The sequence below is a fragment of the Sipha flava genome, unplaced genomic scaffold (assembly GCF_003268045.1).
Source record: "Sipha flava isolate LNK unplaced genomic scaffold, YSA_version1 301_pilon_pilon, whole genome shotgun sequence".
Classification (NCBI taxonomy): domain Eukaryota; kingdom Metazoa; phylum Arthropoda; class Insecta; order Hemiptera; family Aphididae; genus Sipha; species Sipha flava.
Genome location: NW_020272976.1, coordinates 125,547 through 197,635, shown reverse-complemented (window position 1 = coordinate 197,635; position 72,089 = coordinate 125,547). Strand labels below are relative to the sequence as shown.

General features: G+C 31.2%; 3 protein-coding genes across 5 annotated transcripts in view; all 3 read right to left on the bottom strand.

Annotated features, from left to right (window-relative positions):
- Window positions 1-26,266: 26,266 nt before the first annotated feature.
- On the bottom strand, window positions 26,267-49,519 carry LOC112686229 (protein flightless-1). Of its 3 annotated transcripts, none has more exons than XM_025558430.1 (9): window positions 49,073-49,519; window positions 33,137-33,754; window positions 31,432-31,600; window positions 30,479-30,612; window positions 29,900-30,161; window positions 29,586-29,816; window positions 29,217-29,435; window positions 28,920-29,118; window positions 26,267-26,521 (listed from the first exon to the last, which is right to left on the bottom strand). In XM_025558430.1, the coding sequence occupies exons 2-9, from the start codon at window positions 33,469-33,471 to the stop codon at window positions 26,352-26,354; spliced, it is 1,719 nt and encodes a 572-aa protein (XP_025414215.1). In that variant the 5' UTR covers window positions 33,472-33,754; window positions 49,073-49,519; the 3' UTR covers window positions 26,267-26,351. The 3 variants fall into 3 exon arrangements, with proteins under 3 accessions (XP_025414215.1, XP_025414216.1, XP_025414217.1); XM_025558431.1 differs by lacking the exon at window positions 49,073-49,519 and adding an exon at window positions 48,506-48,659; XM_025558432.1 differs by lacking the exon at window positions 49,073-49,519 and adding an exon at window positions 39,726-39,824.
- A 9,117-nt stretch (window positions 49,520-58,636) lies between these two features.
- On the bottom strand, window positions 58,637-63,855 carry LOC112686227 (protein zer-1 homolog). Its single transcript, XM_025558428.1, has 10 exons — window positions 62,694-63,855; window positions 62,493-62,632; window positions 61,514-61,665; window positions 61,252-61,454; window positions 61,016-61,193; window positions 59,954-60,115; window positions 59,730-59,891; window positions 59,518-59,667; window positions 59,206-59,458; window positions 58,637-58,955 (listed from the first exon to the last, which is right to left on the bottom strand). Exons 1-10 carry the CDS (start codon window positions 63,470-63,472, stop codon window positions 58,774-58,776), a joined length of 2,361 nt encoding a protein of 786 aa, XP_025414213.1. The 5' UTR covers window positions 63,473-63,855; the 3' UTR covers window positions 58,637-58,773.
- A 3,855-nt stretch (window positions 63,856-67,710) lies between these two features.
- LOC112686228 (LIM/homeobox protein Awh) overlaps window positions 67,711-72,089 on the bottom strand; it is a 47,653-nt gene continuing 43,274 nt past the window's right edge. The window contains exons 5-7 of the mRNA XM_025558429.1: window positions 70,635-70,889; window positions 69,983-70,117; window positions 67,711-69,460 (exon numbers count right to left, since the gene is read on the bottom strand). Of these exons, the coding sequence (XP_025414214.1) occupies window positions 69,378-69,460; window positions 69,983-70,117; window positions 70,635-70,889 (473 nt within the window). The 3' untranslated portion in view covers window positions 67,711-69,377. The remainder of the gene's footprint in view (window positions 69,461-69,982; window positions 70,118-70,634; window positions 70,890-72,089) is intronic.

Here is a 72,089-nt window from a genome sequence, read left to right as displayed (position 1 = left end):
TATTCGAGCATCCTATTTCGCGTGCGATGTACATTTAAATACAATGTGTATCCAAAGGTCGATAAACACTCGCAACTATAATTTTTATACGTTTTCTTTTGCGATTGAATATATGTAATAAATAGTGTGATCGTCTAATTAGTGTACAACTCATACAACATAATATAAATTATTATTATAATATACATCACACGGTATAGACTGGCCGACAAAACGTAAATGAGTGTGAATGAGTGTATGTGTGTGTGTGTGTGTGTGTGTGTGTACAATAACGATACAGTTATTTGTACACAAAATAGGGTATAAACCCTTCCCACCCATAAATATAAAGATCCCCTATAAGCCCTGTTTTTTTATTCCGACCAGACAATAATCGTTATTTTATAACTATTTACACTTTTAAATCGAAAAAAAGACGCAATACAGATTACTACGATTACGCCCAAAATCGTTAACTACGATAGTAACATATCCATGATCGTTTGGTTCAAATTCATTTAAGTCATTTCGGACGCAACTATAACGTCATAGATTAGTAAAAAATGGATGGCTTAGAAATGACATATGGTATACCGTGAAAAAACTGGTCAAGTTGTTGGAGCATGACATTACGAGGACAGACGATTAAACAGCGAAAAGTGTCATAAAAATTAATATAGAGTAAATAAAGAGAGAGTGGAAGACCGAAAAAGGGATGATTAGATGGGGACGACACGAGGGTAGTAACTACTGATATGTGTGAACAAGAGATATGGCATAAAGTCGATTAGTCGATTGGAGTGTTGAAAGAGAAGTCAAGAGTCAATAGAAAGTAGTTAATGCCAAATTTGACATTAAATTATTAATTCTATCTGAAATGTATATTTTGAAGTTTTTTGACCAACACTTTAAATCTTGATTATGAATAGAATATTTTATCACGGTCTTAAATACAATTACAAAACCATCCGTAATAATACGCACATGTGTACACTTGCAAATGCGCCTAACAAATACATTTAGAAAAGTGAAGAATAATAATTAATATTGCAACAGTATGAGTATATTTTTATGATTTCAATTAAAACACATTTTACTTTTAACCGTAAACTTATCAGTACCTAGTCAAACCATTACTACCGCTTCCATTTTATAACAATCCAAGATCTTATCGTAATTAATCTACAAGAACTGTAGCTACTTGTGCGTTTATAATCGTCTGGTTTTGGAAAATATTTCTATTAATTTTTGGTATTGGCCAAGCGTAGCAAAGCTATTAAAAAAATAATTGAATATTCGTGCGTAATCACGTTTGGTCGTCGGATGAAAAAAAAACGGGTTAAAAAAGTTTCAACGCTAAGGTGCGCGTGCCGCGCGCGATGAGGGAGAAAATATTAAAACGAATGTCATCATTATGTAATTGTTACGTTTTTTATTGTTTCGGGCCAGTCTCTGCTATATGTAACACCATTCGGTTATTCCAACGCGATTGATCTTATTTACGTTCTAGTCAATTTATTATTAAGAATTATTATATTATTAAATTAATATATAAATACTCGTATGTATACATTATGTACACCGATTAAAACGCTAATTTTTAGTGAATGTTTTAGTGTTTAAGAGTTATCTGCGGATCGCGAATTCGTCGTTACAATATTATAGTGTAATAATTTACACCTGCGAGGATTTCAATAACTATTATACATATTTATAAAACAATATGCGCATACATACATTATAATAACGTCGATGAAAAATTATAGTTTTTTTTTTCCGCTCAAAACCTATGCAGAGAAAATAATGATAACAATAAGCACACATCGTGTTTTTTTTACTAACATACCTGCTATCAAAACGTTGAGTATATCCTCATCGTGTGCGCACGACAGTCTACGGTATTATAGTTTTAAAAAAATAAGGCGTGAGAACCGTTGCGTACTCGTATATAGCTGCACTACGCACAAACAACGGCCACTGTTCCACAGCTGCCTGTGCTCGTTCGTGCTAATTTCGCACTCGTTTTGCACCGGATCGACGTCAGTATCGGTAGAATTTAATCGGTTACGAAATCAAGGTAAGTGATTTAACTTAAAACCGATCGGTCACTAAAAATTGAACACATTGTCGGGAACACGCTTCGAGTACGCTGATTGGTGTATGTACACGTAGAATCGTATAACAACGTTGAAATACTTTTTGGTTTTCGAGCAGTGGCGAGCAATGCTGTGGAAAGTGCCTCGAAACAGATTGTAGGGAAGGATACATTTTATAATGAAATATACTTTTCACATCGACAATACCGCCATAACGTGCCATCGTCTTCTGCTGTCCCTCGTCCGCCAAATTCGACCACCGGTGGTGAGGGATTAAATGGCCATCGATCCGTCGTACAACTCACTAAACGGAAACCGTTGTGCACAATGACGCGCAAATGGTCTACGAAATCTTTTCCGCTCGTCATTGGTGCAAGCTCCGATCGAAAATAAAACGGAATCCGAGTAGACTTTCCACGCGGAACCTCTATGATCAGGGTCGTATTTAGGAATTTGGTACCAGGAGGCAACAATAAAAAACGCTTCATTATACCAAATACAAATTTCTGCGGTTGAAAAAGATCTTTCTGAAGAACAATTCGTTGCTGGTGTGCACAAAAACATTCTAAGTGCAATGTCAACACAAGGATAGATTGTTTGTAAATCTTTGGATCTATCGACAGTACACGACCGTTACCGAGTATGTGTGTGTCGTAACGCCGTGATTGGCGATATATGTTTTTTTTTTGAGGTACACTTTTTATTTTGTAAAGAAGTTTCACTTCAACAATATTAGTTCATTAATATTGAAAATATAAAAAATTAGCCGCCCTCTCATATTCAGCCGTCCGGAACATCAGCGCCTGTAGATCCCCCCTAAATGCGGCCCAGACTATGATACAGGATGTTACTATGATTTCGATTGTACAGGTTATCGCAATAGGTTTCGACATGTAATAGCGATTCTGGGGAAACGAATCGCAGTCGTTTTAACACTTAACATGGCTAAGTCGAGTTCCGGTTGAATTCCGGCGGGGTTGCTCGTCCGTGTGTCGACAACTTTCTCTCTTTTTGGAAACAAACGGCGAAAAAAACCCTAAACCCCTAGACACCCCCAAGCTCTGTCGCGTCACTGCCATACCGCACGTCGGCGGAATGTTCCCACACGTGTTGAAATTGATTACGTATTATATTTGTACTCGTCGTGTGACATTATTCCCCGTTCGGGTTGTTGGGCCTCGAGTGCCGCGCCGTGCCTAAGCATTCGTCTGGCGCGGGACGTGATACTTTCCGTGTGAACGCCTTTACTCGATCGAACGTTATCAACGCGTTCGGACGAATATAAATTATGCGTTGCACAATGACATTATGACGCGTTATCTGCACGCGCTTATCTCGAGACATTCGTTGGTTTTTTTTGTTAATCATAATACACATTATTGTACTACACAATGACGACGACGACGATGATGACGATAAAGTAATCCCGCGCTACACGACCCCCGCGCAAGTATATTTAACAAACCGTGCTCGAGCGTGCGCGTGCACGTTATAACTTAATATAAAAACGTAAATGAAAACACAACAACGAATATCTTAAGGTTTTCATCGCGATTACGGATACACCTTGCAAAATATCGGCGACGCTTACGTACCTACTCGGTAATAAACAGTAAACCACGTCCCGTTTCGTTCGTATTAGGAATATTTTTACTACAAGTACACTTTTACGATCGATTCAACACAACCGAATTATAAGCCCGACGTTATAGTGGACTACTTGATGCATTATATCAATAATTTTTAAATTATTGCCTCTGAAGACGGTGTTTGGACGTGGCTGAAATGCGTATGGTGTACGTGCTACGTAAAATATTGTTCCGTCAGGTCCGATGGAAATCAAATTAAAACCTATGAAGAGGATATGAGGAGGGAGGGGATAGATTCCTCTTGAGCTTTTTTTATTTGTTCATTTATAAAAGGTACAATAGGTATAAGTATTTCATAATATGAAATTAAAATAAAATAAATAAATAAATAATTTTTACCAAGAAAATCGAATAGAAGTGATACGTGAATCGGAATTCGGCATTTGAACGCTCGTTATTTTTTTAACATACTTCGTTGGTGAACGCATTTACAACGTAGTTCTTAACAGATCTGTAGGCCTTTCTAAATTTTCAAGATTGTTCTATTGAATACTACTATTGCGTCACAGTATCTTTAGCATTCATTGATTTTTATGTAACACAACTGACTGAACGATTTATTAATCATAAAACAATATCTGAAGATTAGGCATTATTTTGAGAATAAAATAATATTACATATCACACTTTTATTTATTTGGAATTTAATTGTACTTTTAAACAAGAATCACTATTGCGAAGAAAAAAAAACATTAGGAATTTAAAACGCTATTTGAATGTTTTTCATCTATAATTAATCTACATGCTATAGCATAGCATAGCATTGCTGAATTGAATATGTGGCGATGTTAAATACTTACGGACAACATAACTTTCCTCCAGGATTATACTATTTAAATACTTGTTATAAAGAATTTTTTATCCCAATCTTCACATGGTTCTCAAAATATTTTGCACATTTCCAGTGTCTACTACAATTCCGGAACATAATTTTCCTCTTTAAAAAGGATTAAGTCGTATCTCAGGAATATTACCTATGGCAGAAGCATGGGCGGATTCAAGGAGGGGGACACTAAGGGCAAATGCCATCCCCGTTAGAAAAAAATAATATTAAAATAAAGTATATTTAGAAGAACTAATATTATAGATACTAGAAATAAATGTTGACAGTTATAGTACAATATTGTCACATTATTTTTGTGGAGGTTTAAGGTCTCAAGATAACTTTACTTACGCCGATGATCAACTATATTTCTTCTATAAAGTTCCCCGGCCGTAAATAGATGCTGGATCTGTTCTTGGACAGAAGTAAATATTTTATAGTTCTTTAACGTTTAGCTTTATGGGATCACACTATAATTATAGATGTGTAAATGCCGTTATTATCATGTCATCGAAACATTCAAGTTTCATCAAATAAGGTCATCGATGAGTGGTGTCTAAAAACGAGGAGATTAGATTTTGTCCCACAGCGAATGTAAAATAAAAATACATGAAATGAACTTTACGTATTACATTTTATTAGTCGCTATTATTTGTTTGGAAAAATGAGTTTATTCAACGTGTGTATGTCATGATAATATTAACCGCCACATTGGTGATTGATGAACGTAAGGGCCCTCCTCTTCAGCATAATGAAATATTGTCCAGTACGTACTACCGGGCATGCATAACGTTTACGATATAGATGAAAACCAATATCATGTGCCGAACGCAGGACGACAAAGAAACGCACAGCTTATCAATCAATTGATAACTATACGGACAGTACGTGAAACACAACGGGCACACGTGAAAAAGACCAGAAATAAAATGTCCGTACCGAACCGTATAAGGAAAGACATCGGTGCCCCCAATCGCCCTGGCACATTTTATCAGGTACACCGAACCGCAGCGAGAAATCAAAAAATAAATAAATAAATAAATAAATAAAAATATAAGGCGTTTTCCTAGTAAATAATCGGACTCGGGACAAAACGTTATTTCGCGAATACACCGCGGAAGCCAATCATCGTTGCTCGGAACGGATCGCGATCTCCGGGGCACTCGGGAACACCGAAATCGTGTCGCGATTTCCGAACGTGTGTTAGGTTAGGTAACAATCGTATTGCACGCGGTCGTAGCGCGCTCCGGAAATCGCACGGCCGAACGGACTACGGGCCACGGCGCGTGCGGCGATCCCGTGGGAATCGTCCCGTCGCGGCGAGCCCGTTGTACACGTTCGCGGCGCTAAAGACAATACGAACGTTTTCACCGGATCAAATTTATCACATCGATCGCGCGCGGACGAGACTCGCGAGCGTGCGCGTCGTACGCGTCAAGAACGTCAGGCGCGTTTTGCTCGTCGGGCGTTCCGCGGGCCGGTCGTTGTGCTTGTCAACGTTAATCAATTACGGCGGCATAAGCTCGCCCCCGTCGCGGGTTACCTAGTCCGCGAGACGTCGACGAGCGCGCGCGACTGCGGGAAAAATTGAATAACGAACGTACTACGGTGGTGCGCGCGCGGCTGTCAAACGCGAAACGAGATAATTCCTATAATTTTCGTCGGCCCCGTGCGCAACGCGCGCGGTCGTCGGATCCGACCGGTCGATCTTTTATTCGAATCGACACCCGTCTTCGGCCGTTCTATCCTTCTAACCTGCCACGTATATTATTATCGTCGTCGTACCCTACGCCGGTCCCGGACGACGACGACGACGACGACGACGTGCGATTGCGGTTGTTATTTTCATTGTGTAAAATGACTTGACAACATTGCGGGTGCGCGCGGTGTATTGTTGTACGGCTGGGCGCACCGTGAATAAATAATACACTATTACACGCGTATATACACCGCGCGCGCGCGCGCGCGCGCGCGAGCTCGCACGTTTGCGTGCCTTTCGGAGGCCCGTCGTCATTAGGCCGCTATTATTATCAATTTTTTTTTTTTTTTACGGCGCGTAACCTATAATAATATTGTTATCTCGACGAACGCGATCGGTCGTGTTGTTGCCCGGGAGCCGCGTTCTCCTTTCGGCGCGGGTCCAGTGTGAATTACAGGGCGCCGTCGCCGACGTCAGTTTTTCGAAAATCATAATTATCGCGTACCGTAAGGAGGGGACGTGTTTTGATTCTTCTCTCTCTCTCTCTCTCTCTCTCTCTCTCTTTTTTCTTTCATTTACATGTTCAGTTTTTTATGTACATATATATATTTCCCGTCCCGAATCTTTCACGTCAATCGGTTTCTACCTCTCTCCTATCACACCCACCTCCCCTACCACAAAAGGGTGTGTTAATTCGGTAGTTACGTCGATAATAAGACTCGTGTCATTCCGCTACCGCTGACGCCACTGTCGCCCCTCCCTCCCCGTATACCGCATGTTCACCTGTAAATATGTATATTATTATTGTACCGAACGTGCGAGCGTCTATTAATAATACGAATTGTCGTCGCACCCTGTCGTCCTTCGAAATGATTTCTTTAATTTTTTTTTCGTCCATTGAAATTACGAACAAATGTAACGACGAGCCACGAATCGTCCTCGCACGCCCGTCGAAAGCCGTCAAGCTCGGCCGAGACCTTTATAAAAAATTATCAATTTTACCGGCACTGAAAATTTACTACCTTAATTATTGGTGTACTGCAATATATTACTTTGACGGAGTCATATATAAACAATATGATTTTTTTTTATTGTTCAAATTAGATATCCTGCAGTTATATTTATTAAAATAATCTAACCTGTGCCTATTGTTAGCTCACTAATGTCAATAATTACTCACCATTGTAATCCATCCGATGAAATCTGCAGTTTTCGTATTTTAAAATTTTACAAAAGTATCATTGAATTTGATGTACTTATACACATGACATTTCATGACTAAAATGTTTTACAAAATACGATTAAAAAATATGTTTTATATATTTGAAAAAACTTACTTTGTTGGCTATAACTATGATGACTCCTATCCTGGCTATAACTCTTAGATACATTTATTTTTATTAGTAATACTTCCTTTTCCGGATTATCCATGCCTTCTGTAGCTTACTGACGTTTCAGATCCATGGGCGGGCTCCACCTTCGAATGTATGACAGTATTATGTTCATTATGTTGCCGATGTGAACTGAAAATACTCATACTAATTTCTTTAATTGTTTCCAATCTGTATTATTAGTTTATACTAGTAATTCGCGATGAAACCCAGTAGCGCAAATATTCTATTTTTTTTTCAACAAACCAAAAGCCTAAATTAATTTTGCGCTAACGTATTCTAGTAGTGGGATAAAAATTGCAAAAATAAATATTGCACTCGTTACACTATAAGTTTCATTTTAAAATTATTAATCATTAAATTCAGTTGAAATTTAGTTTTATCGTAACAAATTACTGTGAAGGTTGATAATTATTTAAGATATACTGTACACTATTTACAGTATAAACTTATATCAAATGGTAATTGACTTGATAGTGAATGCACATTATAACTAGACTTAGGGACTTACAGCTCTAAAAAATACACAAATATGCTTCAAAAATCATTAAAATATGCATAATAATATGCATTTATGTGCATAAAAAAAAAAATGACCACATAGTGCACAAAATAAAACGTGTCCATCGGATGTAAATGTATCTTTAAACTCCGAAACAAAACATTATAGTAGGCTACTCGTAGACTGTTGTACTTTCGGCATTACACAATGCTACAACATATATAAAATATACGCGTACAACGTTTTACGTATGATTCGACGTTGTGTGGTTGCGAGACAAAAACGACGGATAATAATCGACTGAACTGAACACTAAACAAATAATCTATTATTCTATGTCGACTATTATCTTTATCGACATCTGGTCGATATCCAGTGGGTTATACGGTCGATACGGGTTATAGCATTATTTATACTTGCACAAAAATTATAACGAGATATGAAAGGTAGTTTGCAGACAGCATATTACTGGAAATATTAAGTTCTCTTAGTACATTTTTTTTTCGATCGGTTAAAATAAGTATATGTAGTTTTATGTATTTATAGTTTTTAATTTTAAATTTGAAAAATTTGTCAAAATATGCAAAATAAGCATAAACATTTTAAAATATGCACTCTCTGCAAAATCTATCAAATATGCAAAAATATGCACATTCAAATTTTAGATCTGATATCATGGCATCGAGAAACGAATTTATTTCGCACTCGGCTAAATTTAACAATAATTAAAAAAAAGTATGCAGATGCTAGAAGTCCCTTTGCCTAATTATAACTACATAGATTATTATATGACTTTCGATTTATTTTTAACTGAAATATGTTAGAAATTTGAGCGAACTGTTTTAAATCTTATATTATCAGATATCTACTTAAGTAATAAATCAGTTAGTATCTGCGCTACGAGCATGTGTGTTTGAGTTTGCAAATTATAATTCGGTTTCATCCCTTTTATCTTTTGGTACTTATGGAACGCGTAACTGGTAATGCGGATCCACTGAAGACATGAATCAAACCTAAAAATAAAATATTAATTAAATGAATTACAACTATAATTAGATTTTTCACTGATTAAAAATACTGTAGGTTGATTGTATCATAAGTTCGCGTATAATATTGACGATGGATCTAACAGCTCATAATTATTTGGATTTTTTGTGCCATATATTTAAAATACTAAGTCCTATAGTATTTTTTGCAATTAAAGGTTTCTTTTTAAATATGTGTAAAATAATTTTTTTTCTTTGTAACGTTTATTGAGAAAAAATAATTTGCTATTAAATGTAATAATAAAAGTATAAAAATGTTATAATAAGCAAGCAATAACAATGAACCAAAATGTCCCAGAAGTCCAGTTTGCCATTTATAATAAAATAACTATTCATTCGTTATGTTTTTGACTCAATGTAGTACCTACCTAGATAATACATAATATTTATAGTTATATTATAGCTCATCGATTTTATTTCCAGGATGTTGGTTGTGCTAAAAATATTTTTTTTATATCTGGACTTGGCTTTCTATTGGCTCTACTAATAACAAATCCTGGCACCATCAGTAGTTACACCTTTTTAATGTGCATTGCAATGTAAATTATTTGCGAATAATGAAACCAGTCCAATATTAACTAAACAATACTGGGGTACTATTTTTTAATTCTATGACCAGATGAGTACATAGCTCGAAATCGGAGGGAGGCTTTGTAGAATATGGGATTTCATAGATTCATTTTTGAAAAAACCCTGGGTATGCAAATTCTGAAAACTACATAGTAAATTATAGAAAATTAATTGCAAAACTCCTGTGAAAGTTTAGAGCCGATATAGCTTGATATAAGGAGTCCAACTTCACGCATATTAAGTGAAATCGTCAATCAATCGTACACGAATTAATATCTGTTAATTATTAATATTATAATTATTATTATAATTAATATCCAACATTTTGTTGTAATTGATTTATATTTCAATCTTATATTATTATAAACATTATGTGATATCGTACGTCATTTAGTATATCACCGAACGTGCATTTAAATATTATAGTCAGTTATTGGTTTTTGAGCGGCAAGGTTTCTTTTTCTTCTTTTTGTTTAATAAACTTCTTTTCAGTATCCATATATATTCACACTGTGACTTGTTAGAAATAAAGTAAAATCATGTTGATCACAAATGTTAATTGCAATCGAGCAGATCTGAAAATGTCAAGCCGTTTTGCCATGACATTTTCAAGCGGTGTAAAAATCACTAGCGACTTACAATCATTATTCTGTTTTCGAAAAAGTTCCGGCGTTAATGAATTCCAGAAAAAAAAAATAAATAATAAATATATATATATATATATATATATGTGTATATATATTTGAAGTAAAAAAAGACCTGTCAGAAGAATGCGCATTTGAATTGTATTATGTACTAGAAAAATATCACGATTTCAGATTTTTGCGCCGGTCTAACAAGCAGTATAAATCATTTTCCTGATCCCTTCCTGTCAAAAATCTCATTTTTACGACTTGACACAGACACGATTTATTTGTATTTGTGCGCCTATACGTTGTACACGTTACATGTTGTATGCACGACCGGACACATTTGTCACTCGTTCCCTCCCCTCGAAAAAAAAAATAAAACCCCGGAGTACCCTCAAAACGACTTTCAGGTACACTTATGTGTGAGGAATACAAACTACGTACCACGCATACGTTCGGTCCGGAACGCGTCGTGTTTTCGACGGACGGATTTTTCGCGGGGAGGGGCGATTTGCGAAAGTGTTCTCGGACGAGGGTGTGAATGCTACAATGGCGGACGGAATCTTGTGTTGATGTCGTCGAGTGTCGCTGGCGCGCGAAAATCGAGAAATACAAATCTCTCTTGTGCGTAAAGCTGCTGCAGCAATCGGTGATTCTTTTTCTTCGTGCTCGCCCCCGCATTGATTCCGGGTGATCGCCGTCGAATAGAACTTGACTCTTTCTAAACATCATCTCGAGCGTTACACTCATTCCACCACGTTACCACGATGTCGCAACTGTTCGATGGACGAGATTCCAGTGCGTTCTAAAAATGTGTTCGTTGGGATTTTTCATTCGACATTCCGTCTCACAGCGCAACTGAAACGTATTTCTTCAGTACAACTACCGGAATAACATTATTGCGCGATGTCCATATTCTCATACGCGCAGACGCTGTACGCGGTCGTGTAACGATTATTTATTTCGTACACTAAGAGGACTGGTAAAACGAACGGTCAGCGTTCGTGCTGTATACGATCGACTTTTATCCGGACAGAGGTAGTATTTTATTCGTTTCTTATTGGTCGCTGTTGTCCGTTGTAATCGTAGTCTTTTTAACGTTCGAACGGGCATTCAAAATTACTTTGATGTGTTATGTTTGTATCATTCGATTACTGGAAACGCTACGTGATACAACATTATCGCTTTAATATCGTTACGGTTGTGTGCATAACTTATCCTAGACATTTATGTGTTCGAACGGAAATAACAGATTATTATTGCGTTGCATTCGCGTTTTCGACTTTACGTACGTTTACTTACATACCACACCGTATTGGTGCGGCGAGAATCGTTACCTAGTTTTTTACCGCACAGTGTTTCGCGGTACCGAAAGAATATCTCGAACGTTTTGACCCGTTTGACCGTGCCATACATAAACGAACAAGCACGCGGACTTTCGTGCGAATTTCCGGTACGACCCCCCCCCCCCCCCCGAGCGAGCGTCATTCGCTATCATCGGTGTTCGACGGGATAATTCAATATTATACAATAACCTTCGTCGCGTGATGATGACGACGACGACGATGATGATGATGATGATGATGATAATAATGATAATGAACGGAATTGAGTAATAAAACATTGGATTAAAACAATACACCGGGTATACGGTTTCCACCGTAATATATGTAAATATACGACTACCATGCAGCTAGCAGTGTTGTACATGTACATATAATGTACGGTATGTATTGAAATAGATGAGGACGTTAGATAGCTGCGCACAACGGCTGTCGCGTACGATTCGATGGCGCTTTTGTCTACCCCTTCGATACATTGTAATCTGTTGTTAATTGGAAGAAATTCCGATTGTCACGAGAATACAGATCACCATATCGATTACCACGTGTTTTCGGCGGTTTTCTTCTTCGGTTATTTTTTGTTTTTATTTTTTTTCGATTTATTTTATTTTATTTTTTTATTTTTAATTTTTTTTTTTTTTTATTATTCCACAAACGCCTACCTGTACCGTTCGTCGTACCACACGAACGATATTACGTGTATGGGTAAAAAGAGCGCGCGCTCGTGTGCGTTTTAAAGAGTTTATCGTCGACTCCCGTCTCCGGTTATAAATTTGTTTATTTTCGTACTTTATCGACCGACGGCCGTCAGCCGAGAAGAAAAATAAACGGTAACAATCTCGTTTGTTTGTCTGCGACCACATTAATTCATCCTGCGTGTAATAATATTATATTATATTACGTATACATCCATTTCTCGTGGGAACTCGATTTATTATTTTACTACATCACGTCCTATCCCGCGTGCATCTCAGTGGGTTTCGTGGAATCGGTTTTTTTTTTTTTTTTTTTACTTTTTTTTAACAATATTTTTCTTCTTTATCGATCTATTTACCTGTGACCACCGTTCGTTAAACAATAGTTTGTCGTTCGAAGTTCGACAGTTCGGTACAAGAGAAAAATAAATAGACAGACGTTACGACAGCGGTGTGAAAACCCCGCCAGCAACTATGTAAGACTATACGTTATTACCTCCCGTCAAGGAGATGTTTTATCTGAAAATGATTTTTTACAATTTTGAATTGTTAATCGTTTATCGAAATCGGTATAGTTATTATTAAGATCAACGTATTGAACAGAGCGGAGCGTTTGTCGAGTAACCGAAAAGTGATTGAATGAATACGGCCAACTCAAAAACTGTTCGGGCTGTACGGTTGTAAAACGTTTCTCAGTGCGCCTGTCACATGTGTATAATTACTATATAAGTCATAACAAGTGCAATAACGAATCCGTGTATTCGAATTCTATAGTATGTATATCATACATATGTACATCATACACCAGTGACGTATACAGAAAATATTTTCGGGAGGGGCTACTTTGGACAGTTTTAAATTACCACTGCTATCTAAGAATTACTAACAAAACGCAGTAGGTACTTATCTACATTTCATTTACAGAATGTCTCAAAACGATTTGATGTTGGACGCAAATTAAAATTAAAATAAGCATAAAGCACCATTAAATTATAACATACGTTTAAAATAATTTTTAAGTTGTTTAAAACATTTCGGGGGCGGGGGAGGGTTGTAGCACACTAGGCCTCGCCCCATATACGCCAGTGTCGTACACGTATATGAAATGTATAATAGGTAAACGCGATGTTTCTGAATATACGTACGTGCGATGTACAAGTAAAACGATTATATTGAAACGTTTGATCGTAAGTAGCCTCGTGGAATAAAAAATATTCGTATTGTTCGAGTGGCTGCGGTTAGCGCCTAACTAGAAGAGCACGACGAGTGCTCGGTCTTGGTACAACGTTATGTAGCTGTGCAGCTGTGTAACAACACAAATCATGCGCGTTAACGCAATTGTTTGTACATCATACCATACAACAATTACATCTTAAATACATTTTTTTACACTTATTTATGCGAACGCGTACGTAGTTATGAGTATAATAATATTGCGGCCACTGGAAGTGGATAATAATAATACGGGTAAACATAATTTAATCTAAAACGAAATTACACACACACACACACACACACACACACACGTGTACTTAACAGGTTGCTCGGTTTATCGTGTATAATTTGTTCAACCCACTTGATTTCGACCATTTAGTGAACGCTGGTTTGGGTCAAAGACATGGGCTGCGCCGAGATGGATTTTTTTTGAAATGAGGTAAAATGCTAATTAATAATTAATTTATGTTACAATACCTATGCACCGCGGAGGGAAATTTAAGAATAGCGCATACACGCGCGTCCATAAAAACCGCACGAATTTTACGATCTTATTAAAAATTAATTGCCGACAATTTATTCCGGATGTAAGTTTACATTATTATTTTTTCCGTTTTCGGGCCGACCGTTTCATATTTCGTATTCCCATAGTTTGATAATCCATTTAAGACTACACGGCGATAACACCGAGTTTCCCGAGTGCAAAACAGTGAAAATGATATTTAAATAAAAAAAAAAAAAAAAAACAAACAAATGTTTGATCCTTTACGCTGCGTTTCGGAGGAGCTGTACACGCATCACATGGACACATTTTTCCCACGAAGACGCGAAAACGTCTTGTGCGAATGGAAACCGACGTGTATATATGCTCTCTCACTCCTCTCTCTCTCACACACATACACATATACACACACTAAAACGCACACATATAAACACGGACACGCACGAACACTTAATGAGATTTCGTTTAACAAATTTTCCGACTTCTTTCGGTTATTCAAAACGAAACAAACAACAATTATAATGTACCAGATGTCTTAATACACCGTTCATTAAAGGTGTTTATGTTGTTAACAGAAAAATAGTGTATTAAACATAATAGTGTTCTGATATTATCTTATCTCGTTTCCCGATAATTTGCTTAAACTGTTTGTATCAAATAATGCACTTTATTTTTCTGTAAGCTAATTAAATACAATATAAAACATCATTAGGTCATGCGAATAGCTAGTTGAAATGTTAGGACTTTCAGGAAAATACATTTAAAAAAAAGGATACCTTCGACTTTTTCAAAAATAACAAAATGAAAATTATTTTTTATAATTGTGTACCAATCTTGAGAACGTAGTTAAAATATGAATATTTGTAGTTCTTATTTCCGTGAATTATAAAAAATATTTAATTTGATTACATGCATAATTTAAGAAGATATCGCAGTGGGTATATGTTCGTGGGACAATGTGTCCCTTGGTGATATAATATGCACTGAAATTACTGATACGGAAAAAAGGACATATAAGTGTATATAACTTGGAGACGCTTCATTTCACTGCTCAAATCAAAATTGAATGATACATCAACTTGACCAAAAGAATCATTATTATCGATTGATTCGAAATTAATGTAAAAATCGGTTTCCTCCTAATCTGGGAACCACGCACAATTCGCATTTACAAAGCAATACTCGCGGAAATAAAAAAAAAAAAACCACGATCGTATTATTCGGATGAAATGTAACGTGCTCGGGCTTGCAAAAGATAATTTTTTAGAATATTCCTAAAAAAATGTATAATGTATTCAATATTGTGTACAACACGCATGCGTGTGAATATTTCCGTGGAAACGCGGTTTTCGCCGACCGATGCCCGGAGGTGTAAACGCGTTTATTTCCACATTTAATAATCTGCATAAATATCACAGTCGGTCAAGCGCACGCCGTATTTTCGTCTGCGAATGATTACTGCCGCATACACAGCACAACTCTACTAGGTGTAACGTAGGCAGTTCTGGCTGGATTACGAATTTGTGCGTGTGCGCCGCGCGGACTTGAGTTCGTTTCTGATATAATACGGATTACGATATGCTTTCGCCAACATTTTTTTTCTTTTCCGACTCGGAGTGGGAACACTGTTTTTAATTTTATCGTAAATAAATAAAAACAATTACAATCGTTATAACGACCGTGGTCATTACCATATTTACCTAATAATAATCATTACACTCGTTCCGTTATTGATGAAACTTATACAAGCACTATTTTCACTATTTTCTTCTATGCAAATGATCGGTATTATTGTTGGCCGCAACCGTTATTTTTAACGTTTCACAGTACCCGGTGATTGATTAGAGTAAAAACAAATGATAATGTTTTTCCCAAGATTATAGGAATCAATATTTTTTGATGATCCATAAGTAAAATGTTATATTTTTTTATTATTAGAATACAATTCGTGGCTTCCATAGCCATTGGACGTTACAATGTATCACTTAGTGACTTAATGTACAAATAAAATGGGATAAATACATAGATAAATATAATATGGTGTGGATTTGTATACTTGTGGGTTTTCATCGGTGTGTTCTGTTAGGAATTGACTGAGCTTGAAGATATTGTCTGTTTCATGGACTTAATATAATTAATTAATATTAAACACAAAAAATGTTTTTTGTTAAATTTGTATACACGATATATCTTTTCGTTAACCTATTAGAAAACAAAAGTTTGCAAGCTGAAGGCCTCTCAAGGTCGGAACCTTAAGTATCTTTATCTTGCTAGTTGTTAGTTGCTTAGGTAGTTGTTTTAGTCCAGTGTATTAACCTACGGTGCAGGATCGATAACATTTTTTTTTTTTTTGTGGACGCGGTCTTCCCATCATACATAATTTTAAACTTTTTGAAGGTATATCTCGAACAATTAAATAAGAAATAGTACTTATACATCGAAACACGTATTTTGCTACGATTGATGATGGTCGTTTGTATATGTACTTACACGTTTTATCATAGTACTAAAAACTTGTTTCGTTTATTTCGAACAATTTTGTGAAACATTATCTATTACAAAGCCGATGATGAAGGATTTCAAAATGTTGCGTTCCATTTAAAGAAAACTCTGCTCCGTGAGTTCGGACTGATTTTTTTTTTTTCGTCGCGCATAATACATACTATTACAATAACTTTAATAAAACAACATATATGCATGTATAATTTTATAACTGTATATAATAAAGAGTATAATCTGTGTTTTAAAATTCTCCATGGTAGCTAAGATTTATCATTTTTAATTTTGAAGAAGGTTTGAATGAAAACATTTTGGGGGCCTCTCATATATCACAATCAGGACCAGATTTCCGACAACGCTATCGCGCGTTTAAAGCTGAATGAGTTCCAATAATTCATTGAAATAATAAATATTATTTAATAGTTAAAAACAATTTTCTTCGTGCTCTTTTAGATCATATTAGTTAAATAAAAAATAAAGATACCATTCTACTAAAGTTAAATAAACCATTAGTAGAATGGTCTGAAAGTAGTTGACGAACTTAACAATTTTCCTCCATGTACTACTCGACTGAAAAGATATGTTTCACATGGTTTGATTTCCATTTCGGAGTTGAAGTGAACTTTAATTTTAAATTTATAATAGTAATATTGTGCGGAACACGTGGTTAGTTCATATTTTACCTACTGAAGATCACATCTAACACTCGAAAGTATCTGAAAATTAAAACGGTTATCAATACATTGTACATAATATCAATTTTTGTAGTCTCTCTGAAGTCTCAATGTTATTGGATTTTAATATTGTTATTATTACTTTTTTTTTTTATTAGTTTTGAAATATTTTAACGCTATATGTTGTGCAGTTATCCGAGTCGAATGCTGTCACTCTAAAATGCACCGTATACATGTTTGTACTTAAACATTTATGAACCGTTCACAATTAATGTCGAGTTTTTTTTTTTTTTTTTAAAGCCATAGTGCGTATGAAAACAACGAATATTTTCATTAATTTTCTGTTTTCTTTTTGCTATACTTCTCACAAACATATTTACTCAACCGTCACAGCGCCGCCCATATGTACCTATATATATTAAAATATTATTCGTTATAATTAAAATAATTTCATAGATATACTATCTGGTACCAATGTGTAATTTGAAATTCAATAGATCATTTTATCGTCAATAAATTCAGTGGTAGGCATCGTGAAGTAGAATATAAATCGAACCGCAATTATACTAATAAGACTTATGCATTCTACTACGGTCTTTTCGAATTTTTAGTTTTTTTAATATTAATACAACAAGACCCCATCAAATGTTTTTTTGATCGGTAACAAATAGGTTTACCGTGGACTGTGGACATCTCAACAGTTAATAATTAGCAACATTCTTTTTATACTATAGTTGTCATACACCAACGATAAATCGAAATGTGGCTGTTATATATTAATGTATTTTATCAATAATATAGCGTTTATTATACTAAATAATACTATTTGATATCGCTCGAAAAAAAGTCACTAATTTTTAACATTCGCCTTATAATTAATCTATCAAACGAATAGTCAAAATTGTTATTTATTAATAATATACTTAAAATCGGTACAATTCTGGTACAGTAAGCAAATATTGTGTAAATATTATATACTAGATTAGATTTTTTAAATATAAATAAAAAGCTACTCAGTAATATGCCGTTTTTTGGTATTAATTTTTTCCAACCAAAAACATCTTGAAACTACTTTTTTAAAGAAATCATCGGGAATCGTTTTTGAGAATTTGAGATTAGTGGATTTTACGAGTGGACGAAAGATAATGTTTTGTAAAATTTTATGCAGTGGAATAATTTTAGTTAAACTATTAGATATTTTCGGTATATAACACATGCCCTTATGAAGGGTAAAATCAAAAACGTATTAAAGCGTAGCAGTCAACTAACGAAGAAAAATCATTTGAAAAGCCTGAATTGATTTTCGATGGGCTGATTTAACGCAATCCTAAAATCGGAGCAAGTACGTCTAAATTGGACTTAAAATCGCCAAATTTTCAATTAAAAACACATCATATTTCTCTAGGTATTTTTGGTGCTTCAACGCACCTACTTTTCCGACCTCTGTGAATAACTTTTAAATTTTTAATATATGCACATAACGATATGCTTGCTTGGAGCCATATTAATTTTATTATGTGAAAATAGTTTTAATCTATTTGTTTCTTATATGTGTGTATTTACATATTTTAGTTATGGTTAATAATACATAAATATTTAAAGACATTATAATGTGTAGGTATGTATTTTCAAACCAATTATGAGCATATAATTATGGGTATGATAGTTAAAAATAATAATTTCGTATAATTATTTGGTCCATAAACATGTATTTGTTCATAAATTCGGCTAATAAAAATCATATTGCATTTTTAAATCAGAATTAAAATTTTTATATATGTATATATTAATTATTATCTGAATGAGTTTTATTGTATTCGAAATAATTAAAAATAGATTTTTTTTAAATTTTTTAATTAAATATTTATTATTTTATACGTTAGTATTTTTAGTATACGAAAAATGAACGATCTAAATAAGCACTATTCGGTGCGCTTATTTACATATAGTCTGTTATGGATTTATTTTATGTTGTGTATATTATAATAAGGGAAACATTTTGAATTTACAAACCGTAAAGTACGATTTTTTTTTTTTTTTTTTTTTTTTTAAGAAGAATATACAGATACAATCTGAGCCGTGTAATAATAAGCAAATTTAAAAAACGAGAAATAAAAAAGAAAAAATATCGAGGAGGATCTAGACCATCCATGTAATGTACAATCTTATATAAATATAATCTTATTTAATATTACCTATGTCTTATTTGTACATAGAACATAATCGACGGAATATTGAATTATGATTTATTTGTTATTAATTTAGTATATTTTTAAAACGTCATCCTGGCATAATGTTCGACTTAGTAGACGGATTAGAGTATTAAATAAGGGAAATTATGAAAAATATGAGTATGCTTGTATGAGTGCTATTATTGATGACTACTATTATATGTCGCACTATTCGGACTCTCGAATTTTTTAAAATCTGAATAAAGTAAATTCGGACATCCTTAGTCTGAATGTATTCGAGTCTTCAGGTATATGTTTGGATAGATTCGGAACTTATACGCTACATGCGCATGTATCTACGACTCAGATAATTGTATAAATCGAATATTAAAAAAAATGTAATCAAGAATAATAGGAACATTAATAGTTACGCACATACCTAATAAAAGAATAATGGTGCAATAAAAATTAAAGTAGTTACCAACAATTGTACGATTAACAGTAAAAGAAAAACAATAAATAGAGAGACATAATTTAAATAATAAATAACAAAAATAATACAAAACAGTTATACGTTGAAAATTATTTTGCTTTCAGAAGACCAGAGCGGAAACATTTTCCCGTTTAATCTATTACGTTTTGATGTAACAATATTCTTGGGAGTAGAAAATAGCCTCTTTTTGAAGATGCTGATGACGCAGGTATGCCAAAAATATTTTTGGCGACTTTTGCAATTTTTTGATGTATTGTTTCGTGTTTTTTTCACCACGTGCATGGATCTAGATTGAGATGAATCTGAATTTCATTAATGTGCTGTTGAAATTCATCATAAAAATTTCGGTTTCGCCAAGTAGTATAGATGTTTTGTCAATGGTAATTTGACCATGATCATTTTTATATGTTTCCCCGTATTGGCTTTGAATATACTGTTTAACGTTATCGGTAGTTCTATGATTCAAATTGTCATGCCTAGGATCTTATAATTATGCAAATATAAGTTTATCTGTTTTTCGTCTCTCGAATAACATTTGAATGTATTAAATCCAAAAAGTTCAGAAAAATCGTTTGATATTGTAGATTTACATTTTACCGTGAATCAACTATCACTATTGTTCATTTAAAATATATTAAACAACAAACTACTTATTATAGACCTTACTTTGGAGATGGTTACTTTTTTGTTAGTGTAAGAGACGGTTGTAGCTAATTGTAATGGTTTCAAAAGTGTTATTAAGTTAATGTAATATTAATAAATAAGCAAATAGTTTGCGTAGAGAAATGAATAAATAAATGCTTAGTCTGGAGGAGGATTATATTTGTAAAATATGACCGGTTTAAAATTACAAATTTTGTTCGCACCTGATGATGAGTTTTTAATTAAAAACCAGTCATAATTTACACGTATAATAATACTCCAGGCTAAGAATTTATTAATTTCTATAAATATACTATTTGTTTATATATGTATACATGAATTTACGAGCATTGACAATTTACTAATTTTTAATTTTAATTTTATTTTTTATTATTTTATTAGTTATTAAATTAAAATTTTTGTTTATACCCGATGATGAATTTTTAATTCAAAACCAGTCATACTTTACATACATAATAATATTCTAGTCCAAGAATTTATTCGTTTATTTATTAATTTCTACACATAAAATATTTGTTTATTTGTTTATTTACATATTAATTTACGAGCATTGGTCATTTACTAGTTTTTAATTTTAATTTAATTTTTATTATTTTATTAGTTATTAAATAATTTAAAAAATAACAATTATTGTTTTATCGAGAATGTTTGAATTTTGGTATTTTACTATCTAGATATTACATTTCAGCTATTTTATATTTTTAGATCATCATGATTATTTTTGATGTACAACGATTATGGAAAGGGATATGTTCTGAGTAGTTCGGTGTACAGTGAAACACAAAAATGTTCTATTTGCATTCTATTTGTTAGAAACTCAATTACAATTGATCCTTGCGAGAGTTCGAGTTAACTGTAGAGGTTTTCAAACAACTACTACAGACAGGATAAAAGTCGGTCCATTATCGCGAAGAAAAAAAATGAATCAAAATTCCATTGAACTATCTAACCTGTTACAAAAGGAAATAATATTACTAACATAAACGTAGACGGACGTGTGCGGAAATGAAAACAAAAAATATAGGTATGTTATAGTGGAAGTGCAACCGGTATCATCCGCGTCCGACTAGTCAATTGAACGTGCATTGAAGAATATCGTACCCACTATATACGCGCACACGTGTACGAACATTAGATTAAACGAACACACGCGAACACCTACTCGATAATATAATATACCAGGGGTAGCCAACATGTCTATGTACACGAGCCACATGTATTAATAAGATTATATTAAGAGTCAAATTATCTAATCGGTACTTCTATACTACAAAAGTAATTAAGAAAGCTAACAGTTGATAAACATATATATAAATAATTAATCAAAATATCGTTAAAATTTGACTAATGATCATCTCGCAGAATTACTAAGAACTGCTCTTACATCAATTCAACCAGATCTTAAGAAGCTTACTAAAAAAGTACACATGAAAAAAATACCACGCAAACAAATTTAACTTGATGTTTAATTTTTTAATTTATTATTCATATAAATAATTTTTTCTTTTTTTTTTTTGTGTTTATTAATCTGTACACTATAGCCTCGTATCTGTGCAATAAAAATTTTTTTTTATAAATGTATACAAAAAAATTTAAATATTTTGGTTTTTGTAAATAAGACCGCGAACCGCATACGATCATGACGAGGGCCGCATGCGGCTCGCGAGCCGCAATTTGGCCACCCCTATAATATACGATCCTGTCCCGTCCTTAAATTATACGTATATATTTTTTAAGTTTTAAACATTACGTTCGTAATGCGTTCGACGCATGAGCATACCATGCAGTGTTCAGCGACGAAAGGAGTTGTTTTACGTTCACATCGGTACCAACAATCCGTCGAGATCCGATACTTGATATTTTTTTTTCGAAATGTACCCACACCTTCGGCTCCCTCCGTTCTCCTTCCAAAAGCGTATAAATCGATTTACGCGCGTACGACGCCCAACATTCGATTACGTTTACCGCGCGCGCGGATAGTGTACGCGATTCAATCGACATTTGATCGGTTACGAGACGCGCTTAACTTCCGGATCATATTGCAACAACACATATATGAGTCGGGTCCGATCAACGCGTTTTTGTTTTCTACGGTTTTTCTCGGACGTATTGAACAAACTGCACCTAAACGCGCCACCGAAGCGCGTGACCGTCCAGATGACGGGGGAGCGGGGGGGGGGGGGGGCGGACACACACGTAATGAATATTCATCGCGAAAAAGCTAATGGACTACGATTTGTTCCGGGGGCGGTCGGGGTGACGCGCAACAACGATATCGTACAACCGTATTATTATCGTTAATCGTACGCTATTACAATGCTGTTGAAACGTGGAATTCTTCGTCTGCTGCGGGTACGGGCCATCGCCGCAAGGGCGTGTACCAGTTGCCCCCAAAAGTAACTTTTTATTTTTTTTTATACCAATCACCCCAAAACTACCTAGAGCAAAATGCACCTCAAATTGCCCTCGCATGTTATGTATACGATACGATACGTATGATGATATGATAGCAGATTGGATTTTGTACGAGCAGTTGGTCGATATTTCAGTGGCTATTTTTGTGCGCACTACGACACACTTTGTGCACTACGAAATTACAAATGTGCACCGCGAAAAATAAAAATGCGCACCACCTTTATAGTACTATCACATCATAACTTTACAATAAATCACCAGTCAAAAATAAGTTTTTAATATTTTGTTTTTTTATTACAAACATAAGTATATAAATATGTATAATTAAGCCTGTAAGTATACTAAATATATAAAAATATTTTACCAACATTTTAAGGTAGACCACTTAAAACAGAGACGATTATAAAGCGATTTTTATGTAATAATAAAAAAAATTCACCCTTTAGCTCATAATTGATAGTAACTGAGCTCAAACTTAAATATGTGCACTACGGGAAATCAGCAAAAATAGCCACTGCATTATTACAAAACATAATAGGTACCTACAATAATATTACAGTTACAAATGTTTAATTTTTTTTGTCAAATTACTTTGTATGTTACCTGCTTATAATTATAAACAGTTTATTTGTTGTATTATAATATTCATTTTTACTAATTATTTACATATTTACCTCTCCTAGTTTATGTTTTAATTGTGTACATCATATGTGAGTGCAACTGGTGTATTAGGTGGAGGGCAACTGGTCAGTACACCGCCGCAGACGGCGCGCAGTGCGATAACAGAGTGTTAGCGAGACGTTTGCGGGAATGCGTTTCGGTCCGGACTCGACACGCGGAATCCGAACGGACGGCTAAAACGTTGTTGCCGAACAAAAGGTTGAAACACGCGGAACTATGCGCACGGCAGTGGCGTATACAGAAAATATATTCGGAAGGGGCTACTATGGACAGAGTTAAATTACCACTGCTAACTAAGAATTACGAACAAGACCAGTGGCGTAGCAAGGGTATGGCGAACTGAGCCTACGTCAGGGGTGCCAAATTGTGCGAAAGTCGCTTTTTTTATCGTACGATCAAGTCGACATTTTTTCATTGTAATCTTTGAAATACGTAGAAGTCGTCTATTTTCACACACCGCGTGTGAATTTAATGATGAAATTATAAAAATAGCGCGAGGACATTTGAACAAAAAATTTCATACTAGAACTTATAAGTATAAATTGTATACTTGAAAATATTAATAAAATTAATGGTTAAAAACGTGACATCAAATTTTAATTGTGTAAAAAGCGTTTCCTTCGAAGTTGACCAGGGTCGCTAGCGAGTTTTCCTACGCCACTGAACAAGACACAGTAGGTATTTATGCACATTTCATTTCCAGAATGCCCCAAAACGATTTGACGTTGGACGCAAATTCTAAACAATCAAAAAGCACCATTAAAATACAACATATGTTTAAAGTAAATTTTAGGTTTTTTAAAACATTTCATCTGTAGCCCACTAGCCCCCCCCCCCCATATAAACGCCACTGGCACACGAGTTAGGTATGAATGTGTCCGGAAAGGCAACGGCCGCTAGAACATCAGATAGCCACTAGTCGTAAAACCTGCGCTCGCTCCGTTGGAAACCAAAACTGACGACAAGAACGACTACGAACGAACGTGTGGTCGGGTACGAGTTTCGATAACGGCGTTCAGAAGTTATTTTAAATCGTAGACTGCGCTCCGAACGGAACGACGTTCTGCGTATGGTATTATAATATTGTTTCCGAACCGTGCGCGTTTCGTGCTGGTACTGTCTTATTTATTTATTTTTAATTAACTTTAGCCAACTAGCGATTACGTTTAATAACAATTAGGGTTAGAGTTTTTTAATTACTACACGATATAGTAACCGTGGTATACCTACGTTTTGGTTGCTAAAATGCGTACGGTTTTAAGATTGAAATAAACGTTCGGCGTTATTCTCGCCCGTCGAATATACAACTACTAAATGCGTACACCGTATTAATATGTGTACCCTCGGTAAGTCTCCGGAGAAGTAGATTTTTCCCGCTTTTTTCTGTCTTTCTCGGTCACCTTCTACCTTTATTTAAGAGCTGCTGTAAGTTTTCATTGTTCTGTTACATAAAAAAAAAACCCCTTATTTTTTTCTCGAAAGAAAACCGGAAACGAAACCCTCGTTAAGTTTGTGTAGTGAAGTGGAAAAATTATTTTGACAGTCGAGACGCTCTAAATACATTTTACCCTTCACCCCTTTGCACGAGCTTTGTGAAGGATAAAAAAAAACTCGCGTTCCAAAAACGTATACAAACAATATAGGTAGGTACTTGTACAATAGAAAATAATTGAACAGTGAAAGTTAAACTTTTGTTTACTAATTTATATTATATTATACGCCCAAGTAGCGCAAAAAAAAAAAAAAAAAACACTTACGAAAAATTAAAACGTAAAAAATCTATCATATATATCATGTATATATATATATATATGAAACAATATGGTAAATGTATATTATATATACATACATATCTACTATAAATAATTAAGCTTATTAAGAAATGTGCGTTGTAAAAAATAAAACAATATATTCGACATCTGCAGCAGTGTTATGAAAAAACATACATTTTACAGTATTTTTAGAAAAAAAAAAAAAAACAAGAAAAAAAATCAATCGTATAATAGAGTAATACGGATTTCCTGAAAAATATCGAAATTATCTAAAAAAAGAAGAACCATCTACTTTTGTTCTGAAATTAGGTACAGACGATATCTAACAAAACTTATAATTTAAAATCCGCGTACGGGTTATGTTTACATAGCTTTTCGTGCAGCCTTTTGAGAACACTAAACGCACTATACGACCTGAGCGCTTCTCTTTAATAGTAATAACTATTATATTGTTTGTATGTCTTATTACTATTAAAGTTTTGTATATTAGGTATAAATTATAATATATGATAATCATAGTATTGTTATTATTATACATTCGCATAACGATCTAGACTAGACCACGTGGTACAGCTTACATTACGTTATACGTTTACAAGTAATACCTAAACGTTTTAAGGTTTGTCGTGTTGAATACATACATAATACATATACATATAAAAAGTCGCGCAATCGGTCCGAAAGGCGGTAGAGAAAAAAAATTACCATAATAATAATAATAATAGTAATTAATAATTAACAGACAAGTAAAAACAATAAATATAGAAATATTTGTATGCGTATAAATAATTATAATATTAACACGGAAACGTGGTTCGGAGATATTGTAATAATACGGCGTTGATCAGGTGGCGATTACAGTGATGGCGGACGACGTGTCGGTGTCGGTCAAGTTGGATTTGATTTCGTTCGTGACGGGCACGCACTTGGCGGTGCCGCTGACGTTTGCGTCATACTTCATTTCCATTGCCTTGGTTATGGCTTTGGTGTTGTCGTCGCACAGTACCGGGTTGCCTGCGAAAAAAAAACCGATGTTAAACCGTTATGGGGACTATGTGATTAAACCAGTTTATTAATACGAGTATTTATGCGGTACATAACCGTTCTCTGTAAACTCATAGAGTTCTCTTTTTTTTTTTTTCAAGATTAGAAAATCATCTATGATTTAGCGTTTTGAATTTTCGCTATCAAAAATTGATTTCTTAAATTAATTTGTACAACATGTTGTAAAATTTGTAAAAAAAAATGTTGTTTTTCAATTCGCCATAAAGAATAATTGAATGATGTGATGGAAAAATAAAAACGTTACGTCATAGGTATGGTGTATTATTTTTTAAAACAAAACAAAAGAGCCTCTACTATGATTGTACGTTCAACGGTATGCGTCCTATCGTCGTCTTCGATTAATGGCGCTTGAAGTCCAAAGCACATTTTTGAGTATCACGTTGTTATCTAATAACAAAACTGCAGTAGAATGTGATTCGGTATCATTATCGCGCAATCGTTAGTATACTGTTACGATGCGAACCGAGACCATATTACAGATTAATAATTAAAATGCAATATATCCGCGCCTTACGAATTTTGCACTCGTCATACACATCGACAGACCTGCGTAACGCAACTCGACACCTAATAACAATACATTAAATACTGTGTGCTCTGCAGAATTGTGTTGTGTGCATTCGACGATTACGATTACGTTTTTAAATAACAGGAATAGCAAAATAGCAATTCAAGCCTATTAGTCAAGCACGTCATTTAGGGTGGGGTGGTAGGAGCGATCATCCCTCCTAAAGGTAGTATTGTAGTAACAACGAATTAAGATATACGGTACATACCAATTAATTGCAAATTATTTAAGCCCCAATCATTTCGCAGTAGGTAAATTGCCCTCCCCCCCCGAAAAAAAAAATTAATCGCCATCACAAAACAAGTACCGATTACGTGACTCATTTTAGTATGAAATCGTTTTATAATGCGCACGTCAAAATCAGCTTAAATAATTTACTCTACTTTAATATTAAAACTTACACTGTTTATTACTATTACATTTTATTCTATTACATTTTTAACATAAGTTAAAAAATTATGTATTCGTAAAAATCAAATTAGTTTAAATACACAATTTGAATCGGAGTCAGTGTCGGATTTAACGAAAGTAATGGGGGTGCAATGCACCGGGGCCTCTAAAACCAAAATCTAAAATTGAAATTGTCGGTTTAATTTTTTTTTTCTTGTTCTTTTTTTTTATATTTATTCGTAGCGTTTCATTCAACGTATAATGTAAAATGTTAAACATTAAATGTATACTTGAAAGTGGTGCACAAAAATGAAAATATAAATTACTTTTACAAAAAAAAATATTGGGCCTCTAATTGGTATTTGCACCCCGACCTCCTGAGACTTAGATCTGGCACTAATCAGAGTAACGATGAAATTAAGTGCACGTGATACTTCGTAAGACTCGCATAATGTAGGTTCAGCATGCATGGGTTATAGGTATTCAAACGACGAGTTGTGATAGTGATACAGGTGTACGGTTTCATAACATTACATTCCATCATGCAATGATGGCCAGTTACATTAATGTATATCAGTTATATTAGTTAAGTATATGGATTTGGATAAATTTGAAATTTGAACTATTAAAATAATTGATTTGCCTGTTGTGCCAAATCAGTAAAAGCAATGTACAATAATATTGTATAGATTAATTCGACCGGATACAAAAGCATAATAATTATATATACTACTTATATGCAATTATTGAGATAATAGTTTACACTTAATAACTCGGGAAATATCCTTGCTCTGGTATTGCGTATATATATATTTATTGTTACATATATACTTATATTATTGTTATTTATATACTTATAGAGTTGTGATTTTGTAGGGAAGTGAATTTTTTTTTGCATATAATTCATAGCTTACTTGGCATAAAAGTCATGTTTTAATAAATTTCGTTTGGAAACTTCAATATCGCATTTTTTAACGTTTCTAATTCTTCAATTCTCTTTTTTTTTTTATCAATTTTCATCAATTAACATCATTCACAAATTTATTTTTAATTTTACACAGTTGTATTCGTCAATTCTAATTCGTTCAAAATTTTTATAATTACTTTTCACATTCAATTATTTTTATTTATTTTAAATTAATGTGAATATGAAAATTTTGATTTTCAGTGTTTCAAAACAATTATAATCGCACATTTTAATGAATAATAAACTATAATTTTTAGGATTTAAAATTCATTTTTAAAGGTTTCATAGTGCATTAAATTAACAACCATAGTTACAAAGATATAAATCAATCCACGTAGGTATAACTACGTAGGTACATAGGTATAACTCCACCCTTGTCTCTACAAGCCTCGAAAACGTCTCTTTTATACGTTGCTACTTACCTTCCAAATATATTCTCAACGTGCTGTTGACTCCGTGTAACTTGCACTGAGTCATTTCAACGAGCTCCTCCCGAATGGTTAGTATGTTGTTGAACTCGAGATCTGCGTGACAGAGCACGGGATATCCGTGGAAATCTTTGGAAAGGCTGGTCAAAGCATTATGCGAAGCTACCAAATTCTCGAGAGCTGGTAAATTTATCTATGGATGAGAACCAACCGTTGGTTTATATATTATGTATTAATGACAAATAATGCGGCGCACGATATGGTAATGTTACTGTAGTTGTATAGATTTACCTGCGAGGAGTCTGGTAGTATGTGCAATAGATTGTGCGACACATCTAAGATTTTTAAACTCAATCCCGTCAGGTCGTACGGTGACAAATCCTTAAATCTGTTATGACTGATATTCAGTTTGACCAATGTCGTGATACCGATCAACGAACCACCTAACGATTCCAACTCGTTGTGGTCTAATTTCAAGTGTTCGATTCCAGTCACCGGTTCGCTTATAATCTAAAACATGAATTAATAAAGGTATATATATATATATAATATATATTATGTATATATATATTATATATATACATACATAATAGAGTACACAAGTTGTGTCTATTTAACCGTTTCAAAACATACTCTTATTTCAACTTAATAATAACTCACCTCAGAATGGCCTAATAATTTGGATATTGCGTTGTGCGACAAATCGACCAGTTTCAATTCTTTCAATCCCTTGATTTCAGCCAACGAAAACTCAGTTATGTTGTTGTAAGATAAATTGATCTCCGACAGTTGGGTAAGTGGCAGCAATGACTTGTTCAAGTATTTAATACGGTTGTTACTTAGTTCCATCACTGCGATCATCGTTGCTTCTTCGAATTCATCGGACGCCAACTAACGTGTTATAACGACACATAGTAATTATTAAAAATAAAATGTCCAGTACACAACGATATATTTTATGTATGCTACTATACCTCTTGTATTCGGTTGCCGGTGAGTTCGAGCCAAAATAATTTTTTCGACTTGGACAATGTTTTGTTCAGGCCAGTCAACTGATTAAATGTACAGGAAAAATATCGCAGAGCCATAAGACGAGAAAGTTCGGGTGGAAGATGATTTAACATATTGTTGGATACATTCAATACGTAGAGTTTGTTGTTATCAATCGGTAGTTCTCCGTCGAGATTTTTTATTCGGTTGTTTTCCAAATACAGCCATTCGAGGTCTTTTTGATTTCTAATAAATATATACGTTTACGTTAAAAACCTCAAATAGTGACATTTTTATCAATTATAATTATTATTTTATTTAATACACTAGCTAAAAATTTACACATCACAGATGTATTTTGTTATGTTTTATATGAGAATCATATTTAATATTTTATAATAATAATATTGATTTATTTATCCCTACATTATTTGAATCGATCGAATTTTACTCTTTCATAACATTTATATAACATTACTAAAGCAATAGAATAAAACAAAAACCAAGCAAGTGATATACAACAATCACGAGTGCGTAGAAAGTTGGTTGAATATTATGTTTACCTTAAATTTCCATTCAATTCCGTTAGGTTATTTGCACCCAACTGAACTTTTTTTAGGGTTGTTGGAAATGACCCATTTGTTATATCGGTTAAATTATTTGTAGCCATCACGAACGTGTTCATTAATGAAAGGCTCTAAAAATAATTGTAAAATTCAATCATTATCAAAATATCATACAATCAAGTTTTTTAAAGATCCGGAATTTCAACCAGACATTAATTTTAATAAATGTATTCAAATAAAATGTATCACATTATTTTTGTAAAATAACAATATAAAGTGGAATATTATTATCAATATATAATGTGATAAAATAATAAATACTTTCACGTACTTAAAAGTTATATGAATGCTTATCAATTATATTTTATGGAAAATAAATTTCATTTTGAAACATTTAAACATTATTATTTAAATAGATACTAGCTATTTGAATAAATATTGTATTCGTAAGGTATTTAAATTCAATAATACGTTTTATAAATAAAACATTTCAGATATACAATGAAATTTTTAATGAAGAAGTATGAATTATTTTCAACAATTCTGAGTCTGAAACCGAATAAATATTTCCACATAATTCGCATATAAGCGTTTTATATTATTGTGAATATTAATTACGAAAGATAAACATTACGTATATAAATTATTATTTAATTTATTTGTTTTTTCGCTGATGAAAAATAATTTCACAGCACTTTTATCTCATTTGTTGATGCAAACGATTGTATATACGATCACAGGGTAAATGATAGACGCTTCTCGTAGCTTCCTGTTTTACTACACACGCATTCGTAATAAGCCAAATTACCGGATAAGAAACACATACTAATAATAGTGTAATAACTGCTACAGCAGTGTCCCAGTAGCTGTTTATAAATTATTACATTACGTTTTACGCAGGCAACTGCAGTACAATATGAACGATAAAATAGTTGGTGTATACGACATACTTGAAAGTCTCCGGACGCAACGCTGTGTATGGAATTCCTGGCCAAATTCAGCACCTGGATACTAGGCATGTGTTTGAATATCTGCGTAGGCACAGCACTGAGTCTGTTATCAGACAAGTACAGAATCCGTATTCTGTTCATACCGATGAAAGCTTTGTCTGGTAGCGTACTGCTTGTTCAAAAATAAAAGCAATAATATAGATCGTAATATGTCCTAATTAGGGCTAGATTTTATATTCACCGGTATGTTTTTTTAAACAATTTCTTATTTCTACTTTTATCATAGCTTATGAGGGTTTAATATGTATATATTAAATATAAATAATATTATTTATAATGTCCATATATGATTTATTTCTGATCGTAAAAAAAGTATTATAATATATAATATGTAATCGACAGGATAACATTTCGCAAGTGTTGACATTCTCAGGTATAATGTGATTTACTGTGAATATTCTATTTGTACTGTACATCATACAATATTATAATATTATATTTCCTAAACTTTTGACCGATCAAGGACAGAATTTATCTTAATACAAATTTCCAAGTATACGATTATTAAATATTATTGTTGTTATTGTTGTAAAAAAATAATAAAATAAATAATAAATATTTCGTTCACCATAGAATACACGCATTAAAATTATTGCGTGTTTGAACATAATTACAAACAATAAAATAAGATTTATTATATTTCACTGTAGTTTATATATATAATATTTATATATTTGTGTTTGTGTACCTGTAGTATCAATACAGTAATGCAATTATTACAATTATTATATCGATTTTGAACATCATCGGATGATACACGAGTGAGAATAAATGCCAATTCATTATTATAGTTTTATGAATTTGAAACGGTAGGCTTCATAAAATGTGGTATCAATAAATCCGTCTGCAAATCTTAGAAAGCTCGAAGTTTTTCGATTAACGATTACTGCATCAAATGTGTCAAACTCGGGTACAATGCATTGTACATTATGCACAAACTCGGAGTGAATATCACAAGAAATATGTTTACCGTACGTGATGTGGATGCAAGACCATTAGACGAATTGCATGCATAGAACTCGGCAGACAACAGTTCTCGTGTGGAAAATCGTTGAAGTGGAATGGAAAAACTGTCGCCGTGAATGTCAACGGAACCAAATACATATTACAAACACATTTCTTTGTGTTATAATACATCAACCAAACATATCTCAAAATCACTATTTTCCGAGCTATCACACGAGGATTAAGTATACACTACAGGTGGAAACGAAATATCACAATTATACCTGGCACTGGTCATGGGGGGTGGAGTCCGACCTGGCGTCTGGGTGCGTATCCCTCTCCCTCGACCTCATTACTTTTTTCAATGCACTTGTATAATTTCAAAACAGGAAGTAATTGTTTTAATCTACTGAAGATATTAAACGATTTCTTTCTGCCACGCTTATCATGTCCTAATATATTATTTGTTAACACATTGTCGACTAGTGAAACTAAAAATTTTAAGTTAAATCGTTTAGTTATGTTTTTTTTTCGCGTTGCGCACCGATTGGTTCTGCAACTGAATTGAAATTATTGAGAACATCGGACACCCGCGCAGGGGAGAAAAAAATATTTTATTCGTGGAGAATACCGACCTTGCCCTACTTACGACCACTACCAGGGAGGGGGAGAGGACATAAAGTACGCGCGATGTGTTTACCTGAGGTTGTTGTTGGTCAGTTTGAGGTCGACTATGGGGAAACCCAGCTCGTCGAACCGCCTCGTGTCCAGGTCGTGGAGCTCGGAATACTCGATGTTCAGCATGTAGTCGAACACGGCGTCGAACTTGTTCTGCAGCGCCCCGATGACACTCTCGAACGATTCCATTTTTTGGCACGTGACCATGATCCGGGGCTGTCCCATGCCGGTGAAGTAGCACGTGCACGGCGAGATGCTGCGGCGCACGGAGCAGTGGAGCGGCGTGTCGTCCAGTATGTACGCGCCGCCCACGACGAACGCGCACATGGTCAGGAAGTAAACGCGGGTCCAGATCATGGCTGCTGCAAAAGGGCCGGTTCCGGTGGCACAGCGCGTGTGCGTGTGACGAGGGGGGGGGGTACGAAAGGATCGAAGACGGTCTTCCTGTTCGCTGGTTCCGTACCTGGTGGACGACCTAACGGACGATGATCACGACGGCGTGCGGCTCGTGGTGCGCGTGTACCTGCACCGGAAACTGCGGGCGGGCGACGGACGCGCAAAAGGGTTAGTTGCGTATCGCACACCGACTACGACGACGACGACGACGACGACGACGACTACAATACCGGTCGCCACATTCCTGCAACAACAACGTCAACAATAAAAACGATGACGACGGCCGCGCACGAATTCATTCCATCGATTAATCGAGAACCGTTATTGTTGGTAATTTGTAATCATTATTATTTTTTTCTTTCCATGTTGATCGATTTGACTCTGCGGGGTCAAGTACACGACGACGATGAAAAGGGTAGCTGCACGCCTACCGCGAGAGCGACGCACGAGCTAGTGTGACGCAAGCCTACGATATGATATTATTTTATATTGATGCTGTGCTCCGTTTCCGTTGTATGAGGTTTTTTTTTTTTTATACACTCTTCTTAACCGTACACGCGCAATAACACGCACGTACGCACACGCGACAGCGCGCGCGCTCTGCTTTTTACGAAAATACAATATTATCGGTTATTATTTTTTTATTTTATTATTTTTTTATTACTAATATTTTTGCCACTCCCGTGCGACGGTGTAAATACTACGACGACTGTGCAATGCACTACTAACCGTACAACGCTGCCCTCCGTCGAGAACGTGAAGTGATAAAATATCAGTGCCAGTGAATGTGTGTACGAGTGTGTGTTCTTATGCGCGTATTCAATTACATGCGTTGTATTCTTTCGATCCAGACGTAAACATCAAACATCATAGTCTACAATCATAATACGTGCACATGAGATTTTCGAATCCGTGCGATTCCGGTCGAAACGTAAATAATCTTATCGTGCGACATAACAGAATTATTTTCGTACCGTACACGACGATATTTTGAAACACGACGATTCGACCAATTATACCGTTATGAAACTAACGTGCGAATATTGTCCTTGCTCGGACAACGCGCGTTACGCATGCATCGCAAATAAATCGATTGAAATTCGACGTAATTGTAGTCGCAGGACCATCATTATAGGTATAAAATCTGTCAAACGTTATTCTCATTTTTATTGTTCCCCATACCCTTTACGTAAAAATGTTCGCATTGATCAATGATCGTTTAACATTAGTGAACATACGTTTTACATTTATTGATGAGTAATTGTTAAAAAAAAAAAAAAAAAATGCCACGGCCGTTTAAATAGTTTCAATAACAGTTAACCTAATATTTTGATATAAGATTTTATTGACCTCAATTATTTCACCAATAATGTTCAGTGTCAAAACATACAACGACGACTTCGTAAACGGCTAGACCGGTGTATCAGAAAAGTACAATTTCACTCTGCAACGGAAAAAAATATTGTATTATGTAACATCGTTGACTTTCAAGACGTAATAACCGTCATTTTCGCTGAAATTCAGACTTGGACCTAACTTGGACTATTTCGAATTTAACGAAAAAATGTTAGCATTATTGTATACCATTTACGGTAAGTTTCGTTTGTCCCCATTAATCTTACTAAACTTTTTCGAATTTTAGAATATATTGCGCAAACGATTGTGAACAATTTTCTCTGTACAGGTCAGTCCATATCGTATTGCGATTTGGATAAATAATTTAAAAGTAGGAGGAATCATATATAATTAAATATATGAAATTGGTTCAAGTCTGTTAAAGTAACCATAATAATTTAATTTAGATGCAAGCATTAATTATTAAGAAATTCTGATGTTTGAGCAAATTATCACAGCATGCACTCATCGGTTAAGTTAAAAGTTCGGAAAACATTTAAAATATTCTCAGCAAGTTATGAATGAATAAACATAACAGTACATCAAAAATCAAACACCACTTCGAAACTGTAAAAATGTTTACACGTGTCCGATTTAATTAACATTTCCTCATTTATAACAGTTATTGTTCCAACATTTATCACAAAATGGAATAATTAGATCAGAATATGGGACTTGTAAGCCAATATGACCTTTTCTTAAACATAATTGGTAATGATAATACATACGGTTTAAGACAATAATAATATTTTAAATCGTAATTGATAAAAATAATACGTATACCATTCAATAAATATACTCCAAATAATTATTACCTGCGTAGAAAATAAAAATAATAATATTAAAATATTATTGTCGGACGTCCGAAACGTAAAGTCCACATGTTACCTTATTATTGTATTCCAATTCTATGAACTCAATAATGTTATCAACATGTTTAATTATGTTTAATGTCAGGTAAATATTATATAAAAAATATAATAAACAAAATAACCAGTAACTCATTTTTATCATTTTTTATCGATGATCCGTTGTAAAACTAATTCCAAAAACATCAGTAACAAATATTCAGGACGCATTAAAAAAACCAAGTTTTTAAAATTATATTTTTAATTGATTATTAATAATATTAATTCCATACATATAATATAGTATAGATTTAAATAATATTTGTATATTGTATATTTCAAATTTCCTATAGCGTATAATGATAATAAAAAATAAAATAGAACTTTTAAATAATTATAATTAGTACATGGAATAATATATTTTTTTTCTTAGCACTGATTCGGGGTTCGTATACGTCACTGAATGTAAGTGATTTGAAATTTAAATTTACTACTAAAATTGTATCCAAAGAAATATGGCAGCGTTGCAATGATATTTTAATTGATATTATATATAATAAACACGCAATCGTGTCGATAAAAAGGTACGTTTGATAAGCAGTGTACGCAACAGTCTTCTATCCAATAAAATAAAACAATATTCTTTTGTTTTGAATTATTTTACATTTTAAAAAATTTTATAGAAGCTAAAAAGTCAAAATAAATTACTAGATTAAGTAAGTGAAAATATCTCCTAAACAACATAAAAATATTTAAGCAATGTCTTTTTTAGTACTTATTTTATTTGACATAAATTCATCAGTTCAAAGTCCCAGTTCCAAGATAGTAAATTGACCATGATATAATTATATTTAAAATTTTAATCATGAAAAGAAAATTGCCATTCGTCTGAAATACAATACGTTATTGTAAGAATAAGATCAAGTAATATATTCAAATGATTTATACTCTTCGTTTGAAAGTTCCAAGCTGTTATAGTTTTTTAGTAATAATGATAAAAAACATATAAAAAAATTATTTAACGAAAAGCATATTGTTATAGTTCTAATGAAAATATAAGTAACATATTTTTTTTTAATACAAAATTACTAATATTTATTTATAATGAAACTACATAAAAATTATGGAATTAATCGAATATTTTACCGTGTTATTTTATACTTAATGAACTTTATTTCTTAAATTATTTTATTGTTCCACAATAAAATCTGTCAATATTATACCTACACACAAAAATTACAGCATAGAAACTCATGGTTCAAATTTATAATCCGAAAGATTATTCAAAAAATGCATAAAATAACTATCTTTATATTCATAAGAATAATAGGTTTTGCTCAAAATTGTACTAGACCATTTTTTATGTAATTTTTAAAACAGTATAAAGGTAAAATATTAGCCTTGTATAAAATTATATAAGCTTTATACTATAAAGTTACTGTAACAATTGAAATACGAAATTTAATGTCATTACTGAAATTTTTCTTTGGTGTTTTCTGACGATTTGTTAAACATTACCTAGAAAATAGAAAACCTTTATCTTCGAATTAGAATTATAGTTTTAAATGTCCAATTATATAAAAAATTCAAAATAAAATTTTCGAACCCGTAAATTTGATCACAATAAAAAAATTAAAAATATGATTGTAAAAGACCATTTAAAAAAATAAGATTTTTGTTGAATTCAATATTCAAATATTTTTTTCAAAATAATGTGAAAACCCATTCTGAATGCGTTGTTTAATCATATTATATATTTAAATAATTGATTGATTACATATGATTTCTCGACTATAGACTAAAACCTATAATAATATAAACAAATAAAAATTACTGCACTATATACTATTCATTATTGGTGTATACTGCAATTCCTTGAAAATTAAAACTAATAAAAAAAAATACAAATAACAACCATTACTAAAGCCTAATTTGAGTAATGTAGTGGAGATATTAATCAATAGGAAACAAATAAAAATAATGACGATCAATAAAAAATGCATTCATATATTATATGAATAGACAATAAATAGATGTACGTATAAAGCAGGGACAGATGATCGATCGCAAAGATTTCAAAGTCGATCGTGTTAAAATTTATTTTTACGCTATGTACACGAAAATTATAGATACCTACTTAATAATAAAAAAAATATTTTTTGGAAGTCGATCCTCAAAGGTGAGAAGTATATTTTTTGTACATCGCGGTTAAAAAAAAATTGACCATTTCTGGTATAAAGTATATACAGTAGTTCCCAATATTTTACAACCACAGAATCCTTGGGAAATAGTTTGTTTTTCGTATAACGTCAATATCTTTAACACCAATTTAACCACAACTTTTTAATTATTCCATAAAAAACCAATTATCCAAAAAATATTTTAAAGATAGTTTATTACTAGAGAGCGGATCTTTAAGTTTTTACATATTTTTATTGGCTTTATACAGATTTACGAGGGTAAAAAATGTGGGCGATTTATCTATCATAGAGTTCATAGGAAATCATTTATTTTGCATATTTTTGCATATTTTGAACATTAGAAAATATTTAGCCTATTTTTCATATTTTTGAATATGTTCAGTTATTGTTCATAAAAAAACATATTTAATTAACTTCTTGAGTTGTGATTTTTCTAAGAAAAAAAATTTGATTGTTATATTTATATTCCTATATATAAAACTGTTATTCATTTTTTCCATTTAAATAATTTATCTTTTACCAAGGAATGGTGCATAAAAATTGTTTTTATTTAATTATTTTGTTTTTTATATATAATTTTATTATATTTATACTCCTATGTATGAACTGTTTTACATTTTTATATTTAACTAATTTACCTGTTACCAGAGGAATGGCCCATAACAGTATTTTAATGTTTTTATTGAACTATTTAAGAAAATAAAAATCATATTATCGCATATTTACAAGTTTAAGGAATATTTAGAGATTATTTTAGGTTTTTTTAGAGCATATTAGCATCATATTTTAGGCTTTTAAGAACCTAAAAATCCGCTTTTTATTTATTACAGTTACCTACTAGTCTTGCATCATATACATCATGAGGAATTCTTGAGATTATCCAATGAAACTCTTAAGTTCCAAGGATAACACGTTGAAAATCGTTGATATAGACTCGAAATCTCCAATTACGGTCCAAAGGCCAATTCCAGTCTATCAAACTTTCAAACCAATTCACCAAATACTGATATTTTGTCAAAATTATTCCAAATTTAAAAAAAATTACACGTGAAATGATTTCAATATTTAGTTTCATTTACTTAGGTAAACAGACATTTTCAAAAATGAAATACGTCAAACCTAAATATAAAAATAATTTAAGCGACGAACCTTTTCAAGCGAAACTTATTGATTGGAACGATAACATTTGATTCAAACTATCAAGAAATTTAGAAACAATTCCAAACTTCTCACTAAATAATTTACTCGTAACTCAATAAAAGAAATTTTTAAAATTAAAAGTAAATACACCTTTTTCGAAAATCTATATAAATCTTATCTATTCTTATATATTCTTCAATTTGTTTACCTCAATTCCTCTAAAAAATGTTGATCCGTGATGCCAAATTGTATCTTAAATTTGGCCCACCGTAAAAAATGTTGGAGACCTCTATTATAGACAATAAAAACAATTTGAACAAATCACATAAGAATCGCAATTAATACATTCAACTAAATTCTACATTGTAATCGAATATAAATCCGTAATATACTATTGACTCTTGGCAAATATATAAAATTGTATTTACCATAATCACCTGTTATGAAATACATTACAAACATAAGACTATGGCTTTTCATCCGATTTTTGCTATGCTAGAGTATTGACTAGAACAATTATTATCGAAAGCTGTATTTTTTGTATAATGCTTCACATACTCAATTAGCAATTTAAAAAAATATTTATGCACATGGATCCTTCAGAAATACATATTAAGTTTTTAATACATACGAGTTATCTGAGTTATGACGTGTATGAATGGAGTTCGATTTTGTTACTCGGTAGAATGAGCTCATCCGCAAAAATAATGTTACTAAATGTTTAAATGAAATTAAACATTCATCGAATCATTGATTTTTTTACCTATCAAATCATAAATACGAATGTCTATCATTTAAAAAATGCATAATAAAGTTTAAGAAAATCATTAAATATAAAAATATTACTTGGTAATAATATTGTATATACTATTGCGTATTGTGTATTACAAATCGTTGTTGAATTCATCAAATATTGTTTGTTTCTTGTTTTGTCGAACACGTGTCTAAACATTACGCTAGCATACCGTTACAAATTAAATATTTGTTGATAGATTTTCGACTACATGTAAAGCATCTTCTGATACAAATATTATGGATGAACAGAACTTATAGGTTATCCTATAGGTCTTGATAGGTTTGATAATCTATATAGTATGATAAAACATATAATTATAATACGATTAAGTAATAAATAATAAATATAACATTTTAAAAAATTTCGTACATCAACAGTATAAAAAAAGTGTTTGAATAGTTTCTCAACACGAGTACGCGCTCTACTGAAGAAAGATGAAGTTTATTCTTCTTAGGAGGGCACGAAGCTCATCATATAAAAAAATAACATACAATTTAGTATTTATTTATCTTAATTACATGCTAAACACGATTCTAGATAATCAAAAAGGTCCTAAATTATTTTTGACAGATAAAACAAAAAATAAAATAAAAATGTCAAACATTTATTATTTCAATTATTAGAGAACAAGAAAATCTGTAGTACAGCATAGAATTGAAAAGGCTGGAAAATACAAGGTATAAGAAGATCGTTTGAAAAACACACTTGGAATAACTGAATTAAAAGATAGTTTAAGATTGTTTTGTTAATTTGTATTACCAAGAATTTAAAATAAAATGTTTAACTAGTTGAAGTATGTTTACCTGCATTTTATTATTAGTGCTTCATTTACAATATTGTTTTCATAAAATAATAAATAATAACAATAAATGATTATCACTACTAGACACTAGTTATGTAGTAATGTGTAGAATTGGAATAATTTATATTAATATTACATAAATTCTAACTGTAATTGTAATAATTATATAATGATAACATAAGCATAATTAACAAATAAGCAATCTTATGCATGAACGATCTATTATCCTTATATTTTAGCTCTTATAAAGTACATTGTGTATATATAAAAATATTCCAAGTTGATATAAACATATCTCTTTGGAACAGGGTGCGTTTTCTTAAAATATCGTATCGCTCGGATAATAATAGTAATTAATTATAAATTATTCGTATTTACTAAACTTGTGCCACTTAGGTAACCAAAATATACTAGTATACTAAACAAATCACAGAATGGATATAATCGTATTCATAGAATAAACTATTAAAACTTGATTTCCGTTGCCATGTTTTTTAGACTTTTTTGAACTTTGATTGTGATGTGACTTCGATGATGGAAAAGCCTTTTTAAACTACAAATATCATACAGCTTGTATGATACAGGGTACAAAAACATGCTTTTCAATACCAACTTGTTCAACTTTAATTAACGTCATAATATATTATTCAAGTCGACTGCATGAGATTAGAATTGTTAGTTCGTAGAATACGATAACCGATAAGGCAGTTATACATGATGTATATTTATCGACACGTAGATAACAAACAATAAAGGTAGGTATATATACCTCTGGTTAGGTTGTATATTAAAACTTAAAACATATTACTTAGGAATCGGAATGGGTATTTAACCAATGACTAGGATAGGTTTTGGTTTGGAAGTTGGAATGGACAGAATAGACAAGCTATACAGTGTATATACATATTATTAGTAAAAGTTACAAAATATTATGAAAATAATCACTATTGTAATACATATTACGTAATTATAATAGTCTTAATAAAAAAATTTGGTTTGCAAATATTTTCGCTAGCAAATTAAACATTACAGTGCATAGACATTAATTGTATTACTATTTCCGATAAAATACAATTATTTGATGTTCTGTTGTATTGAGTTAAAATAATTAAAACATAATTAAAGTATAATACATAATTTGTTTTTAAAATTCCGAAAGAATTTGTAAATAATAAATAGTACAATATTATTAGACTTAATAGTTTTGAAAATCAAAGATTGTGTTCTACTTTTACATAATGATATATACAGAGTAAAAATATCAAATCAACTCGAGTAATTCTTTTTTTTTTTATTAAATCATATTCAATTGATCTTTATCAATAAGACTCAACGCATATGCAGTTAAACATTAGTTTTAACTGTTATTAAATTCCTACTTAAAATTATCATCTTTAATAACTGTTTATATTTTACTAATAGCTTCTAAAATATATTATAATTATTGTTTATTCTATTAATTTGAAGACGAACCGTATTCATTAAAACGATTGTATCATATTGATATTATATTAAATAATTGAATACAATTATTTTAATACCATTATCACAATTGAAATAATGTGATCCAATAATACATACTATATTCTAAATAGTGCAACGCGATTGGAGGAGTAAAACAAAAATCACATTATAAAATAGAATTGTTTTTTAAAACAAAGTTAAGCTATTTACAGGCTGTATATACACTGCACATTACATATTAAAAAGGCCTTTAAATACTGAAAAATTTTGACGGTTATTATTATTTATTATTGGGCGATTAAAACACAATAGATATACAACACCAGCAATTAATTTAAAATAAAAAAAATTATAAATAAAGATCACATATTTATTGGTACCTTAAAAGATTAATGTTTGAAAATAAATCAACGAAAGACAAAAAATCTGACCGTGGAGTTTTTAAGAATTTTCAATGGGGGAATTAATAAAAAAATCAATGAGTTATCACTATCACTTATCAGTAAATTATTATCAATAATTTTTTTTGTACAACAAATATATTTATATTGTATTTGTAAAGATAAATTATACAATAAAACATTTCTACATACCTTACAAAGTGAATAAGAATTGATTGTAAAAAAATAAAAATAGTCAGTTGAAGGGGGAGGTTAAACTTCATGAACCACTCGTGAGTATGCCAATGAGTTCTGATACGTGCCAAGCATCAGTTATACGTAATAACGAAGACAGTTCAAAGCTTCACATATCTGAGAAATAAACTCACAAACGATGGAAAAAGTCATACAGATACGATGTGTTAATTAACCCAGGAGACCAAACAAATCTATTACAGAAAGAAAAACCTTTTCATTTACAAATTACTTATCAAATACGGTAAGTTTGAAAATCAAGATAGCATTAATGAAAAGTTTTGTGTAAAGCCTATGTATATAAAATAGAAACTCGGAATATACTGAAGGCTAAAAAAGCTATATAGAGGCTTTTGAAGTTTGTTGTAGGTGAAGAACATTAAACATTTCATGGACACCAAAAGTAAAAAATTTAAGATTTTTAAAGAATGAATGCTCAAAAATCAATATGGAATATACTGAGATTAAGGAGAAAAGCATGGATCGGACATTTAATGAAGAAGAGTCCTTGGATAACTGTGATCGTAGAGGGAAAAATTGAAGACAAACCAAGAAGGCAAAGGCCATGAACACCTTTCAAGAAACAAGTGGTAGAAGATATCGACAAAAAGAACACACACATACAGCTTAAAATAAATAGAAATAATAGAGAAAATGGAGAGAAATATAACTATATAAACAATCTTTGGATTGTAAAATAAGAAATTATTGTTTGGTAATTCAATTTTTTGGTAACTCTGTTAAAGTTTCTGATTAATTTATTTTAATTTATAAATTGATTTTATTTCGAAAATATATATTTGAAAATAAATATATTTTCTTCGAAATAATTCTTAAATAAAATGTTAAGCTTAGTTTTCTTACATTTTTAAGAAATATCTCTAACATTGAACTCATGTACATTTGGACACAGGCGTTTGCAGACCTGTATTTCATGGGGTACTTACCATAATTTTGAGCCCTATCTTAACAAAACATGTTGGTATATTTAATAAATCATAATGTATAAATAGTTGAATAAACATATCTTTAATTATATTATTTAATATTAGAGTATATTAGTCCCAATAAACATCCTTTCCTTGAATCTAGTATATTTTTCTCAGATAGCCTCAATTACGAGTATTTATAATTTGTACTCTTGTAGTCGATTGTAGCTATTATATTATTATAAGATGTTTTTGCACGAACATTTAGAACATCTAGATTTTTTTTTTACCAAATATTTTAGAATAAATAACATTTGATTTGAGCAACACCGGTTAAAATACGGGTCCCTTAATCTTAGACTTAAATCTTAGAACCCCATTTACAACATTTCGGGTGGTGCCCTGGTAAACTCAGTACTCCCTGCGCCCACGCCTATGCATTGGATGAAGGATCCATATGGATGGTATTCTTGACCTACATTAATAATTTTAAAAGTAATCTATTAGTTAAAACAATATATGATATAAATGTGTTATAGAAAATGTCCATAAAAATAATAGATTTTTGAAATAACAGAAATACGTAAATATCTAAAATACCTATTCGTTTTAATAAACAAATTCAATCTTTAAACAGTTATTGATATAATTGTTTTTAATAAAATACATATATTTTTATTGAATATTTATAAATAATGCGTAATCCAATTTTCAAGAATAAATGCATGCAGTAAAATTAAAATGTATTAAAATTGCGTATTAAAAGATTAACTCCAATGCATGCGTCTGGAGACACATGGCTAACACTACGAGACTAGAATTAAACACGTACTACACTGTTGTATCAAGTCCTCTGTTTGGAACGATTGTGCTGTGTATTTTCAAATTTTAACCATTTAACCATTTATCATCATATGTACAATGTTCGAAACTAAAAAACAAAAATTAATCTTAAAACTAATTCTTTGACAAGAAGTAGATGAAGATCAAGGTATCATAAAGTATGTAATGTGAAATGAAAAAAATGAAGTGCATAAAATGTTTTTAGCCAAGAAAATTGAAGAATTTTTCAGTGTCCTGTTAGTAAAACATTTATGGCAATATAAAACCAAATTCAGGGTTTTTTTTTAGATTGAACTGGGATAAATTTAAATATAAATCAAACTATTTATTTCGAGATTTTTATCAAGCTTCATATGCTTGGGTCACGTGGCTTATGCGTCATGACCGTTCTCGGAGCGGCTGTCGCCGCGTTCTTAGGAAGCGGTTACATTTAAAAACAAGCAAAGTAGTACCTGCGTAGCCAAAATTAAATGCCACATCAACCGCGAGTTTCTAGACGTGTGTATATGAATTACACCAGTGGTTCCCAAACTTTTTTTTCAGCGGAGCCTTTTTTTCGGACCCAATCTACCCACGGTGCCCTGGTGTGAACTACATTACAGAACAAAAAAAAACCTATTGATAACCAATTTTATTAAAATTTAACTTAATTATAAATTAACGAATTTTTAAACTTAAAAAATAAATAAATAAAAATTATTGTTATTATGATTATAATCATTATATAAAATTATTATAAAGTTAAAATGAGAATATCCGAATATACAATAGAAATTATTACATTATTTGCTATAAAGTTTTTACGAAAACCATAAGGAAATACAATTTTATACATTTTAAACTATTTGTTATGAACCGTACGTAGACCGCGGTGCCACCCTTAGAAAATGGTCGTGGTGTCCCTAGGGCACCGTGGTGCACAGTTTGGGAATCAATGGATTACACCTTAAATAAGTTCAATTTTTGCTTTAGAAATGAGTTAAATATTTACTATTCCTGTGTCCCGAAAATGAATTAAAAGTATAATCAGTAAATTATATGAGTTTATGGACGGGGATGATTGTTAACTATATTTTATATAAGTTTAGACTGACTAGATAATGCGTTTTGCATATTTAAATCCACGCAGTTTTAACTACTAATATGAAATCACATAGAACAATAGAACTATTCAAATTTATTAAACGTTTTGGCTAAAACAAGTACATTTCCTTAACATAATTTGTGATAGTTGTAGATAAAACAACTAAAGCAATTATTATCTAAATGAAAATTATCTGGTATACATACATCTTAGACAGGATTCACTGTGTAAGTGGACGTTATCATTTTGGCATATATTATCAATTACAGTTGGCAATTACAAAATGTTAATAATTATGGATCTGCATACAATATATATTTTATCGAGTTTATGTTTTAAAATATGAACATCAATTAAATCCATTGACTTCTAGATATATAAATAAATAAATTGTTATAATTAAATAAGCATTCAACTTGTTTGAAATTTGGAAAAAATATAACTGTTTTATTCAAATTTTGAAATAAATATATTTATAAATACTATGAAATATTGTATATGTTATACTCGTATTATTATGTATACATCCATAATTATAAATTATAAAAGCTATAAACTGAATTTAACGAATTATGTAGAAGCATTTTAAACGTTTCTGCAATCTGGATTAACTTTAGATAAAGCGGAAAAATCATCGATTAAGCAAATTAATGACAATATTAATGCAAAAATCTTTGAATTTTGTTTAAATAATTATTTTTCAATTTTTACAACATAATTTAAGTATTTTTTTAATTTTTAATATTTTTCAAATTGTGGTTTTGTGAATTTTAATTATTATTTATCTATATTAAAATGTAATTAACATTTATTTTCACTATATCTTCATTTTACTAACAACTAGTACTTATATGAATATTTCCTCTATACTAGCTTAATATATCATATATGTACAATTATTTTCATGCATAACTTTTCTGTGAAACGACCAAAGGTGAAAGAAACATAAGCCACAATCTTATTAAAAATTAAAGGCATGGAACAATATTGATCAGTAGTTCTATTTTTGCTAGATAAAATGCTTGAACATTGCACATTGTTTGATTGTACACTTTATTCTATATAGTATAATATGACAGAAACTTCAATTGATTTTTCTAACGCCTGTAACCTGTTATTTTTTTTTATAAAATTTTGAATTATTTCAGCTTATAAGTAATAAATGTTTAACGTTAAATGAGTTTATACGTATTCTCATAATAAAATCATTAAAATGTTAATTTTTTGACTAATATAAAATAAATATGAAAGAAGAACGTCATATTTATATATTAAACATATTTATTTTATATTAGTCAAAAAATTAACATTTTAATGATTTTATAATGAGAATACGTATAAACTCATTTAAAGTTAAACATTTGTTACTTAAGTTGAAATAATTCAAAATTTTATATTTTGTTATTTTTATATATTTTACTTTATTTTCAAGAGTTTAGACATGTGCAAACATTTAAAAATCATACATCATTCAGACATGATTGATTGACATAAAAGCTACTTCATATCAAATAAGGGGATGCTCAAAATTAAGAAAAAAATATATATTTTATACTTATAACAATAACCGAACAATATATATATTACCCAATTCTATTTGCGTCAACTTAAGTGTTATACTTATTGATAAAAATTAGCATCCTTAAATCACCCGAGAAATATTCCTTTTTATCAGTAGATATAGAAAAAACTTGTTTATGTTTATGAGAGTATAAATGTATTCTAAATATATATACATTTGAATTTAATTATATTTTACATTTAAGCTTACCCTTAAGCAACCGTTTTTTGCTTAATTTCTCATATCTAACCCTTCTGACTCTACTCACAAGTTCCATTATTAATTACTATTTATCACGATTTTAAATAAAAATTAAAATATATTAATAATAATTAATTAGTACATCAAAAAATATAATATTTTTTAACATAATATAATATATTTTAATATAATTTAATTCTTATGTTATATTTTATTAGACAATGGATATTAATTGAAAAGTAATTTTTATGGGTGCATTCCCAAACTTTACTATCCTCTGTGTATAAGTATAGTTTTTATTATTTCTAAATATGTATAAAAATATGATGAATTAAAAAAGAAACAACTCTACAAATATGAATGACTCTAATTTTATTTTGCTCACACCGTATATTATATTCTTCACTTAATCTGACGGATAATTGGTTACGCAATCACGTGGCTATTCGATTAGACATAAGATTAATTTTAAAACAAGCAGACCGTATACGACTACGAACTAGCAAAGTAAAAACAAACAACGAATAATTCAACAGTGTTCGAACTTTTAGAAAGGTTAATCACTGAAAAAAATATTGAATAAAAGATTTTCAACTATCGTCTATCAGTGGTTATTAATAATTATCCATAGTGACTATAGTAGTTTGTCGATTCGGAAATTATTATATTGACAAGGAATCAAAATATATTATATTTTGATAAATACGATTATAAATTATGACTATTATAATTATTGAGATATATTCTACCAGAATCAAAGTGACAGGGGTATAGTAAAAAGCACTCGTACTAAATACCTATTATTTTGTTTATACAAAATACAACTCATGTTAAATTTATCTTCAAACAAGTAATATGCAATAACTTTTGGTACCAAAATAAAAACGAAATAATCCTTTCACCGGTATATTATAGTGCAGAGTAACTTATTATACACGATATTGTTATCAATCTTATAACTGCTCAATACACGATTAAATATGCAAAGGATAGGTTCATTACAAAGTATAACAGAGTATAACCCGTATAATGTCGGTCAATTTGTTTTGAAAAGATTTACTTGAACTTTTTATTTTTATAAAATTGTGATTCTTACCGTTTTCATTGCAATGTAATTATTGAACATGGAATTCGAATCAAAATACAATACGAGCGCAACGTTTCGAACATTCGTTCATAAAATAAAATGCACAGCACAGAATGTTAATTTACTATTTAGCCAATTCTGTGGCAACAGTATTCATCGTATTCGTGAGCGTTCAAATAAATAATAATAATTTATCACGCAATTAGCGTTTTACGATGCACTTTGGTCGCAATAACACATTACCCACACCATAAATTATCAGGTACGACGGACGACAATATGCGAAGCCCGTCTAATCCGTCGCAAGAGACCAGACAAACGCGGCATAAAGAATCATGGAGAAAACACTCAGTGACCGGTACAGCGGTAGACGTGGTCCCGCAGCCTTAGCGCGTGACAGGTATTTCGGGTGTCTCCGGTCCAATTACAAACGATAAAACCTCATCGATGACCGAGGGAACGACCAGCATTTACCTATATTGACGCGGCTACAGTTGTATACAGGTTAGTTTGTTTCGTACGCGTGATCGGGTACGATTAAAACGATTTTTAAAGTTTAAACAACAATGCGCTTACTAAATGATGGCGACGACGACGACGAGCAGCAGTCCAGTCCTCGTTCGGGCCACGGTGGCGGCGGCGGTGGCGGCGTCGCTGAAAACGCCTTTGTCCTCCCAGCGAGCGCACTATGTATGTATCTTATTGTTTACCGTCGAAAACAGTATCGCGGGAGGAGGGGATCTCAATCGGTTAAGAAAAATAATTAGTATCGGCGGTATGATTGTCGTTGCGGCTACGGGGACAAATCGAAATACACGATAAACGCACGGAAATAGTGTCGTTGACGTGCTGTTTGTCCTCGTGTACAGGCGCGAAAAACGATTGACGAACGATGATGATGCCCCAAACGGTGTGTACGCTACGCGCGTATTACGTTCCGTGCGTGCAATGCGTCGTTATAACGCGTTACGCGCGCGCGGCAAATGTTTTCAAACTGACCCGTGCGGATCGGCAAAGGACACGTCAAGAATACACTTTTAAACGGACCGGCGGGTGTGCGTGTACGTGTGTGCGCGCGCGCTTCTGTATGCGTGTGCGTGTTTGTGCGTGTGTGTGTGTGTGTGTGTAAGCGCGCGCTCAATGTACGATGCGACGACGACGTATTATTTAACTGTTAATATAATATTATTGTGTTTAAATGTTTTTTTTTTTTTCGCTCTATATAATAATAATATGTACGGCGTTTATTCTCTACGTATACATGTATGTATATGTATATTTATCTTGTTCACCGTCATCCTACTCGCTCGTTTCTCGATTAACAATAATAATAGTAATGTATCATCGCAGTGTAGCCCAACGTGCGTGTGCGATATAACTTAACGGTGGCCGAATCACTATTTTTACAATGAACCCAAAGCCGACGGACGGCGATACGCGTGTCCGTTAGAAATATCTACCGTACAAGCGCGCACATACCTATCCCAATCGTGCTCGCGGAATACCGATGACGCAGATGCCGCAGCGCATCGTTCGCTTTCGTTTTGGTCCTTGTCTTGTGCAAGTTGCATCGGTCGCTCACGTTATAATAATAATACTATCGTCGTCAATATTGTAGAGATAACATTCAAATTGATATGAAAACCGAATGTAATAAGGAAGCAACTGTGTCAGCGGTCACCCGGCGCGTGGAGCAGTTGGTTTTAGTGTTTGGATTTTGATTTGAGAAAAAAATATATTTTCATTTTTCGGTGTGTGTAAAGAGTTTTAAATAGTTTAAGCATAAAATTACAACTGCAACTGAAGCAGCCACTCTGTAGTGCGAGGTCTTAAGACAAATAAACACTAGTTGGATTTAGAATAATCAGTGGAGGTGTCTGTAAATATTAATATACTAAATATTTTAATCGCAAAACGATAATACTACTTAATTAAACTTAAAGTATAGTTGTTTAATAAGTATTTGTTGTAATCTTAAATAATTACAATCAAGTTACATCATATGATTAGGTGTTTTCATCAGTGTGATGAAAATTGTAATCGATTTAATAGATATTACACGTTTTGTAGATTTTTATCTTCGCTTAGTTTAAAATCAAAAATATTAATTTGTAATTGCAAATATGATAATTTATAACGGTTTACTGTGTATAAATCTAACATTTATAAATATATTCGTAATATCAGCGATTTTTACAAATTGACAAGGAAGGGAAAACGGGGTAGTTTCGTACTAGAGGCAAAACCGTATGATAACGTCTTCGGAACACTGAGTCAAGATAAAAAAAAGAAAAAATAGTTTGTTTCTCCATAAACATATGTTTATTGTGTTTATTGTTATCAATAAATATTAATCTCATTTTTGAACAATTTCCGCTCAAATTCTTACTATCAAAAAATATGTATAATTACTATTTTTTTCATGTATTATCATTAAACATTTTTTAAAATCATTTTATCTGATGTAAAAAAAAACTTTTTTGGGTTACGCATCCCCAAAACAAAAAAAAATTATTCACGCCTCCCAATAACTTTTTTTTATTAATTTAATATAAGCAAATTGTTGTTGATCGAATAATAAATATATGTCAGTGCAATGTACAATATAAATATTTGCCTTCCATCCCATAATTTGGGAACCACTGGAATAGATGATAAATTATTTTCAATCATTACGTTTTGTTAATTTCGAATTGGTAATTTTTATTAAATACTTTATACAACATTAAAATTTAAATTTAAAGACTAAAGAACGTATAATAAAATGTCTGTATTTACATGTAAATGTTTTTAGTCTTTACCGAAAAATGAATTTTGATGAAAAAAAGTTTACTAGTGAGATTATGATATCTCCGCTGAATGTCATATAGTCCTTCGAACCTCAATCTCAAGTATACAGTTACCGATTAAAATTAACAAAACAATTTGTAGTAGGTATATTTATTCGATATTCATCAATTGTGCCAATTATGGGACATCACCTATATAATGTACATCTATTGCGCCAATCTAAAATAGGTATACTTAAAAAGATGTATATAAATTGCACTGGAGAATTTTTAACTGCTTAACTGAAAAAAACATATAGGTATAAGTTATTTACAAGACAATTTATAATGTTATTACGTATTATGTACAACACGTAGAATTATACTGAATATACAATACATTTATTTTACAAACATGATATTTGTTAACATTTTGTTTTATCTTCAAACAATAAAATAATATGATAAAAATAATGGTTTTCAAACGTACTGACGAGCACAACATAGACCCATTTATTGCCAAATGTACAATAGTGCTCATCTGTAAAGTTGTAAGTTTTAAAATCAGTAGTGATAGTATTATACATGTTTATATAGTCTATTGTAAGCTAGGTCCGTGTTTTTTTTCAGGTAAATATAGTTTAGATGTAAACTTGGCCCGGATAAAAATTTACATATAATTTTCTTATAATATTTTTGAGAACCATTTAGCATTACCCAGAGGACACCACGAGGAGGCGTTGTATATATTCTTTTTAAGATAATGAATATTACTTGTAGATCTTGCACGTCAGGTACATTGTCAGGTAGTGCACTACAAAAAATTTTATTTGGCCTACTGCAGATATCCTCAATTCCTTTGCGTTTGACCACGGTGGTAACACATTGTCCTTGTAGTACTTGGTCCCTGATAGGTTCATGCAGATGATCATCATTTTTCTCCGTAATATCATTATTTATTTCAAACGTTTTTAAAAAAAAGCTGTACATTTACGATTTATACATCGCCATTTTATTTCATCTGAAGCCAAAGGACGAGTTAATTTCGAATACTTAAAATGTTCTAAAACTAAAAGTGGTTGTCCATGTTGGGATTCAACTATGCGTGCCATCGTCACGGTTGTAAAAACACGTCGTTTCAAAAGTCCAATACGAAAACGAAATTAGTTGTCTCAATGTTTAAATATATATTTTAAGATTAGTTAACAACAAATTGTTCACGATAAGATATAGATACCTACGTTATTTATTATTTGCAGATTAAATTATTTCGTGCTTATTATATTTTATTGGTAAATATTATCGGGCCGAGCAGTGCCGGCCCTAGAGGAAGGCAAGCCGTGCGATCGCACCGGGCCCCGCGCTTGCATGGGACCCCACAAATTGTGTATTACGAATATCATTTTATCTATAAGTAAAAATAATAATAGTCCCAGTACGCAAATCGCAACATCGTCTTGTGGTTTTTTCAGGAAACGCGTTGTATCGACGAAAATTTAGACGGTACCAATTACGCATAGCTTTGAAGTATTGCACGCGCATGCACTTGTAAAATTGTTTATCGTCGACGACGGTTCGAAATATCATTTAGTTATACAAAATAACGTGAACAAACGTAGATTTTTATAAACACTTAATAAATTAATAAATTAATATATATGTGGGGCCCCGCAAAATTCTGCACTGGGCTTCGAAAACCGTCGAGTCGGTACTGGGGCCGAGATTACATCATATTCTTTTATAGTTTATTTATATCTATATATAGTTTCAATTATCTTACCTACATCATATCAAGAGAGATACTTTAAAAGTTTAACTTTTATATATGAAGCCTATATGTTAATTTGTAAGTGATCATAACTTATTTTGATACAGAAATTTTAAAACAAATTTGCGTTGCATTGCAATACTTTACATTTGTTTTCATGTAAAATTTTGAAACTAAAAACATATTTTATTCTTATGCGATAATAGTGGTGTTCAAACAAAAATATCAAATAAAATTTTTTTTTTTTACGTTTAACTATTTAAATTCTATAAAATGAATATTGTACATAAATGTAATCAAATCAGATTTATATACGTTTGTTACAATTATTTTATACTAAATATGTGTCTTGAATGTATATACAATTAATATTTTAATAGTTAAAATTTTAGGTATTAATAATACATTATTTTATCATTATTATTATTATTTATTTAATAATAACAATATTAATTAAAATATTAATCATTGATAATCACTTTTTAAGTTAATTTTTTATTTGTAATGCAATAAATAGAATGACCTAGACTTTAAATTTGTATTTAGATTTACTCGTAAAATACATTTTGATTATTATTTATTAATTTATGATAATTAAAAACCATAATATCACATGAAAAAAGTGTAAAATAATTAATAATAAATAACAACATAATTATTTTTTATTATATTATAATAAGAAATATTTGTATCCTCAATTAGTAATATTTCAAGCATAACAAAGTTTAAAAATATATGAATGATCTCCATAGATACGTAGTAGGTATTGTCAATGATATGTACTTAAAACAAAATAAATAATTTTTTACCTGCCTGCATAGGATCTTACAAATCATTTGTGCACCACCTTATGTAAACGTCTATATTTTTGTTTATAGTGACGCCACTACCAGTGCCGCAACTACAAAATAGGAGGTCCGTGTGCGGTAATTATATTAGGCCCCTTCCTAGGATTTATTTTTGTTGTACATCTTATATATAAGGATCGATTTTTTTAGGTTTTAAAACACGTTTCACATCAGTTAGTATATAATATATGTATATATATCAAATTAAATACCTACCTACAGCTGTTGTATATTATACTTCACTATCTACATATTTATGTAGTAAATTTATTTGAGTAGTCTAAGTAGGTATGTTGTATACCTACTCAAATACTCAATGGACTCATTGTTAAATAAATATTAAATTACTCTAAAATATTATAACATCCTTACCTGAATTTTAAAAAAAGTTTCTTTTTATTGTAAAATAATAATATAATATTATTAAATAATTGTGTGTTTGTAAAGTATAATTTATTTTAGACTGGGACTAGGGGGCCTCCCGAATGTATGTAAGTCTTGGGGCCCGTGTGCGCGGCACACTCTGCACACCCGGTTTTTACGGCACTGGTCACTCAATAAATGCTAGTTTAACGCTTTGATTCATGGTATCATATGATATCATGGTATTTGAGGTACATATAGTATGTTTTTACTTTCAGATAAACAAACGTTTTTAATATTTCTGGAATATTAAAATATCCCATGGTGTCTAACGAAGGGTTAAGTTATATGTTTAATATCAGTGTACCTTGGTACCTACTAAATTTACTGAACTATTGTAACGTAGTGTATATAACATAGCATACAGAATGAAATCATAAAATCTTGTAGTTTAATACGTTATTATGTTAAGTAAAAATTATTTCTTAAATTTTCAAAGAAAAAAATGTAAATAATATTGAATTTAATATGGTGTAGGTATTGTTAATACTTAAGTCACTACATTGTGACGTAAATCCATACAAACATAATCTTTCTTCAAGGGCAAATCATTAATAAAAAGGTTTTGTATCCCGACATTTATTTAATTATACATTTTATATTACAGGGGGTCTTCAATCTTTTTTTAGGAAGAGATCGCTTTTTATCTTGCATGTACTTTGATTGTTGCTTCCTTATTAATAAAAATTATAATATTATTTTATTTTTTATCAATACATATTATGGATTTCATTTAAAACAAAAAGTGTTATCATTGAATAACTATATGTATGAATGAATTATGGAAATTAGATGGATTACTGAATTTGATATTATTAATCAAATATTTGATATAGTTTTCAATCAATATTTTTTGAAGTTCGTTGAAGAATATTGAGATAACTCATAATTCAAATTTTTTTTTGATTCAGGCTCAAAATTTACTAGTAAAATTTTTGGTAATATTTGAATTAGGTGAATCCTTTATATTTGTGGTTTTTTTTTTTTTTTAACTAATGCCGGATTCACTTAGAACCGACTTTTGTGTAATTCTTTTTTAATACCTGTCTGTGTTTGAAAGTTACGTTTGTGTTTTATTTGATTTTTCACTAAGTATGGACACTAAGTATTGTTATAAAATGGTCCACATTAAAAAAAAATTGAAATGTGTATCTCACATATAATCGATTCCTTAAATACGGATTCAAGGAGAAGGGTGATTGCCCCCTTCGACCCTCCTTAAATACGCTCCTGAATTGAGCTAGCTGCTTTTAATAAATCTATTATATTAATTTGTATGCATGAAATTTATAAAAATACTTTAAAAAAGAAACTTGGTTCTAAGTTAATAGCTCAATGCATTTTAATCTGAATAGTGAATGTCACATTGTTCTCATGGTTAGTGTGTTTGTAGTATATTTGGAAAGTATTGTTATTCGTCAATATATGATTTTTCCCATCCATGCATTTATATACATATCAATTGGATATTTTAGAATAGTTGATTAATTTCTTTGATTGAAAAAATAAATGTCAAAATATAAAAGGAATGGTAAATCTATGTCCACCTGCGCACATGATTTCAGTATGTAACTTGCAAATTTAAATATAATTCATAACTTTTATTTTACTTTCTATTAATTATTAGGTAACAATGATTTTTTTATTATTATTATATTTTGTAATTCTATATCTTGTAATTTAACTCAAAACTGCTTTTAATATTTCTGGTAAGATTTTTATTGCGGTCGTCTTCAAAGCGTTCGTGAAATGTATCCACCACTCAATCTATGACTATTTTTAAATGTAACTAAAGTCCGGTTTAGAATAAGTTTAATATAGTAAAATAGTAATATAGTAAAATCTAAGTTGATATGCGAAGCAAATAAAATCAAACCAAAAATGTTTATTTGACACAAGGATAGCCAAAGGTATAACCAACCCTGTTCTGTACTATTAACTGGGTATTTGTTAATAAATGTTAAAAGTTAATCATAAAATGTATACAGGGTGTTTCTGAAATGGTTGAGGAAACTAGTAGACGCGCACACTCTGGAGTGGCCAAGTGAAGAATCTTTTGAAATTTTTTTTTCTATCTTCAACACTTGGGTTTTATTTAATTAACTTTACAACATTATTTTGAATCTAAAAATTATTACTTGTAAGAGATTTCTTGCAAATTTCTCATGTGAATCGATACGTAACATTGATTGTGGGCTTGTTTCACACTTGAATAATCAGGATCAAAAGATGTGGTGTGGTATATCGATTTGTAAGAGAACTCTGCAAGGTAAACAAAGTTGACGTTTATTTGTTGTTACTTTACATATCTGATTAATTATCACGGTTTTCGTTGAATTTAAAATAAATTTTGTTTAATTATGATTATTTTACAATTATCTCTCGATGGTTCGCAATCTTCTGCGGAACGTACCATGTACATACACAAAAAAATTATGTTCTTCAACATAATACATCATTACTGTTAGGTTAATTGTTGAAAAAATTTTAATCACTACTTAAAAATAAACGTTTTCAAACAAAAAACAGCAATTTGTTACTGATTTATTTATTAAAAATTAAGAGTATATGCATTATTAAATGGCATATAGCATTACAACATTTATAGTTTTCATAATATAATTATTTAATTTTTCTTTCAAGCAAATTACCTGTGAAATTCGCTTATTTATTGATGCTACACCAACCTATTCCGCAGATAATTGAGAGAACACTGTATGTAGAGTTATGTTTGTTATGTATATACATTTAATTTTTTTAGAAGTATTAATGTTATAAATTCAAAGTTCAAAAAATATATTATTTTCTTTAATTGAAAGATGTTAGTTTATAATTACATTAATATATCTGTGCATATATATATGTATAATAAATGATCTAAATATTAAACACACAAATAATACCATGTATAAACATTAACACTATATTATTTGTAAGTAATAATAATAATAATATATTTCAAATATTTAATTTGAATATGAAATAAAAATATGTTATAATGACTAGGATAGGTAGGACTAGTTTTAATAAATCATTTTAATATATCATAAAACTTAGAGCCAAGTGTAATCAACAAAATTTTGATTCATTTTATTTATTGTTTATGGTGTAAAATGATAATTTAAAAATTTTAGATTTAATAGAACTCAATGTTAAAATATATTAAAAATGCCCTTCTATTTTATAGATATACCTACATTTTAAAATTAAGATTATTCACTTTTATTAAAAATATTTATGTAACATTTCCAATTATAACATTTATTCAATCTTGCAATTTACTCATGACAAACTATAACTGACAAAATATAAACACAGTCAGTGGCAAGTCAGATCATAAATAAGTAATATATAAGCTTGTAAAAATCAAAAGTATTAAAAAAAAAAAAACATATGTACAGCAGTTAAAATAACTTGGCATATGAGCTATATATTATGGTAAATAATAAAAAATAACTAAAAATTTGTATTGGAATGTATTAATTTTTTTTTTTTTAATATATATACGTAGTGGTTTTCATAGATTTTAAAATTGATAGTTATAACAAAAATTTATTTAAATTTAATTATAATAGCAGTAAAGATACCAGTATGGATCAATTAGTTACATAATAACTATTAAATTCCAAAACGAATTTTAATTCTATTTTCTCTTTGAGTAATTATAAAATAGCAAGAGCATTTTAAAATTAAATATATAATTGCATTACATTTCATTATTTAAAGGTAAGTTGAATTCAGCTTTCTCGATTTGATAAATTACCAATACCAATGTAGGTTTATAAAATTTACCATGTAATAATTCAAAATATTCAATTTTATTTTTTAATCTACTTAAATTTAAAATTCGTTTTGGAATATATTACAATGCTTCTAAGGTTAGCTCTTTATTTAAAAATTCAATTGCGTATGGGTATTTTTCATGGGTAAACACAATTACAAACAAATATATATAAAAACAAAATAATTAAGTACATGGAAGTAATAATATGTAATAAACAATGATTAAAAAAAAAAAAAAAGGTTAGACCAAAATATAACATAAAGGACAACGTATCTTATAAAATAATTATTATGCATATATATTTATTCATACATTATACACATATGTATAAATAAACATTTAACATTCAACATACAATCTAATTTCAATATCATTTACACATAATACATATATTATAATATTATCATTCATGATTAACAAAAATGTGAGTGCTAAACAATAAATAATTAATTTTATCAGTTTAGTTAGTATTTGGTTTTATTTTTTTGAAATATTAACACTATATTCTTAGTCAATTTTCTATATACATATATAAAAAACAAAAAAAAAAAAAAACAATAATATATAGCGATAATAATATTTTTCAAAAAAATTAAACTCATTTTGCCTTCTGTTATAAAGATCAAAGGGTATAAATTAAATATTTAAATTTGGTAAGATGAGAAAGAAATAAAACTTCACAGATTTCACTGTGATGATTCTTCAACTGTGTTTTTCATATACATCAGACATTGATTAATAACCGTTTGAGCTAAACTATGTATAACACCAGGTTGATTATTGAGATTAAGGGCACTTTGTTCTTCAAGTAGTTCGCTCATGATCCTTAACCCACCTTCAGCTATCACAATCGAACAGTACTTTTCAGCTGAAATTAATATATAAGACTAATTCTTTTAAAAATACTCAAATTTGATTATCATTTGTTGCCATTAAAATTAAAGTTACAGTCTATGTTGATTAAACAAAAAATTTAAGGCTATTTAAACCCTAAAAATTAAATAAATTAAACTTTAATTTAGACTATTTTAACAAATAAATATTAAGTTTCATTACATTTTTAATTTAAATTAATCAAACACATAAAAATGTTAGAAACTTAATAATAATATACTTACGATATACTTTGGTAAGATTTGCTAAAGCCCATGCTGCCCAATGCGCACACTGAGGAGTGTGCCGAACTTGAGCAAGTTGCAATATTGGCTCAAAGGAACGATAATTAATATTTCGATCAGCATCTAAATTCCAATTTTGTATGGCTTTAGTCATACGATCTAAAACTTTATACCTAGATGGTGTTTTAATAGTCCATGCTTTATGACCATCTGACGCCAAATGTGCAATAACTCCAGCAGCATTATAACTAACCTATTTAAAAGATAATAAATTATATTTCACATTCTACAAGTAAATATTGTAATAAATACCTCTATTCCATCTTGCGTTGAAAATAAAAGTTCAGAAAATTCACTAATGAAATTAGGTTGCATGAGCCTAGGTCGAAGTTCTTTTACTTCAGCAACATTTCCTAATAATCCCATCATATTGCGCATCAGTTCATTTTTATCAGGAAAAGACTAAATCAAACAAAGTTCTTGGTTATAATAATATTATACTAAGATATTTTAAAAATGTCTACCTTTAAACATCCAATGAAATATTTCATTCCATACCCATCAAGGAACCTTCTACAATTTTTTGGAGCTTCATCTGTGACATTCCACATTGTTGACCAAGCTACTTCAAGAACATCATCACATACTCTTCGATGAAGACGATCTTTTATTATTGCCATCATTTTCTATACATAAAATATATTATAATGTATAATATTAAACAAATTAATTACATAATTGTTATTACTTTAATTGCACCAGCATCACCAAGTTCATTTTTTTGTTTATTATTTACTTGACATGCAACAGAGTTAAGTAAATAAATACCAATTCTTTGAACAAATCCTTCATGGTCACTAGTAGATACAATATGAAGCAACATTTGTACTAAACGTTTGAATTCAAACATCTAAAATTCAAATAAAAATGTTATTATTATTCACAGCAAATAATTATTTACTTAGGAAAAATTCTTGTTTCTGAATAGCATATAGTCTTTATTTGTATTATAGTCATAATTAATTTTAATAAAATTAATATCAAGGTTCTTTCATATTATAATCCTATTCATAACTTAAGTAGTCAATTTATTGCTCTATAATATTTTTTTAGGTTAAAGGATTAACCTTATTAAGCCTGGTAACATAAGTTATAAAATATAATGTATAATTTAAGTTTAGATTTTATTATGAAAGTGTTAAATGTGAAAGTGTTATCTATAAGAGTATATTTGCTTCCCTTTCTTATATTTCAAACTAGAATTAAAAAAAAAAAAACCTCTAATATCATTAAAAAAATATTAATGTTTTTTTTTTCAAATTTGTAGAATTGAAACGACCATCTAGGTCTTTATCAATGTCTTTTTTGCCTGAGAGAGATTGAGTGCACTTAATATTAATAAATTCATTAGAAATCTATTTATTAAATCATGTCAAACTGATTTAAAATGAGACCAATACAAATATATAAATTTTTATTTTATTTACACATCCAAAAGTTAAATAAAAAGGTTAACATCTTGAACAATTGCCAATAAAATTCATAATATTTATTGTTTCCTAATCAAAATTAAAATTCAAAGTCAAAGTCACCTGTTAAAAATATGTGAAATGTTATACTACAAATATCATAAAAAATTTAATAAACATTAAAATCTTTAGTTTATAAATATTTGTTAACATTTAAATAAAAGAAACTTTTTAACTATTTATACTAATCTGAAATATTAGTTACAAATACAAATTAGTTAAAATTTCTAAATTTTTAATTTAAAAACACATTGTTGCTTTTGTCTAAAAGCTATATTTACCACATCCTGAGGTATCCTCAATTGGCATAAAGTTAAACACCCATTGCGCATCATTGTTTCATCATAATTGTGATAATCCATTCCAGTTAATAATGTGGTTATAATTCGCCGTTTCACTGTGATATCATTTAAGAGTAGAGGCCGATCTTTATTTTTCACAATATAAAATAGGGTGGCACTAAAATAATTAATAGTTAATCAATATAATCAATAAAAAATAATTGATAAATACTAACCTTCCAGAAATTTGAATAAGTTTCTCTTGGACGTATCTAGTAAGTGCTTCTAATACTATATCTAGAGCCTGATCAATTTGTGTACACTGGTCATACCTCAATAAGTGGTAAAGGTCATTCAAAATGTTTTGGAGAAGTTTTGGTTTATCCATACATGATGCAGCAGCATTAAATATTTGTTCTTCATTTGCATCACCACTTATCTATGGGAAAAAAAGTAAATATTAATATATAGACTTATGACATAATTAATGAATATTACTATTTTTGCTGGAATATCATGTCGTCTACAAGCATTGTGCATAGTATGATATAAACCTAAAAATTCTAATGGATTGTCTACTCGATATTCTAAACCAGGAATGTCCGACTTTTTGCCACTTAATGAATCGCATAAAGAATATTCTGCTGTACCTAAATTGAATAAAACACACTTTTCAATGCATTATTATCTAATAGTATACAATAAATATTCGTAAATAACTTATCAAGGTCAAATATATTTAAAGTTTAATTAATAATTAAAATTTTTAAAATTAATTTCTTTACATTTTTAACACTGAAAAGCTCAATTCAATAGAATATTTTATAATTGAATAATTTTTCATTAAAATTATAATACTTAATAGTTGATCATTTTTAATTTTTATCAAATTTTACTTTTTTAATACTACTTAACAATATCTTAAATTAATATTAAAAAAATCTTATTTTATTTTGGAAATTTAAACTAATAGTTTTAAATAAAAAACAATTTATTTGGTTAGGACATGTGATTCATTCAATATCAATTTTAATGAAATGGCTCTAAAGTAGCATTTTTCTGTATCAGCCACAAATGAGATCAGCAAACAAAAAAGTGGGTTTAAGTTAATTTGTGTTTTTTCAAATTTTAAACATTTAAATTGATGGAAAACTCATTTTTAGTTAGCTAATAAATAATAAATCTTCAATTAGACTAAAAAAATAAAAGTTTATAAAATAAAAAAAATATAGAAATAGATCAATTTAAAACTTTTTTAAAAAGTTTTGTTAAAGTTTCAAATATAATTACATACTGAAGTATGTAAGAAATTTGACTAAATTATTTATTTAAGTTTTTTTTTTTTTTTTTTATAAATATATATGTTAATTTTAGAATTATTTTATTAAAATAAAAATATTTGGTTAAAATGTTTTTATATTAAATTTGATATTTTCAAACTATAAATCTTACTCCCTACCTAACTCAAGTAATTTACCTTTACCAGCCAAGTTAGTTCCTGATATATCTAAAGACATAAGATTCGGTAAACATTTGATGATTTGACCCAAAGTTTTATTTTCATCTTTATAAACACCTTGATCAGGAAAAGATTCTGTTTGCGAAATATCTAAAACACTGAAAACACATTTGTAGTGAATTTGTAAGCATAAAATGTACCAAACTTTAAAAAACTTACACAAGGGATTGCAGTGAACATATATGAGGAATAGCTCCATTTTCTTGTAAATTGTGTACATCAAAGAGTATCAATGTGTGTAAGTTGGTAAGTTGACACAAGTTCTGTAAACTTCCAAGATTCAAACAATAAGAGAGATCCAATACTCTAAGTTGCAAAAGTTTGTCAAGCATATCACCTAGAAACGTGTGATCTTTACTGTACGGCATAACAGACGGTTCTATGATAGCTCGTAATACTAAATGTTTTAAATTTGGTGCCTTCTTATCGATGTCTTTCGGAATATCATCTAAAGTCTGTGAACAGTTTGTGAGCTCGTTATTTAGAGGAGTGATTTGAACGTTTGGACCAATGGTTAACGAACGCAGATTAGCAGAGTATTTGAATATATTTGCATATGTCCTGTGCGTGAGATTCTGACAGTTTATAAGTGTGAGTTCATACAAGTTGTGCCGTAACAAGTATTCAAGTCCATTGTCCGTAATACTTGAATTATGTATGTGCACTGATATCAGATTGGTCTTGGTAACATCTTGAAAGAGATGAGCAAAACCATCCAACAACCCATTGATGTTCTGATAAGCTTCAATGAAAGGTTCACATATTTCACTGGGTAAAGCCAGTCCTTCATGCAATGTATAACCTTCAGGTGTCTCTGAACATATTGTGTTCAAATTGCGAGCTACAAATTTTAAGCACAAGCAGAACAGCGATTCGGGAACGCGTTCCTCTTTGTGTCTAAACTTGATTGGAATTCTTTGACGATCGGTTAGGTTCATAGTAAGAAAGCGTTCGCTAACAGTTCGAGCCAGTCGATTAAGAGCTTTACGTGACGGGCAACGTAGACAACTCGAAGTACATGATTCACATTGAGTTAGACGGAAAAAATTGCCCGCTCCGCAGAATGCGTCTAACGTTTAGTATGCCGTCACGTTTCGAGTTGAACTAAACAACAATTGAGATGCGATTTCCACCAACTGAATTGCACTTTGCTCGGGCGGTAAGTTTGATTGACGACGACGACGACGACGATCGGGCTACTGGGGTGAAGTACAATTCGCAAGAGAATTATTTTAAACCATTGTGATGTTGCGATAATACGTTACTACGTCGGTCGAGTAGAAAGGGAAATTGCAAAACTCAACGAAATCGTATATTTTTATACTACTATATGTATTAATAAAACGAGAACGTTCACGAACAATAACAATTTATCAGCTGTTCCGTTATCAGGGGCGCGCGACAGTGGTGCCAGGAGTCGGGACGCGTCACGTCCCGGCCCGGACGACGTTAGCGGAGAGAGACAGGGCTAAGTTTGCCGGGCGCGAGAAAAAGACGGAACGCGTTTCTTTTGTCGCGCACGGTCGTTGTTGGCGCCGAGCACGTCCACGGACTACAGCTGCTGCACTGATAAGCGTTTGAATCGCGTTGAAAAGTCGTTGGAACGCGAACGGCTCGAGCGGAACACCTTGGCCCATATATTGCATTTCCAAAGGTTAGTATAGTCCGTATCAAACACTGTGCGTAATTATAACTTATCGGAAACGCTTTCGCGTAATCGCCGCGGCCGCGCGCGGAAGACGGAACGCGTCCTGTGCCCGGACGACCGATTAAACGTAAATAATGTCTGTCGCACGCGCGCCCCGAACCCCGCCCCCGGTCCGATGGGTCGTAGCGAAACGCGATGCACCAACGGATATTACTTACGAAAATTAATTTTAAATCGATTCTGCTGCAACCCGATAACAACGTACGGAACGATGTCGATAAGGATCGTTTATGCGCGTGGTGTGCTGGAAGACGATACGAATTTCATGATTTTCAAAACGTTAAGATTTATGTCCTCGTCGAAAACCTGTGTCGTGATTCTTCGAAACACGTCTGGTGAAACGAAAAATGTACGTCGGTTGACGATCGGTCGGCTGCGTGACATTATCCTTTTCCGTTGTACCCATCGGAGATAAATAAGACTTAAATAAATTCCTTTGTTTTCGCATGTTCAGACTTGATCTTATTGACTTTTAACGCTCGTAGTTTTTAATTCCAACCCGCTCGTACTTATAAAATATAATAAAGCTCCACGCATTTATTTATTTATATTTTAATTTTTGTTTTTATTAGTATTAGCATGCGATCTATGAGGATTGTTTCATCTTATGTGTCTACCAGTCTTGTAAAGAATACTTTAATTTTGTATTCAGAATACGTATTCGAATAATTTAAAAAAAATGTTTTCAGAATATATATTCGAATACTTTAAAATGTATTCGAGTACTTAAAGTATTCGAATACTTAAAAAATATTTTTTTTTGCCAATTTATGTTAATTTTGGAATAGTTTGGAAGTTAATGTTTGATGGCAAATTTTACTATTTAATGCATAAAGTAAATGAAAAAATAAATACTAAATATTACATATTTTATATCAGTTAATATTTAATATACCAAATATTCAAATATAGTTATTATTGAATTGTGAATACCAATTGTATTAAAAAATGCACGTTTTCATTTAAATTCCTCTTGATTTTAATATTTTTATTAATAAAATATTAAAATACACCACACATTATATTAAGTAAATACATACAGACTACAGTACACCATAATTCCAATGTAATCTTTTATATACCTACATAATTTAAAAATAATCATATTCATTATTCATTTATATTTCCACTGAAATGACTGAAGAGAAAAACTATTGTTCGTAATTTATTATATACTATATAAAATTTAAAAATTGCAGTTTTGTCCCAAATTTAAAACAATTTTATAAGTTCAGATAAAAGTATTTTTATAATGAATAAAAAATACAAAAAAAAGTATTCAGAATTCATATTTGAATACTTTTTATGAAAAGTATTTAAAATAGTATTCGAATACATTTATTCGAATACTTTACAAGACTGGTGTCTACCGTTTGAAGGGTATGATGAAATGCATTTCCGTCACATAATATTTATCGACTTTACCGAATTTCAACGTTTAAAATAGTGTCGTTACCAATGAAATACTGTCATCATTGACACTTGGTATCTAATAGATCTTTGAATCGTGCAATATTGCATCAACAGCGATGTCGGGTTATCCCGGTATTATATTGTTGCATGTATTAATTATAAATACCAGTACTTATGTTACTAGTATTTATAATCAACGATATTAGTAACGAAAAAAACAGGTATTTTATCGAATTCTATTGTATACGAGTTTATTGATTTTAGTAGGGGTTGTTGTAGTCGAACATTTTAGAACTGCAGCCGTTGTAAGTTCAACATAAGTTCGTAGCGTCAATTTCTGAATAAATATGGAGTTTATAACAAGTCTAAACCATTAATACTTATAGATGGATATAATATTGTTTAAATGAAATGCTATGGAATGATATCCGTCGTTGTAGCTGCAGTAAGAGTAGTTGGTAAGTGTTTAATACTCAATTCCAGTAAGCAATGAAATTGCAAAAAGGAATATCAATCATAACCATGACAAAGTCGAGGAAAATATTATTAGGCGGCAAACGTTGAGTAATTGTTTAAAGAGGAAAGCTGTGGAAGTTGTTTTTGCAAAACCTTCAAAATTAATTATATTTGAACTAGTTATATTGATTATTATATTACCGTGCAGTTGTGGCTACCCTATACTCAAGTGTATCGACGGGTGCACATGATTTTGGTGGGTGAGAGGGTAGGTGCTTGCAGTGTGTTCGAACGGCTGTACATAATATCTACACATACAACATTTTATAAAAATGTTATTTCCATATTACAAAAAATTACCTACTCTTGTTGATGGGCGAGTGTCCATTTTAGTAATTTAGGTACACGTGGTAAATTTACTGTAGCCGCTGTTATTCAAGCATGATTCAAAGGGTGTGGGTGAATTGCGGCTCGGCGTGTCGTTTCCGGTGTTGGAGACCGGTGAATTCCGGCCCGATAATATTTTAGCCGTAGGTTAGTTGCGGCCCGACAATATTTTAGCTATAGGTGAGTTGCGGCCCGAATAATTATCATTACCTATGTACCTATTGGCTAGTAACTATATGTACGATGTGGTGTTGGCATTTAGTGATAAACAAATTGTTCAATACGTATGGCAAATTTTATCTTTATATAATTTTATATAATATAGATCGTTTTATTGTATTATCTATTGTAATAATATAATATGTATATATAATAATTTATAATTATTATATATTATATTCTGGAAACGCAAAATATTATTATATTTATTAGCTTATTTTTCACACATTTTCTTTTTATTATATGTTAACCAAAACAATAGCTAAAAAATGAAATTACTATTATTATTATTATTAATTTACGATTATTTTTTTTTCATTTATATTCTTGAAATGACAAATATTAATAATATACGACAGTATTAGAAAATACGTAGTATTAATAAATTTATATTGTGATGTTTATATACATGTACTATGTATAGTTTATATTATATATGTAGTATATAGATTATTGCATGGGTCGCAACTCGTAAGCACCTTTCATAAACCCGGGCCGCAACTTTTACGTGCCTCTTATACACCCGAGCCGCAACTCGTAAGTTATTTAGGGTTTGGACCGCAACTCATCAACACCGGATTCAAAATATGAAAACGCTTAAAAAAATTGTTGTTGGGTGACTCCTCGTGTCGTGGTCAATCTCAATAAAAATACGCTAAGTCAATCAAGAATAACATATAATTTTTATTCGATTATTATTTACTCGTATGGATTATATTTATTAGGCTTATTTACAATTTATATATAAATTACAAATTTACACGCCAAAAAATCAAATTTTCATAAAGATAATAATAATAATAATAATAATATAGATAATAATAATAATAATAACAAGTTTCGATTCAAATATCCGATCTATCCAAATAAGATACACTATATATTTAAGACCATTGTGTATGTATAAAACGTCGAAGATTTGCGCATTATTATTACAAATACATTATTTAATATGAGATAATGCAAAAACAACTATACATATTATATATAATAATAATACTACGTGAGATGCTGTTTTAGTGATAGTAAAAAGACACTTAAAACTAATAAAATTATTTAATTTCATTTAGATAACAATAAAATATTTTCGGTGGTTTTGGGGAATATATGAGTAAAGTTTGCTTATAGGAATACTTTATACATTACATAAATATATATATATATAAATTTGTGTATGGGTAACGGACGGCTGAAAAAAAGCATTATTTTTGTTTTATTTATCTATTCGACTCGGAGAAAACTATCGAATACAACCAATGATTTACAAATAAACTACATCTAAAATATTAAAAGGTACACAAAATTTCAGAAATCCTCCGTACATAAAGTAATAAAGTTTCTGCAAACTTATAGAACAAAAACAAAATCGTTTTACCCATAAACACAAAATTGTGATGTTATATTACAGTATGGTTTATGATAAAACTAATAAGTAGTTTTTGATTTTTTAAAACATGTTCTCTAATATTTCTCTACGTACTACTATTGAAAAACGTGATCGTCTAACTATATTAAAGTGTACGCGTATTATTTAGGTACCTACATGTATTTATATAGTATATTATTATGTATGCATGGATAGTTTAAAAAAAAGTATAATATCCGACTAAAAGTAAAAAGTTTTCCGTAGAAAAGCGCACGAAAATGACTTTTCCTTGAGCTTAACCAAAAAAAAAAAAAATGGTAACTATGTATACATCAACATAAGGACCGGTGGGGACGCGATGGAACACTAGTATGTATTTTTTTCGTTCTTCGATTCCGGCAGCTTTCACGGGCCGAGTTGAACCACCAGTCAACTGTTTCGCGGCGGACGGGCGCGAATCACGCGTATTACGGTAAACATTATAATAAAAAAGTTTGCTCTCATCTACTAATCATGAAAGTGTTAAAGATGGCGTTGCGTCCGGTGGCGTCACGATGTCGTTTTTTCTAGCCTATTGTTCCCAACAACTTTTGAGTGGGTTCAGTGTTGGTTGATAGTGGATAGATTTTAGAAAATGGTGGGAACTATTTGCATAGTACAGGCCACGGTAGCCAGACAATGGTTTAATGTCTACATGCGGAGTATATTATTGACTTCGGTTTATATTACACGTGCAGGTAAATGGACCTTGTGCTGTGCGATTCCTGTTCAATAAAGCGTTAGTTAAAATGTAAATATATGATAAATGATAACAGTCTAAGAGATAAATATAACACCACGGATGGGTAGTGTTGTAGTTATAGCCTTGGGGTTTTTGGACTAGTTGCGATCCAAAAATTTCGTGACGCCACTGGTTATATTCAATTTCGGTTTTATTTCTATTGCAACTCTTGTGTCGTCAAATTCGGGATATTATTATTACGTTTTCCGTGACCACTAAAACCGTTATGACTGCAGTAACCGATCGTGTATAGTTCCCTGTCTAATAATGTTCTTTCTACATTTACGCGACGGATGGAAAACATACCAAAGCGTGCGCCGGAAATCAAACCTTAACCCAAATTATTACAATTATATATCACAGTGAAAATAATATTTAAAAACACGTTGCTTCTCGTTTAAGACGGTTTCGGTCCTCATCAGGCCACTCTCGCGCACTCTCGCGACATACACATCAATAGGGCGGCGGCGGCGGTGGTGGTGGACGGTTGTCGATACCACCGCGGTCTTCGTCTCATACCGGATCGCTGTTTCTGCCCACTGAACACATCATGATGGAGTCCTGAGACAGGTCATCGAGCGACGATGTTTCAGAGGCTGCAGCATAATCAAAAAAAAAAAAAAAAAACATTTAAGGTTTATTTTTTATTACTATTATTGCTATTGTTTTACGTATCATAAAAGATATGTTTTTGATATATCAAGTAAAAAAAATGAATTAGGTAATGTAGTTTGAATCGAGAATCGAAGATAAGGAGTATGATGGAGTTGACAGAAGAATAAAATCAATTTGGAAATAGTGTAAGTGAGAAACAATATTTTGCACATGTGGATGGATGGATAAATATAAAACATACTCGCAGGGGTGGATCCAGACCAAGATGATAAGAGGAATTTTAATAATGTAAAAAACATAGACTTTAGATAAAACGTTACCGAGTTCTAATTAATTTTAAATATATTTTAAAATATGGTTGGTAGGTATGCCTAAAACGTTTAAAAAGGACTGAATTCCAATGGGTTATTTTTGATAGTAGTGAAGGGGAATCAAGGAAGGCTGATTACGCTCCTGAATACGGTTCTGTATGATAGTACATTATTTTATGTATTGTTATTTACCTGGGTTCTGAGGAATGTAAATAGGAGATCCTCTTTGGTGTGAATGGTTCGACGATGGCGGCTGTTGAAATGAATACGTTAGGTGTAGGTTTATGTGTCGATTGAAATGGTTTTCGGAACTGTTTTGATGGTGAACTGCAACAAGATTTATGTTTTTTATTAATCTGTGTGTAATATTTGTTTTAAGGTTACACAAAGTAACTGCCGATAATTGTTAGTTTTCAAAAACTACGAATATTTTATTCGATAACATTTTTATAATTTTAAAAATCATTTTTTTTTTTACTATGAAAGTTGAGAGTAAATTAAATTGTATTTAATTTAAAATGTTTGATTTTCAACTCGCAAAACAAAGCACGACTTAGTTATCGATTGTTTGATTTCACCTAGTAAACCCTTTATCATAACTAAATCGTAATGGAGACTTTAATGTCAATATGACAAAAAAATATCCGTTTGCAATGTCGATTATTAGTCGAAATCGAAATCATCTGTTAATCCTAATCTAATTTAACGTAAATAATTAACTATAGTATTATAAACGTACTCAATCAGTTCTTTAATGAGGTTTAAACATAGTACGTATTATAATTAAATATTTTAATATTAAGTTTTAATTTGAAAATAACTTCTATGTATATTGTATACATACGTAATCCGGATGGAGTGCTTTTCACTTTTCCTGTATGTAAGTGTTTTTTCTGCCTTGCCCTGGAGTTTTGAAACCATACTTGAGTTACTCTTTTACTTAGTCCGGTGATTTGTGCTATCCTTTCTAAATCCTGACCGTCGGGATTAGAATCCAATTGAAAATTGGCTTGTAACACCTGCAATTGTTCTTCTGTGAATGTAGTCCGAACTCGTTTTGCTTTATTCTTGCTATGATAACTTTCTGAATCTCCACCCTCTGAATGAAAAACAATCGTTATTGGATAAGTATTTTTTACATTTTTTTTTTTTTTTTTTTTGTATAAATCGAAAATTAAAGTAAAGGGATGTTATTACAAGCGTATTCGTATATTATTATGACTGAAAATTATTTTTCAGTATATTATACTGTTACGTTTTGTTATATCTATGTAGAGATATTAATATGACCGAGTGATTCGCGGGATCAAAGCCGGATTAAGATCATTTCAACTGTCGCCGCAGTGTATTTACCCTCTGTGATTGAAGTATAAACTGTAATTACAGAGGAGAATTTAACCCTTTTGAACGCGATTCGACCGGATATTCAAGGTGCTTTATACAATAATTATGATGGTTCAATCTCACGGCCGTGATTTGAATAACCAACGACGCAATAAAATATGTATGTATATTATAATATTCATATACTATTGTTTAGTCAAACACAAGTGCGTGCTCATAAATTTGTGTTCAAAAATTAACTATATCATATAGTATGACGGTGTGACAAAATTATTTTTATTTTTGGCAAAACGATAATATATTGTAAATGTTATGTGGATTTCTTGAAATTGCCGATTCTATGAAATCAGTAAGGCCAATAAGTATATCATTAAACTAGCATGCACATCACTAGTGAGAAAATATTGAAGACTTAGCGCGGTAAAGTTATGAAAGGAAAAAAACGCATCGATAAAGTTTTCGACGTAAAAGAATACACTCTCGGCGAAAAGAAATGCGTTTCACGCGTTGATTTCGAAAAATCAAGTTGTATTCGTCAATCAATTACACCAACAGTAGTTCTAGACAACGGCGCGGACGTGTATTGCAGTTATCCCGTACACGTGTACGTCTAACTGTAGACATATAGTGGTAACAACCCGTTATTATCACGTCACGAGGGACAGTGCACGGAAAGACGGCGGCGTCGGCCAATCGAATTAACCCGGTTTTCCGGGGTCCGCGTTTATAGTATTGTGTATAAAAATATAGACCGCTTTCAGCGGAATATATAGTGATGATGACATCATGTTACGGGTGGAAGCGAGTTGCGTGAGTATAAATGCGGGGTGGCATTATTCCGTTTGTCTTTTTTTTTTTTTTTTTTTTTACCGTCGAAACTCTATATTCGATTATCGCGGGCAAATTCGATTTAGCGCGGCGATTTCACGGTTGATGGATAAACAATAGAACTACC

Bases quoted from the DNA above. Each gene is read 5' to 3' on its own strand.
- LOC112686229 (XM_025558430.1), bottom strand. From the start codon at position 33,471: ATGATCTGGACCCGCGTTTACTTCCTGACCATGTGCGCGTTCGTCGTG. The intron at 31,601-33,136 runs GTAAACACATCG...TTGAACAAGCAG, and splicing joins CTGACCAACAACAACCTCAG to TACGCTACCAGACAAAGCTT. The intron at 29,817-29,899 runs GTATAGTAGCAT...ATAACACGTTAG, and splicing joins CCGGCAACCGAATACAAGAG to TTGGCGTCCGATGAATTCGA.
- LOC112686227 (XM_025558428.1), bottom strand. From the start codon at position 63,472: ATGAACCTAACCGATCGTCAAAGAATTCCAATCAAGTTTAGACACAAA. The intron at 61,455-61,513 runs GTAATATTCATT...TTTTTCCCATAG, and splicing joins ATGATATTCCAGCAAAAATA to ATAAGTGGTGATGCAAATGA. The intron at 60,116-61,015 runs GTAAATATAGCT...TTTGAATTTTAG, and splicing joins TGAGGATACCTCAGGATGTG to ATGTTTGAATTCAAACGTTT.